Source organism: Staurois parvus, unplaced genomic scaffold, assembly GCF_062004578.1.
Source record: "Staurois parvus isolate SC_StPar_1 unplaced genomic scaffold, SC_StPar_1.0 ptg000153l, whole genome shotgun sequence".
Lineage (NCBI taxonomy): Eukaryota > Metazoa > Chordata > Amphibia > Anura > Ranidae > Staurois > Staurois parvus.
This window is the reverse complement of record NW_028317949.1, coordinates 5,679,917-5,752,005: the sequence shown is the minus strand read 5'-3', so window position 1 is coordinate 5,752,005 and position 72,089 is coordinate 5,679,917.

Genomic DNA, 72,089 nt, shown 5'->3' with positions numbered 1-72,089 from the left:
TACGGGCCTCCTATAGCTGCTGCCAGGCCCCTAATCTGCCATGGGCCCCTATATACCGCCTCCTCATGCTGCTGCCAAGTCCAGAGTCTGTCATGGGTCCCTGTACGGCCTCCCATTGCTGCTGTCTCCATCGCCACACTCTGCCATGTGCCACTTTCAGGTCTCCTCACACACTGCTGGTGTGTTGAATTTTTTGACATAGGGTGCTGGCAGATTACGGGCCTCCTATAGCTGCTTCCAGGCCCCTAATCTGCCATAGGCCTCTATATACCGCCTCCTCATGCTGCTGCTAAGTCCAGAGTCTGTCATGGGTCCCTGTACGGCCTCCCATTGCTGCTGTCTCCATCGCCACACTCTGCCATGTGCCACTTTCAGGTCTCCTCACACTGCTGGTGTGTTGAATTTTTTGACATAGGGTGCTGGCAGATTACGGGCCTCCCATAGCTGCTGCCAGGCCCCTAATCTGCCATGGGCCCCTATACCGACTCCTCATGCTGTGACGTTGCAACAAGGTGGAATTCAACCCTACATATGTTAGACCGCCTTTACGAACAGCAAAAGGCCATCACAGATTTCCTGATGTTAAAAGCGGATAAAGGTACTCCCTGTGTAACTTAGATGTCAGCCATTGGCAGCTCATGCGTGACACCTGCGCTTGCTCAGGCCCTTTGAGGAGGCCACGCTATTCGTGAGTCGGCAGGACTATGGGATGAACGACGTCATTCCTCTGTTGCACGTCCTGGAACAAATGCTGTTAACAATGGCTGGTCAGGGTGCGGTAGACGTGGCGCACAGATCTCAACGCCACATGACCCCTGTGGGGGCAGGACAGGAAGAAGAGGAGGAGGTAGAGGAGGACATTGGTGCTCAGGAATTATTGAGTGAAATGGGTGGTTTTTCCACTCAGCGGACAGGAGTGGAGGAGCAGGAGCATCTGGTAGAGGAGGAGGAAGAGGAGACAGAGGACCCAGACGCACCGTGGCAGTATGCTGTGGAGATGGAGGCAGGGAGCCCCTCGCATTCCTTGGCACAAATGGCCCATAGCATGCTCGCTTGCTTGCGTAGCGACAGCCGAATAATAACCATCAGACAGAGGGATGACTTTTGGCTGTCCAGCTTGTTGGACCCTCGCTACCGTTCAAAAATGGTGGCCTTTTTCACACCTGCTGAGAGGGAGGCCAAAATAACGTACTATAAAAACCACCTATGTAGTCAGCTGGTCTCTGCCTGTCTGCGCCAACGTCCATCCTCAGACACTGTGGGCCCTGTGCGCTCGCGTTCCGCTGCCATGGCAGCAGGGGAGGGGTGGGGTGGTAGGAGCAGTGGCAGCTCCACCAGCAGCGGCTGCCTCAGTCTGCAGTCGATGATGAGTAGCTTTCTTCACCAGCGCAGTGAGGAAACTACTAACCAGCCGCAGCAGCAGCAGCATCAGGTGGACCTGGAGCAGGACCTCAAACAACAGGCTTAGGCCTACTTGGACAGCACCCTGCCAACCGAGGTAGACAATCCCCTTGACTACTGGGCAACGAAACTTGACCTTTGGCCCCAACTAGCTGAATTTGCCCTTGAAAGGCTGTCATGCCCGGCCAGTAGCGTGGCATCGGAGCGCGTGTTTAGTGCGGCAGGAGGTATTGCAACTCCGCGGAGGACACGACTGTCCACCCAAAGTGTGGAGAGACTCACGTTTGTGAAAATGAATCAGGCGTGGATTAGTCTGGATTTCAAACCACCAGTTCCTGACACAACTGACTAAATCCGCCATGAATCATGCCCCAAACATGTGCCACTTTCAGGTCTCCTCACACTGCTGGTGTGTTCCATTTTTTGTCATAGGGTGCTGGCAGATTACGGGCCTCCCATAGCTGCTGCCAGGCCCGTAATCTGCCATGGGCCCCTATACCGCCTCCTCATGCTGCTGCCAAGTCCAGAGTCTCTCATGGGTCCCTGTACGGCCTCCCATTGCTGCTGTCTCCATCGCCACACTCTGCCATGTGCCACTTTCAGGTCTCCTCACACTGCTGGTGTGTAAAATTTTTTGTCATAGGGTGCTGGCAGATTACGGGCCTCCCATAGCTGCTGCCAGGCCCCTAATCTGCCATGGGCCCCTATACCGCCTCCTTATGCTGCTGCCAGGTCCAGAGTCTCTCATGGGTCCCTGTACGGCCTCCCATTGCTGCTGTCTCCATCGCCACACTCTGCCATGTGCCACTTTCAGGTCTCCTCACACTGCTGGTGGGTTCCATTTTTTGTCATAGGGTGCTGGCAGATTACGGGCCTCCTATAGCTGCTGCCAGGCCCCTAATCTGCCATGGGCCCCCGTACCGACTCCTCATGCTTCTGCCAGGCCCGTAATCTGACATGGGCCCCTGTTGTCGCTTGTTGGCATATTCCGCTCGTTCAGATGCTCCTTCTCCTGCTACTCCTCTTCACGGATTCCGTCAGCAGTCTTTCTTGGAATCCGTTTCCAAGAGACAACAGTTTGCGAGCACGCACCCGACGGTGCAGAAGCTGAACGTCCTCCTGTCCAAGTTGCTGCTGCCAGGCTCGTAATCTGTCATGCGCCCCTGTACCGCCTCCTCATGCTGCTGCCAGGTCCAGAGTGTGTCATGGGCCCCCGTACCGACTCCTCATGCTGCTGCCAGGCCCGTAATCTGTCATGGGCCCCTGTACCGCCTCCCCATGCTGCTGCCAGGTCCAGAGTGTGTCATGGGTCCCTGTACGGCCTCCCATTGCTGCTGCCAGGCCCGTAATCTGCCATGGGCCCCCGTACCGACTCCTCATGCTGCTGCCAGGCCCGTAATCTGTCATGGGCCCCTGTACCGCCTCCTCATGCTGCTGCCAGGTCCAGAGTGTGTCATGGGTCCCTGTACGGCCTCCCATTGCTGCTGTCTCTATCGCCACACTCTGCCATGTGCCACTTTCAGGTCTCCTCACACTGCTGGTGGTTTCCATTTTTGTCATAGGGTGCTGTATGGCCTCCCATTGCTGCTGCCTCCACCGCCACACTGTGGCTCCACACTCTGGTTTTGGCCCCGTGACTGCCCAAATGAGTGAAGTGTGCGGTGATTCTAAGATCGACGGCACTCATCTGCATGTCATACTGACTGACAGTATTATTTCTCTTCCCCAGCAGACTCCAAGGGCATTTAAATTAAAGGTACAGTGTTCTGCACTAATATTAAGTCTCTCTGAAGCCTAGAAACACCCTTTTTTAAGTTAAATTCACAGCGAATTTATTCGACTCGAATCGAATATTGTCCACGAATTCGCCGAATCAGTCGAATCGAATTTTTCATTTCTTCGCTCATCTCTAATTATATTACCTTGGTCTGCCCATATTATGCTGGGGTGGTGATCCACCCCTATCAGATCCTCCTAATAGCCACATGCAATCCCACCCTTCTGGGTGGCTGCAAAGGTTTGGTTTATCACCACTGCAGAATATGGGAACTGGCTCTTGGTAAGACAAGAGTGCCTACACACTAATCACCATTCCGGAGCATAAGCTGTGGATTGATAGGGGTGTTATATATCTATCCCACATGATTACCTCTATTGGAGTTAAATCATTCCAGGATCTCAAATCTGAATTTTCGCTGCCCAACTCCATGTTCTTTCATTATCTCCAGCTACGTAATGTATTACACGCCCAATCTGGGGACTCATTTCCACCCCTTTAGTCTCTTCATTTATTGGATGTACAACTAGGTGATGACCCCAAAAAAGTTGACATCCACTTTTTATAATTTCCTTCTTTTACCGGCGGCTGTTGACCTAGCCTATCAATTGAAAACCAAGTGGGTGGTAAATGTAGGGGATCTGGAGGATGACAAATGGGAGAAAATCTTAGAATCTGGTAAACTGGTCTCCCCAAAACTCTCTGACCATTGTACACATTTATATATTTTACATACAGCCTACCTGACTCCCACTCAGTTGGTTAAGTATAGGCCTCATTGTGACCCTTCCTGCCCTAGATGTGGGGATTCTAATTGTTCTTTTTATCACCTTATCTGGTCCTGCCTGGTTATTCAGGTTTTTATGTCTCAGGTGATTTGGTTTGTACATGATCACATACTTTCCCCATTAACCCTATGCCCAAAACAATGTCTCTTGGGACTTTTTCCCAATTGGGAGAGCAATACACATTTGCATGTTTTTCTCCAAGAAACACTTTTTGTTGTCAGAATGATGATATCAAGGGTCTGGCTTAGGGCTTTGCCTCCAACAACCCAGCAATGGATTGCAGACAATAATCTTACCTTACCCTACAAAAAAGTTATATACACACACAAAAGATGTCCTACCATGTACAATATGATTTGGGATAGGAAGTTAGAGCAACCCTCCACCTGCAATTTGGAGGAATTCAAAGATGCTTAATAGATATCCTCTCAGTTTATTTTTACGTATAGCATTGCTGATTGTATTCAATATGTAAACAACTATTTCTGTTGTCAGGTATCTATTATGGTTTGGAGATAATTAATTAAATTGCTCCTTTGTATATAATTTATGCTTGTTTTTCTTAATAAAGAGCTTGTTTTTGACAAAAAAAAATAAGATATATCTAACATCTCATAAAAGGAAGGAAATCAGAAAAAACTCAGATTATCCATGGGACATGAAAGGAAAAAACTGTACCTTACAAGTAAGTAAAGAGAATGCTTTTCATTTGTCATAACATAGTTAAACTTAATTAGTCAATTGAAACACCCAAGAATAAGTACATTTTATTTACAATTAAAATAATTTGCATCACTAGCTTCAGACTTTTTTTTTTTAACTTATTTTATTGCCTATTTATATCATTTGATGGTCATATTTTAGACTTTGTTATGTGCTCTATTGTTGAAGAAAGGGAACTTATGCTGTAAACAACGTTGTCAAGGGACCTTATGTCAGCAACTGTATTTTACGAAAAATATTTTAAGCCCCTTCCATCTGGCTTATTGCTGCCATTAGGAAGATTATGGAATTTATGCTGGTATCAAATCAGCAATGGAATAATAAGTGTAAAAGCTTCTATTAGTCTTCAAATAAGCACTGAGCTGCAAAAGTCCCAGTGATGATTAAACTAAGCTTCCCTGTTAACAATATGTGAGAACAGAATTTTAAGTTTATTTTTAAATGTCAAGGTTAATTATTACTTGAGTGCCGAAGAAAGACAAAATTTGAGCTGGAGAACACTCTTTAAGGAATTCCTCTGAAGTCTGGTTCAATTATGTTAAACTTTTTTCAATATGTATACAGATAAAGCCCAGTGCTATTAAATTATTAACTGCCTTTTAATTTCAAAACTATTGAATTACGTAACGTGAAAATTGCTTTTGGTACCGCACAAGCCTAACAACCATATAGTTTTCATTATGCATAATCACGTATACATGCAGAGTACACTAGAGGTATGGATGAGATTCAGGTTCATCGCTACCATGGGTTCCTGAAAAATTCTTCCAGTTTGAGGTTCATGAGTTCAGCAAATTATTGTGGAAGTTCACCACTAGTCATGAGTTCAGCAAATTATTGTGGGAGTTACTAGTGATGGGTTGAACACCCCCCCATTCGGTTCACGGTCAAAAATTCGAACCTAAAGAAAGTTTGACCACAAACTTCGAACCGGGACAATTCACTAAGCAGTATCTTACCTCATCTGTGTATGCGGAAAGATACCGCACAGCTACTAAAATACTGCATGAGTTATATTATTAGGTCATGCAATATTTTAGTAGTGAAAACATTATTTAATGTTTCAGCCACCAGCGGTGTTCCCCGCTGACAGCTGAATGTAAAAAGAATTACCAGCAATTAATTTTTTTTAAAAGATATGGGGATCCCCCCCCCATCCATACCAAGCCCTTCAGGTCATTTTTTTTTTCATTTTGGCGTGGGGGTCCTTCCAAAATCCATACTAGATCCTTATCTGAGCATGCAGCCCGGCAGGTCAGGAAAGGGGGGGACGATTGAGCACCCCCCTCCTGAACCATACCAAGCCACATGCCCTCAATATGGGGGGGTGGTTTGGGGCAGGGGTTTTCCCCCCCAAGGCACCAAATCCCCATGTTGATGGGGACAAGGGCCTCTTCCCCACAATTGTGGCCTTTGTTTGTGGGGGTCTGCGGGCAGGGGGCTTATTGGAATTTGGAAGCCCCCTTTAACAAGGGGGCCCCCAGATCCAGGCCACCCCATGTGATTGAGTATGGAGTACATGGCAGTGCTACTCATTTACAAAAAAAAAAGTGTAGTGTACGACTGAAGACAGTCTTTGACAAGTCCTTTATTAAAAACAAAAATTAAAAAAAGTCCCCTGAAGTAGATCCAATGTCAATCACATTATGAAAAAAAAAATGCTCTGCTCTCAACGCTGGCTCCTGCTGTCTGACAGCTGCGCTGGCCTGACAGTTCCTACATATCTAAAAGGCAGGGGTCACCTGGTGATGTCAACCGGGTGACCCCGTCCCCTTGTGATGTTATCACGTGCTGTGATTGGCCAAAGCATTGCGCCTGGCCTTTGGTTAGGTGCATTGCTTTGGCCAATCACTATGCACTGTCAGGTTGCAGTGCATTGTAGGGCTCGGTGGGCAAACAGCTCGCCAAACGTTGTGTTGTTTGAGCCAAACTTATGTTTGATTCGAACATCAAGCCCAACTCTATTCACCACAGTAACTATTCACTGTCTGGCTTTTGAAGTCAGCTGGTTTAGAAAGGGCAATAAAGGGTTACTGGATAAGCCAGCCCCCTCATTAGAAAAGTATGAGGTCACAACAGCAATATTGACAATGTGTTTTAGCTTTGGTAGGGAAAACATAGGAAGTGCTGTTGATAAATTGCATGGCTCTATAGCTTGTTGTCACTGGCAGGTTAAAGTAGAACTCTTACTGAATGCCATGTAGGTAGCAAGATGCATCTTGGAGAATAGGGGGTAGGAGGAGGAAGGGGATTTTACCTTTCACACTTTGGAACATCTTAATGCTGCTGAAGTCTTGCACACTCTTTACCATCTGTGCTTGTCCACATGCACTATAGTGATAACTTGCTGCATGTGTTTTTACACAGGGCATATGTATTTCCTATTGTTGCTGCCTGAAATAGATTTTTTTCACAGCCTATTTTTTAAGCAGATTCTCCAAAAAAATGAAAGCCTCACTCTATTAAACTCAAATCAAATCACATGAAAAAGCTATTTGAAAGTAAAGCTATTTAAAGCTTTGTCCTGTCTTCCTTTGCTTTCTGGAAGCATAGGTGATGTCACCATGCCTCACCACTGCCTCCTGGGATACCTGGGTGTTGAAATCTCAGGAGAAAGCAAATCAGCTCATTGAGATGGGGTATTCTTATAGAATTCTGAGCACCCAGCTATCCCAGGATGTGACATAGTGACATCATCCTCATCTTCAGGATGTGTTGAAAGCTGGGGGTAAACATTTTTTCTTTTTCAGCAAAAGGTTTATTTTTAAATCAATTTGTTATTTGGGGGTTTTCATTAGAGCTCTCTCTCTCTATTTTCATGTATTTCATTGCCACCACTTTAGATGGTGACAACAGTGGAATATGTCTTGGCAGTGTGCAACAGCACAGGGGCATATAGCTTCTGTTGGGACAGCATTTAGGAGGATGATTTACAGACAGGAGATTGTAAGAGAGAGGGAAAGCACAATTTTGCCCTTGAGAACAAAGCACCCAAAAAAAAACTTTTTTTTTCAGTACCACCATTTTTTTTTAAAATAGAAAACTAGCAATTAAAATACAAAAGTGAGCTTTCCTGGCAATGTTACCTTGTTAAAGCCCTTTTGAGATTTTATTGGTTGAGTTTTCATCTACTTAAATTATGCCTGAATTTTTTTAAACTGCAGTGATGGGGTATAATGTACTATATGCCTTTCAAGCCACATCAACTGGCTTAAAAGGCCAATAATCGGAGCTATTTGTCAGACCCCTCAGTATAAAATGGTTGGTTCCTAATTTGTCAGTGTGATGGGGTAGTTTACCCTTTTCACTGCCAGGCCATTTTTTGATATTTCAGTTTTATTTTTCACTTACAGCTTACAAAATTTGGGAAAGACCCCCAAACTACACATTTTACGAAAGCACAGGACCGGTAGAAATAGATATGGTGCTATCAATTTCATAGGTCCTGTTATAGTTATGCAAATGATTTACAAAAAAATTGTTTTCATACACCATTCATAATACATTTCTACTAAAACTGTAATAAATAAATAACATATATCGGCAATTTCTAAACCTTTTTGCAAAACAGTGAAAATTGAAGGTACTCAAAACTGTAAATATGCAACTAAAGCTGGCTATACAGTACATAGCTCTTTTTTTTTCGACAGCATTTCAAAAGCTGACCCAATTCCCCCATGACAGTTGGGAGACTTCCATGCTGTCAGAATACACAGAGCAAGGCGACAGCTCATTACCTGCAAGGCTAATCAAGAGACTTTTTTCCAACAGGACCATTGAAAATAATTGATCAGAATGCAAAGTCCACACATACAAATTAAGCTGGTCCCTGACCGGCCAAGTTCCAATCCATGCATGGCCAGCTTTACTCTAAAAATCTAGAGGCTATCATTTTTCACCTATGCTTTTAGAGTTCAGAATGACCCCCCAAAATCATACAACCAAGCATTGGACAGATAAATGAATAAAAACACATACCATACATAATTCCTAGTGAAAGAAGCTGTATTCAGTTAATAAATAGCAGCTACAGTATTTTATGGTATATAAGCCTACTTTTTATACTTAAAAATATACCCCAAAAATTGGGGGGTCATCTTATACGTGGAGTATAAAATGTGAACCTTGAGTTTGTTTGGGTCCAGCTGGCTGGATGTGTGGTAATACTGTACATACAGTATACCGTGCTGAGCCAAGCTGGCTCAAAACAAATGTCCCTATGACAGATTAATCTGTCAGCCCGCTGGATGTGCGGTATATACAGTATACTGCACTGAGCCAAGCGGTTTCAAAACGTACCGGTACGTCCCTACTGTAATCAGCCCACTGGATGCGTGTATGTACAGTAGCTGCAGCTACATACAGTATACACTGGGCCAATCACGGCGAGTATTCTACTAATGAATACAAAGCCTGCTCGGATTGGCTGAGTCAGAGAGGTGGGCTGATGATGTCAGAACCTCAGCCAATCCGAGCAGGCTTTGTATTCATTAGTAGAATACATCGCTCACCGTGATTGGCCCAGCGTATACTGTATGTAGCCTCAGCTACTGTACATACACACATCCAGCGTCTGATTACCGTAGGGATGTACCGGTACGTTTTGAAACAGCTTGGCTCAGTATACTGTATATATCACAGTGGTATATACTCAGTATACTGTATATACCGCACATCCAGCGGGCTGGCAGATTAATCTGTCATAGGGACATTTGTTTTGAGCCAGCTTGTACATTACTGCACATCCAGCGGGCTGCATATATACTGTATACTGTATGTAGCCGAAGCTACCGTATTACCGCACATCCAGCCGTAACCATCTGATTTGGAATTTGATCCATATGATGACTGTCTTACAAATGTATCACAAGATGTCATTCATTAACTTATGATGTCAGAGGATGAACATGAGGATTTTGAAGAATTTTAAGTACCGGTAAGTCATAACCATTTCATTTAAAATCTGATGTTTTTAAATGGTGTTGCCTCGGAAGGGGGGTAGTCTTATACGGCGAGTATAGCCAAAAACCTATGTTTTAACTGGAAAATTAGGGGGTCGTCTTATACACCCAGTCGCCTTATACGCCGGAAAATACGGTACTTGTAAATATTTAATTGTGCCTTTTAGCCAAACAGTGAAAAAAACATATAAAACTGTATATGTATATATATATATATATACATATATATATATATATATATATATATATATATACATATATATATATATATATACATATATATATATATATATATATATATACATATATATATATATATACATACATATACACAAATACATTGTTTACACTTTTACTGTATCATAGCTGCCATCAAACTTCACATTTAAGAAAACCTCTTCATTAAAAAAAGTTAGGTTGGCCAATTGAAGGGCAGAAGTTCTGCATTAGGAGGTAGTAAGGTAGTAGGGGGAGAGCAGGTACTTCCTGCAAATCAGCAGTCAGGCCATACTGTCTAGAGACATGGTATGCTGCCTGCCTATTCTATCTCAAAGTGACCTCGCTATAAAGCCAGAGTATGTGCATTAGGCAGCTCAGTTATTTCATTATACAATCACTGACTTGATTCAAAAGGATGATCTTGGTCATGCACAAATATTTTTCATTTTAAATTTTAAGGCTAAAGAAAGCACCAGGATCAGGTAGAGAGGAGACATCAGGAAAGGAGCAGCAAGAAGTAGTGATATTACAGCAGCTAGAGCAGTGGTTCTTAACCTTGTTGGAAGTACTGAACCCCACCAGTTTCATTTGCGCATTCACCGAATCCTTCTTAATTGGAAAAATAAAATATGATTTTTAAAATTCAAAACATAGGTATATATTTAGGTATATATTTATACATAGGTGCACAAAATGAACAAAACCGTTAAGAACAAAGAACAAAACCATTAAAACATGATTTTCACACAAAAACAAAAACATAATAATGAATATTTACTGCATGAATCATATGAGTCGGGTGTGGGTCTTCACCTCCGCCGAACCCGCGAGACTGACTCACCGAACCCCTGGGGTTCGATCGAATGCAGATCAGCGTGATTTGTTCCTTCGATTTCACTGTGGCTTGAAACTTCATTTAACAGAATGGAAGTCGAAATGAAATCAGAAAAAACTAGTGCAGGAACTGTTTTTTGAAATTGCGCTACTCCAAATCACACTGATTAAGACAGTGCCGAAGAAACACATTAGATGCAAATTCAGGTGCGATTTGTAAATTACATGTTGCACCTGAAGTCACACTGTCCTCTACCCTTGTCCTCGCTTTATCCCCTCTGCTTTTCCAACCCCCAATTTTTACCCTACTTTTTTCCTCAGACACATGTTAAATGATATAAAATCCACACTGTATTCATTTAAAAGACTCATTTTAAGTGAAACATTGTTCCAAGACAATGCAACCTTATTATTCTACAGACCCCTCCTTTAAATCTAAAAGTGTTGCCATTTTGCATGGGAAAAACGTCAACTTTAAAGTAAAATAAGTATTGAAAGACAAAGGGAAATTTATTTTTTAATCATTGCACAAGCTAATATCTATTTTCCCAAAACACAACTACAGGCTCATGAACTCATTTTTTCAGATCAGTCTCCATTGTTCTGGGAGGGGACTTTATATGGCCACAGATCCTAAAACTGACACATTCAATGGGTACCCAGCTATTCTTTACAGAATTCTAAACCATAGCAAGAGGCTACTAAATTCTATGAGATCTAATCATAAATATATATATATATATATATATATATATATATATATATATTGGATCAATGTCAAAGTATTTTCCCAGCTGTAACAAATTATCCTCACATTTTGTCCAATATAATTATTTCCTATGATTTTCAGCTCCATCTAACAGCCATAATGCAGTATTTTCCTGACTGAGGTATTTCAGGATGAAAATGCATTATGGCCACTATATGGAGCTAATGATCATAGAAAATAATCATATTAGACAAAATACAGGGATGATTTGTTATGGCTTAGTGAATGCTAGGACATTTTTCCAGCTTTTTTTTTTTTTTTACTAAAAAGACCCATATATGTCTGATAGATGCAAGGTATTTGCTTCACTCGAAAGAAAGGGATTATAAATTCTTCTCACCCTCATACAACAAATACACTAGGGAAACCCCCTTCTCAAAGATGCATTAACATTGCCTTGATCATATTCTGATCATGAACCTATCACTCTATAGCCAAGCAATTCTAAGTCTACATTCAGATGAGCACATGGGAGCAGAAAATGTACTGCATGCAGAAGTGGCTAAACAGCTCCTCTGGACACAGAAACACTCTGTGATATAGCGACATACAAATTGGCTGCTTTGCTGCAGTTTGTGAGTGGTCAGAACTTTGCAGAAATGCTGATCCTAGACACACACTGGCTGCATTCAGGGTCAATTGTAGACTATATTCACATGTAACTGCTTAGAAGAGCTGTTACATGTGAACAACTGCAGGGCTGACCTCTGATTTGTACAGAGCACAAATCAGACAGAGACCACTGACAGCTGCTGATTTTTGCACACAATGTGGGCAGGGAGCATTTACGTACTATTACCAGCAAGAATCTACTTATTGTCACTAGTGGCCATCCTGATGCACCAGCTTGAATGTAGCCTAAGTCTACGGTTACACTCACCTGTGCCATATTCCAGTGTCTTCTACCTTGTGCAAGGCCACTGGTGCACAGTCAGTTAATGCCCACTGGAACCTCAGCTCTGGCTGGTGTACATGTTGCTCTGCATTCAGGCAATGTGTCACCATGCTAACTAGCAAGCCCCCTGGGTTTCTGAGTTACCTCCTGAACAGGGGTGGACTGACAACTCATGGGGCCCCTGGACAATAGGGGATCATGGGGCCCCTGTGTCAAAGCACACCCTACAAAGTCTATAAAAAAGGTAACAAGGATATTTCATGGGGCCCCCTACTGACCCCAGGCCCTCGGGCAGTGCCCGAGTGCTCCAATGGTCAGTCCGCCCCTGCTCCTGAACATATCTCCAGTGATCCTCTATGACCCTGTGTGTTTCCTGTGTTCCTGTTCCTGTTACTTGATGTATTCTAATCTGCAGCGAGTACCTATGTGATATTCCCAGTGTGTTCCAGCAACTTGTATCCAAACACTTGTGTGATTTACTATACACTCGAGCATGTAGCCAGTGTACCTGTGACTTCCTTGAGCACTCCCACCAACATCCAGCCTTCCTTCACCTCTGTGAATCCCTGTGTATTCCAAACTGCACCTGCTCCAGAAGCACAGAGCAAAGCCAAAGAGTTTCTGGAATTTTCAGTGAAGTGAAGGCAGGAAAGTTCCGTTGGTAGAGATCCATCTCTCCAAAGGAAAAGGAGGGGCCAGACCTGTCAATCTGGGGTGACAAGGCCTTTTCACAAATCAGATTTTAGCATTGTATGAAATAAAAGGATACTCCCTGAACAATACAGTATTTTAAAAAAAAATTTGTACTGGTACATGCTCCCCAAACCCTTGGTTTGACAATCCCTTTTCTATTAGCTGAAAAAATTGGCAAAACAAATAGGGATGGGCTTGATGATCGAGTCAACTGTAAGTTTGACTCAAACACTGGCCATTCATGTTAGGTAAGGGCATTTGGGTAAGGGCGTTCAGCGGGCTGTTAGCCTTCCACACCCCACTATGTACTGCGCTCTCACAGTGTATTGTGAGAGTCATGGTTGGCCAAAGCAATGCACCTGACCACAGGTCAGGTACAATGCTCTGGCCAATCACAGCACAATTGGGTGGAGCTAGCAGTGGCATCACATCTGACTGCCAAATGTCAGACTGCAGTGAGTGCTTTGTGGGTGCAGATGGCTCAGCAGGCGTCAGGTTTTTTTTATTTTGGCGTCATCATGACATCACTGGCTGCTGTGATTGACAATGGATTACAAGGATGGAACCATTTTTTGGCCTTTTTTTTTGTTCAGTTAAAGGAATTTTTCAAATGTCTGGCTTCTTTATTTTTTCTAAATTTAACCCTTTAGTGAATGGGTAGGGGTACAAGTACCCCTCACTCATTCACAAGGGGGGGCAACATCAGGGTGCCCCCTTATTTAAAAGAGTACCCTGATGCTAATGATCCCCCCTGCCCGTAGATCCCCACAACCACAGCGCCATGTTTGTGGGGAAGAGACTCTTGTCCCCATCAGCATGGGAACACCTTCCCTATGCCGAGAGCATGTGACCTGGTAACCCGTGATTGACAATGGATTACAATGATGGAACATTTTTTGGCCTTTTTTTGTCCAATTAAAGGAATTTTTCAAATGTCTGGCTTCTTTATTTTTTCTAAATTTAACCCTTTAGGGAATGGGTGTGCAGGTAGTTTAAAGGAACCCCCCAGGAATGATATTTAAAGGAATTTAACATTTTTCCCCCTTTAAGCAATGAAACATGACTGCCCCTTTAAAAACTGTACTTTTTGAACAATTTTTCACCGATTATATAAATACATACATACATAAAACTTGCAGGAATTCCAACCATTACTATTCTCCAAAACAAAAAAAAAAAGTTTGGTTGTTAGTTATACTTTATTAATGACACCTAAGAAATTCACAGTATGATTCTATTTATTAGAAATATTGCAGATCATTTTTAGCTGTTTACCTAGGGATAAAGCAGTTATAAAGGCTGGGCTCACGATGTTCACTTGTTTTTTTCAGCCTGGTCACAATGTTGATTATGCAGCTCAAGACATCTAGCCATATTTAGAATTACCTAAATGCAACTGCCGTTTTCTATAATGGGTGCTGCTCCCTCAATGGTAGAAATGCTGCAGAATCTCTACTTCTAGTACAGACACAGCAATTGAATGACAGTTCATTTGTTTGAAGAGCAAGGGAGCAATGCCAAAAAGGAAGATGAGCTGATGTGGTGTTACCAGCAACATAATTGTTAGTGCAACATGGTCATTTCATGGTGACTGCAGGGGCGGACTGACCATTTGGAAACTCGGGCACTGCCTGAGGGCTCGGGGTCAGTAGGGGGCCCCATGAGATGCCCCTGGTACCTTTTTCATAGGCTTTTTTGAGTTTGGGCAAGGACACAGGGGCCCCATGATCCCCTATTGCCTGGGGGCCCCATGAGTTGTCAGTTCGCCCCTGTAATATCAGCAATGAATGCAGAACCTAAAGGACCAGTGGTAGAAATGCAAAGATATTTTTAAAAGGCTTTTTAAATTAGGAATATACTGCAGTATAGCTAAACTGAGCTGCAACACCCGCTGGTATATACCGTACTTAAATTATACGTTGTAACCTTACTATTACTATTGACTGTCTCTTGTGTTTGTTACTTCTTTTTCAGCCTAATTAAATTGTTAAAAACAAGCAAAAAAACAGCAAAATGCACATTTATGACTTCTGGCACATTTCTTAATTTTCCTACACTACCTTGTTCATTTTTTAGTGCTCATTACCAGATACGAAAGATTTATATCTCTATAAACTAATATTAGTAAAGTACCTAGAACATTTTTTAGGTTATTTTTCTGCTGAGTTCAGTCTTTACTCTTGAAATGCATAAAACCCATTTAATGCTTTCCATCTTCAAAATAACATTTTAGATTTTTTGCTTTACATAATGTTTTTTAGTTTATCTAAAGGTTTTTGTAAAAAGAAAAAAACAAATATGGAAATTTCATTATTGAGTTTCGTTATCAACATCAGATGATCCATGGACAAAAAATAAAGACTTTGTCCATTTTTTCCATGCTATATTTTTCCAGTGATACAGATGAAGCTGTTTGTTATATCTTATTTTTGACAATTTCCATACTCTGTGTCAACTTCAACATATTATGCATCGTCCACTCCTGAGTTTTCTTTGCTTTATGGATTTCTTTGCCTTTCAGTGTACATAATATAAGAAAGATGTCTTTGTTTTAAGTAAACATAAAATGAATATGTACAATCCAAAACATATTTTAATACTGTACAGCTGCCTTTCTCAATCCTTCCAGAGGAACCCTTGAAATAACTTTCTGGTTTCAGGGAACCCTTGCTGAAAATTATCGTACCTGAAACTCATGATACATTAATGTAATAGTCAGTGGGAAGAATGCTCCTTACACTTGTGGCCATGGGGAAGAATTACCCCCTTACAGATAGCTAAAAAGGTCAGTGGTGTCAGTGGAAACTTCTCGGAGAGGCAGAAATTGCTCATTGCTCAAGGAATCCCTAGCAACCTCTGGAGGAACCTTAGGGTTTCATGGAACCTTGGCTGAGAAACCCTGCTGTACATTAATCCTATAAAGTAAATTACAGGATCTCAAATGTACAAAAGGCCTTCTGGAGAATGGAATGACAGCCTGCATCCATCAACCCATTTCTTCGCCTCCCAGGTTATCATGGACCTGCCCCCTTGGGCAGTGTCGTCATGCACACTGGGTTCAGAATACTACTAAACTAAATGGCACTTTCATGTCAATATGTGAGCATTCCTTAGTGAAACAGTAGCCACAAAAGCAAAGGATGAAAGACCTGGAATGTCATCAGATCATCCAGAATACCCTTGGAAAATGTGTTTTTTTTATGTAGGGGCTTTGAAAGAAAGTATTCTGCTGTAAAATATGTTTTCTTTCTATATTTCAAACATAGATATTATAGTTAGAACATTGCATAACTTGTATTAATTCACATTAGTCACTTCTTCAAACGTGACCACATGATGATCTTTTTTTTTTTAACTAGATATTTGTTGCTTGTTTATCAAACCTGCTGTTCTTTTGTAATTTCATTTAGTGATCTTGCAAGCTGCAGGTGTTTAGGTTTATATTTATTCCCCACTTTTAAATTTCATTACAAACATAGATATTATAGTTAGATCATTGCATAACTTGCATTAATTCACATTAGTCACTTCTTCAAACGTGACCACATGATGATCTTTTTTTTCTGAACTAGATATTTGTTGCTTGTTTATCAAACCTGCTGTTCTTTTGTAATTTCATTTAGTGATCTTGCAAGCTGCAGGTGTTTAGGTTTATATTTATTCCCCACTTTTAAATTTCATTACACACCTAAGTGGAAAAATTAGCACTGGAGAATTTATTTGAAGAGTGTAGCAATATACTTACAGAGAGTGATGTAATTTGCTTGCTGCATTTGCCCAAATGCTTTATGCCTATCTGTTCATGCTGTAAGATACAAATGGTTAAATGTCTTTTTTACAACCTTTGCTACTGGTCAGATGCCTGCCTCACTGTTTTTCTGATTGCCTAATTGTACTTAGGGAAACTTTAGTTCAAATTGTTTCATTTTCTTGCTGGAATATTTTTAGGCTGATATTTTTCTTTGTTTGAATGTTTGTGGGTTTTTTTTAATAACAGAAGATATAGAACAAATATGCCCAAGCTCTCATGGACATGATATTATTCTTAGCTCATATTATTCTCAGTTGACTCAAGCCTTGACTTCTTGAAAAAAAATCTATGCTGGAAATATTCTTCTTTGATATACAATGGTTTTGACATAATTGTATAATCTGATAAATATTCAGTACTGTGCTAGACAGCAATACAGGTGAAATCTTTATTGTAGAGTGCTATAGAAAAAGTCTGATACTGTCTATTAGACCTACCATTCAGGGTCTCCTTTCTGTGTATATATTTATAACTTTAACTCATTTGAAGCCTGAAAATTAAAAATTGAACCCCATTGAAGTCAATAGGGGGTGGCAGGCAAGAGTCAGTTCTGGTAATTTTCAAATCTAATATGAAAGGATTTTCAAAAACTGCATGGGGATATGGGAACTGTTATGGGGGATGTGTATGCATGCAAAAAAATAAAATAAAATAAAAAATACAATACAGGCGAATAGGGTCCTGCTTTTAATGCAAATATGGACGACATGGGAAAATTTCCAACCCTTTCAGATGCATGCTTGATGCTTGGGGGATGTCTTTAAAAGAAAAAAAAATGTATACTCACCTAGGTGGATGCAGCATTGATCTGATGCTGCATCTGTCCTTGTAGGCTCTGCAGTAAGAACTGAGCGATTAAACATTGCTAATTGCTCAGTTCTCCCCTCTACTCTGAACAGAGAGCCATGACTGTCAGTCTCTGGCCCTCTGCTCTGCCCCTTCAGTGCTCACTGAAGAGCTGGGCTGTGCAGAGGGCAGGAGGGGCTGCTTCAAGCTCCCTTCCTTTAGATTGTAAGCTCCACGAGCAGGGCCTTCCTATTCCTTCTGTACTGAAATATATTGTGATTGTACTGTCTCCCTTCATATTTTAAAGCGCTGTGCAAACTGTTGCCACTATATAAATCCTATATAATACTAATAATATTCAGGGTGTAACATGTAACATATTATGAATACACTTTGACAACTAGCGGGGTATCTTCTCTCCCCCCACTAGCTGTCAAATTTTTAAAAAACGTAGCCATACGTGGCTCCACCCGCCAACCCGCGTCACTCATTCACAGTCCTCTGTGAATGAGAAATTACAAGACCTGTTAGCCTTTGCTGCTGTCAGCTTGTAGCTCTCCATGAACTACCACGGTGCTGTGAAGCGCTGTGGAGCGCCATGGTAGTTCATTGATTCTTCCTGTCAGTATATTTGCTTCCCTGTACATCTCTAGGGGCAAGAAGATATACCTAACAAGTCTGCAGGGGACCTGCATGGTTAAGGTTTACAGGCTCTTGCAACTAAAAATAATAAATGCACATTTTTTTACCTGCAAAAAAAAATGTGCATTTATTATTTTTTGGTAAAAAGGTGAACCTATCCTTTAAACTTCATACAACGTTTGGTAGTCACACAATATTAAATTATATTATAGCATCTTTTTGCAGCCACACTGCATTATGTTAAAGTGGTTTGTTTTTTATTTTGTTAAGATAATATGCTATATTTACCTGCTCTGTGCAATAGCTTTGCACAGAACAGCCCAAATTCTCCTCTTTTTGGATCCCCCACTGGTGCACCTGGCTCCACCCCCAAGCTGAGTGTCCCCATAGCAAGAAACTTGCTCTGGGGGCACTCATCCATGCTCACTCCCAATCCCTGCTCTGTGTGCCCATAAGATACACAGCGTGGGGCTCGTTTCTACCTCCCACTTCCTTATCACTGGCTCTGGTTAACAACAGTGAGAGCCAATGGCTTCTGCTGCTGTATCTGAGCCACAACCACATCTAAGAATTGATGAGCTGCAGTTTAATTTTTGTTTTTACGTTTAATATGCCTTTAACCATTTGTCTATTAGGGAATTTTTTAATTCTTATTTTTTGCACACATGATAAAATCTGCAATATTTTCTAGAAAAGACTGTAAACTAACCAAAAAGTATACATTTCCTGCAAAGGTGAAGCTTGAATCTTCTGGGCCAAGATGCAAAACTTGATTTGGAGTGCCACACTACCACCTGCAGCTTCCACCATGGACCAAGATACACCAAGTGGCTAAAGAGTTATTTCAGAACTTTATTTAAATAATGAGAGGGTAATTAAAAAGATTTTGTAGAAACTGTCCCCATTTTGACATATCTCTCCAATTCTTTTGACTACCCTGGAGCAGGAGTGGGCAACCTTTGAGAGGTGGCCTGAACAACCTACATTTGTATTTTTTTTTAAGAAATTAATTAGAAAGGCCTAACTAAACAGTAAGGAAAACTTAAAAAAAAAATTTCACTGTAAAAATATAAATGTAGCCTACCTTAAAAAGGGGCAGGGGCAGTCAGTAGGGCAGTGAATGACGTCATCATGGCTGTTGACTTTGATAGTAGAGCAGTGGATGGTGTCAACAGAGCAGTGGATGGTGTCAGTAGGGCAGTTGATGGCATCAGTAGGGTAGTGGATGGTGCCAGTAGGGCAGTGGATGGTGCCAGTAGAGCAGTGGATGGTGCCAGTAGGGCAGTGGATGGTGTCAGTAGATACAGTGGATGGTGCCAGTTGAGAAGTGGATGGTGTCAGTAGGGCAGTGGATGGGGTTAGTACGGCAGTGGATGGTCTCAGTATTTTTCTATTTTTGATATTTTGTTTTTTATTATTTTATTTTTTTGTTAGAATTATATTTTTTATTATTATTTAAAAAAAATTAGCAGCCATGTTCTGGTGCTTTGGTGAAATATCAAGCTATGCTTCAGTTATGAATGGACACAGAAGTGTTCGGTATTGATCACTCACTGTGTTCATTCAGGGAAGGAAGGGGCTGGTATATATGACATATTTAATGGCCCCTTCCCTACTCTCTGTCCAGAAATAATCCTCTGCAGCAGCCGGGGCAGCAGAAATGAAAGTAACCTGGACAGGAGGGGAGGATGTGGTGACAGGAACTGATCCTCTCCATTTTCCTTCTGCAGCTGCTGAATGCCACAGAGAGGGAGAGGAGGAGAAGCTGGCTTTCAGCTGTTGCAGGAGAAAGATGGAAAGCTTTGTTTCTTCTATATGCCGCCCCTTCTGTACGGGCCAGGGGCGGACTGACAACTCATGGGGCCCCCGGGCAATAGGGGATCATGGGGCCCCTGTGTCCTTGCCCAAACTCAAGAAAGCCTATAAAAAAGGTACCAGGGGCATCTCATGGGGCCCCCTACTGACCCCGGGCCCTCGGGCAGTGCCCGAGTTTCCAAATGGTCAGTCCGCCCCTGGTACGGGCGTAAAATCGAATGTGTAAAGGAGGCCACCTGCAGCATGGACGAGGTCACCATTGCATCCCCTGATGCTGCATCAATGTTGGGGTCCCTTCATGTCACACAGAGGTCTCCCTGCTGCCTGCACACTAAAAGTCTTAGCATGTCCAGGACTCCCCCCCCCTCCCATGCTGGCTGAATTAATTTTCTTTTTAGACATGTTTTTCCTTTAGTTTCACATGTGGTCCTACCAGTAGTCTATTTATTTAATTTCCTTTAACAGATTAAGGTTTCCTGCAGCAATTGGAGGGTTGAGAATAGCCTATTTACCATTGAAAAGGGGTGCTTACAATGATCCGTTTATTAAATTTATACAAAATTGTATCTTGCAAGGAAAAAAAACTGCTGTACCTGCTTGTAAAGAGTTAGTTGGAGTTTAGCTTTCATTTGTTAGTTACATCCAAAATATGCTCGTATATCTAACATTACCATCTCCCAAGACTTAAAATGTTGCTGTCCAAAGTTGTCTCTATTACTCCTCCATTCAGAGTGGAACCACCCTAAGACATGAAATGTGTTACTTACTGGCTGGATCACCAGATAAGTAAAGGCAAGAAGTCCAATTAAAAAAAGGAATGCAGTCGCCACAAGGGACTGGTAACCTGCAATATACTATTTTCCTGTTATAGGGTCTAATGCTGCTTTAAGGAGCCCAGTGGCTAGGTAAGGTGCTCGGAGGCAGGAATGGAGTCCATGGCCAAGTAATGTGCCTGGGGGTAAAGTAAAGAGTCTAGGAACTGGGTATGATGCTGGAAGCTCAGATATTGTGTCTGGGGGGCTAGGTAAAGTGTCCAGATGGTAGGTAAAGTGACCAGGAGCTGCTGGCATACACACTACCTTTCCAGAAGAATTATTAAAGCCCAATAGATGCCTCATAGCATGATTCACCCTTTACTCTTTACTTGCTTTATTTTAGTGGCACTTGTTCCATCTCTGCCTTGACTGAAAGCAGATCTAGAAGGGGGGGGTGCAAAAAAAGAGGGAGGTAAGGAGAGATCAGTGGACTCACAGGGAGAGGAGAAAACAGGGCAGGAGGGGGCAGAACCTACTCACAGACTGGCAGAGACAGGGAAGACATGGGGCTGGGAGGCAGCAAGGAGAAGTCGGGGATGAGACAATCTACTCGCTACTGTGCAGTTATGTAACCTGCCTCCTCCACTCTGACTTGTCCTGTCACTTTCCTTACATACCAGCTTCTCAGGTGACTCTGCGGTCCTCACACAGTCACACTCTGCTCTGTGGTTACACAGTGACATGTGAAAAAGAAGCTGCAAGCATGGATGGGGTCACAATTGTGGCCCCCTGTGACCCCTGATGCTACGCTCATGATTTCCTCAAAGCAGTGATTCTGAAAGACAAAATGTTTATAGTTGCAGTTTTTTATGCTTCCATATTTGCCCAGCTATTTATCAAACATATACTGTATTTTCAGGAAAAAATACACTAAACTGAATTTTAGTTCAAACACAATATTTTCCCATCATTAGAAAAAGAGGGTTAAGGGGCTGGACCTGAGGAGGAGGAGTGTAAGAAAAAATAAAAAGGGTTTCTTTCCTGCAACAATGCAGGGGGAAGGGAAGGCTGCATCAAATGAAGGGGGACATTCTACAGACAAGGGGAGGGGGTGTCAGCAGCAGAACAATATATGTTAAATCCTATGGAATAAAGCTGCTCACACTTTTCCAAATCTTCCTTCAAGGCTATTATAGAAGCAGTCTGTAAAATCTGGGAGAAGGTTTTTTTATTCTGTCAGTGGTGAAAAAAAAGTGCCTTGGGCAAATAAGTGGCTGACAATGCTTTTCTCTTGTTACTCTTTCCAGGTGCAGAGCAGTCACTTGCTTGCAAATTTGGCTAATGTGCCCTTTCTCTTCTCCTCCTCAAGGGTGCATAGCAGCACTTTTGGTATTTGCCCAAGTTCTTTGCTCTGCAGCTCTTTCTTTAATATGGCGGAATGATCCCAGCCCTTTCCCTCCTCCTCTATAGCAGCCATTTTGGGATCCTGATAATGTGTTATTTTCCTCATTCTCTTCAGGAATGCATAGCAGTCACTTTTTTTTTAAGAACAGCTTATGGCCCTTTTTCCTCCTCTTTATACCCTCCAGTGCCACCATACCTTTGCTTTTCCACAAATTCCATTATTTTGATTTATTTTCTTTTTCCCCTCTTGCTCCTCCTCCTGCTCAAGAACGCAGCTCAGTAAGGGTGCAGAGTAGACACTTTCCTCTCTAATGCTGCTAATGCACATTTTTTCTTCTCCTGTTTAGCTTATCTCACCATATCCCCACCAACTGCTCATGACTTGGCAGAAATGTGATATACTATCCCCAGGGTTAGTCCACAGGCCACTGCAGTGCTGCTGTGGGAACAGAAGAAAACAAATTCCACAAATCACCCCCATGCCCAGTTTTTTCCAAATACCCCCTTTTGCTTTTTGTTACTTGAGCTACACCAAAGTGTCAGATACCCAGCTGCCATTGTTATGCCCAGAAGGCCATAGCCACCATTACTTTGCAGAGGCCATCCCTGCCCTCCACCAGCACATGGAATTCAATAATGCAGCAGAAGGCAGAAAAAGAGAAGAGTAAGGATGCTGGTAGCGAGGAGAAAGATTGGGGTGCTGGTGGTGATCAGGAGGAGGGTAGGAATGCTGGCAGTGGAGTAGGAAGAGTGTTGAGAAGCTGGAAGTAAAGAAGAGGGTTGAAGCATTGGTGGTGAGATGAAAACTGGTGGAAGGCTTCAAGGGGAATGATTCATCCCTCATGCTACAAGGGGAAAATCTGGAGGATATACTGCCACCGCCCCAGAGGGAGCCTAAAATTATCCATTCTGAGTAGGCAGTGCAAAGAAACTCTTTGCTTCATTTCTTGGTGATGGTTGAAATTCCCCTCAATGTAAGTGTAGCTGCAAGGTGAAAAGCTATGATTATAGGCTGGCTGCCCTTCCATAACACAGTTTTGGGTTTGGCACATGTTGTTTTCAGAGGCAAAACTGCTCTTTGCAGCATTTCACCACATAATCGTGCTGTAAATTTGCCATAGATTACATTAAATTTAATGTAAAGTGGCCTAAAGTGAAAGGCAGAGATTCTGCTTGCAGCAGTAGTAGGTATTTTTATGTTTTTAACTGTATTTTGTATTTACAGATTTATTTTTCTAATTTAAATTTTTTTTTTCGCATAAGGCTTTCACAGGCAAAACTGTTTTTCCTTTGCAGCATGTGATCACAAAGTTGTGTGCATCGAAGCATTACATATGTATCCCCTCTTTTTCTATAGCTACCACTGAAATTAGGAAATCCCCTTTGTTAAAAAAACAAGGTCAGGAAACTCTAAACCGAGAGGAAGAGGTTCTGCATGTAGGAGTAATAGGTATTTTTATGTTTAACCACTTGCCTACCAGGCACTTATACCCCCTTCCTTACCAGGCCAATTTTCAGCTTTCAGCGCTGCCGCACTTTGATTGACAATTGCGCGGTCATGCAACATTGTACCCATATGAAATTTTGATCATTTTTTTCTCACAAATAGAGCTTTCTTTTGGTGGTATTTAATCGCCACTGGGCGCTTTAGTTTTTGCGCTATAAATTAAAAAAAGTGCAAAAAATTTGAAAAAAAAAAAAAGTTTATTTGTTTCTTTTATAAAATTTTTCAAACAGGTATTTTTTCTCCTTCACTGATTTGCGTTGATGAGGCGGCACTGATGGGCACTGATAGGCGGCACTGATGGGCACTGATAGGCAGCACTAAAGGGCACTGATAGGCAGTACTAATGAGGTGGCACGGATAGGCGGCACTGATAGACAGCACTAATTAGGGGTCACGGATAGGCGGCACTGATATGCAGCACTGATAGGCGGCACTGATAGGTGACACTGATGATGGGTACTGATAGACGGCACTGACTGGCATCACTTCTGGGCACTGACTGGCAGCACTGACTGGCACAACCCCTGGGCACTGACTGGTGGCACTGACTGGCAGCACTGCTGGGCTGCACTGGTGGGTGGCACTGGTGGGCAGCACTGGTGGGTGGGCACAGGTGGGTGGCACTGGTGGGCACAGGTGGGTGGCACTGGTGGGTGGGCACAGGTGGGTGGCACTGCTGGGCACATGTAGGTGGCACTTCTGGGCACAGGTAGGTGGCACTGCAGAGTGGCACAGGTGGGGGCACTGCTAGGCACAGGTGGGGGCACTGCTGGGCACAGGTGGGGGCACTGCTGGGCACAGGTGGGGGCACTGCTGGGAACGGGTGGGCGGGGCTAGTGGGCGCACTGCTGGGCGGAACTTGCGGGTGTCACTGCTGGGCACCGATCATCAGGGCACTGATCATCAGTGCCCTGATGATCGGTGCCGATCCCCGCTCTGACAACTGCCGGTTCTCGGCAGTACTTTCCTCACGATCTGACAGCGTGAGGAAAGTGCAGCCGAGAACCGGCACTTGCATTTCCCTGTGATCAGCGTGTCATTGGACACCACTGATCACGTGGTAAAAGGCCGGTGGGATCGGCCTTTCACCACATCACGTGATCAGCTGTGTCCGTAGGACACAGCGATCACGGAGATCGCCGGGTGCGCGCCCCCTGGGGCGCGCAGGAGAGTGCGCTCTGGGAGGACGTCATATGACGTCCACTCAGAACTGGCCGGCCGCGGTGAAGCCGTCATTCGGCTATGCGCGGTCGGCAAGAAGTTAAACAGTATTTTGCATGTAAAGATTTTTTAAATTATTTTTTATTTTTATTTTGTTTTTCCTTGTTAGGCTACCTCTGCCCTGCTAAAGCAACACTGGGCAGAGATGACAAAGCATACTATCATGGCCTAAATCGACCTTTTGCCCATGCACAAATAAGAAAAAAAGATTTTCTTGCATGGTAAAACCACCAGATCAGGCACTGTAGTTATGGCTACAAAGAATTTGCTTGAGCCAATGAAAAAGAACAGAAAATAATAATTAACAACAGAGCTGTATAGCAGATAAATCAAAGTATTTATCCTGTGTTGAACTAAAAAAGAATATTGTATGGTAGATCACTAAAAATCCAAATCTAGATGATTTAATGGAATTTATGAAAAAGTAGTGATATGCAGGACTGTATTTAGCCTATCTAATCTTGGGGTGCAGGGAACAGGTATTCCCCATTCACTCAGAACACTTTTCTACCACAAGTCACAACCCAGAAATAATGTCTGATGGGTAGTGCAGATGCAGTGCAGCAGGGAATGTTAACATGTATTAGGCTGTCATTATATTAGGATGATTAAACAGAACCGGTGCCTCTTTACATCAATTGTCCCTATCAGAATCCCCTCTTACATCAGGAGTACCCATCAGAGTACCTCTTTACATCAGGTGTTTCCATCAGAGTGCCCCCTTGCATCAGGTTTCTCCATCAGAGTGCCCCCTTACATCAGATGCCCTATCAGAGTGCCCCTTCCATAAACTGTCCCAATCAGAGTGTGTCGTGGATCAGTGAATTCACTCTTAGAGACCTGGGGGGCACACCTAAAATGGGAGGGGGGACACAGACCATCTCAGCACACCCCTAGACCCATGCATTGTGATACGAAAGAATCAAATGAAAACAGAGAAACTGTCTGTAGCTTTTAGCCTTGCAGCAAAAAAAAAAATCTGACACTCGACTGGCAATGGTGATAGCATTGGCTACAATGAATAACTAGTAGGTGAGGATAGAGAGATAGTAAAAAGCAGAGAGAAGCAAATTGTTACAGAAAAAATGGATAGTGGCCCCTGCATGTTGGAGAGGGTAGGAGCCCTTAAATTGGATGGTGTGTGTGTGCTTAGACTCCCACCCACCAGTAAACTGATGGATTTTACTGGTGGGTGGAACATAGCATACTGTAGTAAAGAAGAAGAGACTACATGCTAGTAGAGTCAGAAGTAGCAGATCTGCCTTTCACCTGATCCGTGACACAGATTAGGCTTTTAAAGAAGGCATTGCATCTTTTTTGTCGATATATATTTTATTAATAACAAATTGTATCGATAACATTTGTAAGCCAGAATTATATCAAGTAAATCACAACAGCAAGAAAAGAAATTTAGAAAAATAAAAGAAAACAAGAATATTGGTTTACAACATAGTACAATCAAATCTGACCGATAGCTTTTATAACAGAGAATAAATGTGCAAGCTCTGTGCTGCAACAAAGTGCATAAATCTGAGAAGTGGGTCTGTCACGCTGCTAGTATAGGTACAAAGTGCAACCAATTATTCAGCTCTTTTATTAACTTATTTTGATGAACATACAAATATAATGGAGCTTTAGAAAGACAGAGAAGAGAAAGAGAAGAATAAAAGAAGAAAAAAAAAGGGGGGGGAGGGAAAAAGAGGGTGTGTGTCAGTCCTCCTCTCCCATTTGCAAGAGTCTCCTAGATTTAAAAAGCTAAATCTCCTCTTACTGATAGTGTCTGGGGAGGAAATCTAAAGCAACTCTCCCCGAAGGGCCTGTCTAGGCAGCAAAAATTCAGAAGAACTCTTCCCAGCTAGTCTGTTTAAGTAGAGCTCAGTTAGTCCGCACTGGACTTGAAGTGAATCCAGTCAGACCAGATAGTGTGAAATTTCTGTATGCTTTCATGTGAAACATGAGTAAGCTCTTCCATTTCCTCAGTTTTGTTTATTCTCAAAAAACATTCTCTAATCATTGGGATAGTGTGTGAGTGCCAGTGGGTTGGTATACACATTCTAGCAGCATTCACCATGTGCACAGCAAGAGATTTGAAAAATTCTCTTCGAGGGAAAGTGGAATAATGTAATAGATATTGAGATGGGGTCAAATCCATGGGCAATGCTGTAATCTGACAGATTATTTTATGGATAGATGACCAAAAAGGTGTCAAAAGGTCACAACTCCACCAGATGTGAAGCATGGATCCCTCCTTTCTGCCACACCTCCAACAGAGGTTAGATACCAAGGGGTAACACTTATGCAGGGTCGTCAGGGTTCTATACCATCTTGTCCTGACTTTATAGTTTTCCTGGACCTTTACATTAAGTGAGCCTTTGCGCACAGACTCATTCAGCTTTTCCCAGTTGTCATCTAGGAATGAGAGTTAGAGTTCTTTTTCCCAAGCCCATCTCGCTCTATCTGGTGCAGCTGGAGAGTTCGTTAGCAGTATAGAATATATTGCAGAAATCAAATGACGTTGGGGGTGCTTTCGAGTACATAGGAATTCAAAAGCCGTTAGGGACCTAGCCCACAGTTGGATTTCTTTTGTAGGTTGTAAAAAATGTTTGATATGATCTGTAGGTCCGGGATGAAAAAGCCTTCATAGAGGAGATTGATTCAAGGTATGCAAGTGTGACACATTTACCTCAAAGGAAGAAATGACTGCTCAAGACTTCGTTATGGGGCCACTCTAGTTTCAGAAACAAGTCTGATAGCCCTGGAGGAAAATCCTTATTACTGTGGAGGGATGTTAAGGGGCCAGGGCTGGATGAAAAAAGTGGAGACTTACATGCCTCTTGAAAAATTTTAAGTGGGGGACATATGAGAGGATGAGTTAGCACATTTTTCGGCCAATGTTGGGGAGGAGTCCAGGGCAGGAGTCGCAAAGTTTGTTGGCTCAAGTCCCTTTCCAGGTCTACCCATGCTTTGACATTGCATCTTTTTAGTGTGATTTATGTGTATTGGGCAGCTCTTTCCAATAAATACAGTGTGCTTCCCTAACGCAACACAAGTTAATGCACTTAAAAAGGTTTATTAGTGTGTTTGCCTTGCTGTAATGCATGGATTTGAATCTTGACTAAAACTAGGTTTACACTAGTCTGCATGATAAAACACAGCGCTTTACAGTGTAGCGTAGTGTTGCTCTGATGTGTGGTGGCATGCACTGTGGTACGGAAATATGCAGACATATTAAGACATATTAAAGCAACTATAAAAATGGCTCTGCAAACTTTGCCTTTTAAGTATAGGGTGAGCTAGCATACTTCAGTGAAATCTACAAAACATTTAATTAGTGCAGCACTGCACTATTTCATTATTTTGTATATAATGCAGACATGCTGCATTTTTCTACACTGAAAAATGCCGCTCATCAAACAAACATTGTGGTTATGGTTTCTTTTTAGATTTAGTAGGAATTTTTTAGGAAGTTATTTTATGTTTGCATTTGTAATGATTTTTATAGAAAATATAGTTTGGTAAACATTTGTGTAACTATTATGGGACCTACAAAATCTTTTTATTCTGCTCGTCTTATGCTTTCAGAAAATGTATGGTTTAGAGCAGGGGCGGACTGACCATTTGAGCACTCGGGCACTGCCCGAGGGCCCGGGGTCAGTAGGGGGCCCCATGAGATGCCCCTGGTACCTTTCATTGGCTTTTTCATAGGCTTTTTTGGGTGTGGGTGAGGACACAGGGGCCCCATGATCCCCTATTGCCCGGGGGCCCCAGGAATTGTCAGTCCACCCCTGGTTGTGTCTTTAACCTCCCTGGCGGTATTCCCGAGTGTAGCTCGGGGTAAAGTTTCTGTACCAAAAGCGGTAACCCCGAGCTACACTCGAGCTTACCACGCGGCTCTGCATAGGGAGTCCCTCCAGCACTTACCTTGTCCTTCGCTCCCGCGATGTGTCCCCTGCAGCATCCCCGGTCATCTCCTCCGGCTGATGCCGGCATCTGGCTTACGTGTTCCGGTTCCTGTGACGTCGGGACGTATGGGCGCCGCCGGCGGCGGGAAATTTGAAAATTTTTTAAAAATGTCATTTTTTTCAAAACGAATTTTACATAGTAAAACATTGCTGTTTCAAACCATTTCACATACATTTTGTCCCTAGTGCTTTGTCCTGTGCCCTGCCTGCATTTTGTCTGTTCTTTCTGCCTGGAAACTTAGAAAAGTCTATGGTGTCCAAAAAGCGTTCCTTTAGGTCAAAAGCGGTTTCAGAACGGCTAGAGAACAGCGATAGTAAATCAGAACCACTTTCAGAATTGAGTGATAATGATTTGTGGAGAAATTCGTCATCAGACACTGAAACCGATTTTGCGACTTTGCTCAGTGATGTGCGAATTTGCCTCTGTATTTCAAATTTCAGTGTTTTTGGTTTGATTATATTATTGAATTAAATGTATTATTATTATATTATTATTTTTTATGATTATTTATTAAATTATAATTTATGATTTTGTGTTTCAAATTTTACCCTACCCGGGATTTTTAATAGACTCTTGTTCGGACAGATTTCAGTGAGTTATTCCTAAATATTACAGCCTACAATATAAAAACTACATATTTCCATGCAAAATAATGGTACCGCTTTCAGCACCAAAAATCTGAAATAATCAGACCGCCAGGGAGGTTAACAAGCTGAAATCTGTAAATGAAAAATTATAAAAAATTTGCCACCTGAGGTTAAAAGGCAGCAAAAGGGTTAAGAATCTCCCAGCTCTATCATTCCACTAAATTGTGTAAAAAAGCAATTGTATTTTATGACAAGAATTCACCATCTATATTTTGGTGGTACAGCTATACTACAACACCCTTATTAGCATAAAAGAAGATATTTGACACAGGAACTGATCTAAAGAATGTGTGTTCTATTTTCCAACATATCCTTTCATTGTAAAAATCCCCTATTCAATGGGGGGCTCAATGTACAGTATATGCGTGTGTTACATTGATGGTCAGTATAAATGTCTATGTTACATTGGTGCTTATTGTAAATGTACCTGTTATATTGTGTTACAATGTTGGTCAGTGTAAATACTCTAATTTGGTGGTCATTGTCACTGTCCCTTAGATTGGTGATTAGTGTCAAGGTCATCTTTATTTTGGTTGCCAGTGCAAATGCCTGCATTGTATTTGTGCCTGGAGTAATTGCTTCCTTTACATCCAGTGTATATGCCTCTATTGCTTTGGTGGCCAGTTTAAATGACTTCATTACACTGGTAGTCATTATATTAACCACTATTCCTTTAGTAGTCAGTGTCAATTCCACCATCACATTGGTCTTCAGTTTAAATAGTGGTCATTTGGAGAAAGAATACTTTCTTAAAGTGGATTTCCAGTAACACTGTGAAAAAAATAAAAGTCAGCAGCTACAAAAACAGCTACTCACCTGTCCCACAATCCCGCTGTGTCCTCCTTACATCCCGTTTCCCCAGCTGCCTGGTGTTCCAGGCACTGGCATCTGTAGTGTGGCACCTGGCTGTGACAGCTTGTAGCTTCACATCTGGGTGTCCACTGTGCATGAGCGAGTAGCACTGCGCTTCCTGAATGATCCCGTAGTCACCTGGGACCTGTAACGTGTCCAAGCAGACTGTTGGGAGGGAGGGTAAGAGGACAACTTCCGCTTCCGATTGGGAGCGGGTACCTGTCAATTTCGGGTGGCCACTCCCCACAGGTGCCAATCCTTAATGGGGAGCGGAGGACCAGTCTTTAAAGCAAAACTTCCCCTTTTGGGTGGAGCTCATTCTTTCTTCAACTGACCACTGATGTGAAGGGATTTTCTTCCTCCAAAGACCACTAATGCAAGGGGGCAAGACTCTCACTGATCACCAACCTTCCTTTTCTGATTGACAATTGATCAACCTTGCTGTAATACATGATTAATTGATTTTTTTCTTATAAAGGACTTTATAAAATGTGTGTGTTTTCCTATTTATATTTTGTATTATGAGTTGCTTATCTATAAAGGAGAATCTCAGACTCTTGCAGACCCTCACATTCACAGGCCATGGATATAAGTAAGTGACCCTTCTCCCATCAACACGGGGACATAATACCTTGTTAGACCTAGCATAGTTGAAATGGGACCTGCATGCTCTGATGACACCTCCCCTGGCCTTCAAGGCTGCATGGTTTGATTATAGACTTGTTGTAGATATTTTAGGGTGTGGGGACCCCTTTAATACCCATATTAGACCTAATCAAGGGTTAGGGTTTTGTATTGATATTTTGGATGAACATCACAATTTTGGGGGTGTGGTCCCCTCTTAACATCCGTATAAAGTCATAATCAAGGATAAGGTTCTGGTACTGATTTTGTTGGGACTCATGTTTATTTTTTTTTTCATTTGGTCTCCCTCCCAAGTCTTATGCTGCATCTGTCCCCTGCCAGTTTTGGAGAGCCCTGTCGCTCTGAACAGAGAGTGGTGACTGTCAGTCGCCACTGGCTGCTCTGCCCCCCCCAAGTGCTCACTGGAGCGCTAGGCTGTGGAGGAGGTGGGAGCAGCAGGCTCAGGCTCTGAGCTGATCCAGACATCTGGGTGGATCATGACTTTAAATTTGGGATCTTGCCCAGCCTGAACTGGCTGAGTAAAGTCTGCTGTCAACTGAAGATGGGTCACAGGAGTGCAGAACTAACTGAACTCCTATGATCCACAGGAGAAGCACAGCAAAACAAGCTTTGGTTGTACTTCTCCTTTAATGAAAACTTCAAATGTAAAAATACTGAAAATTACATTTGTCATTTGTCAAAAGTATATTACAATGTTAAAGCGTAGGAGTTGAGTTTTCCAGGAAGAGTTAAGCTGGGTTAAGGTTGTATACTGTGACAAGGGAGTTAGATAGACTAGTGTTTCTCAACCTTTTTTCAGTCAAGGCAATCTTTAAAATTCTGCATAATCTCAAGTCACCTCATTTTAAAAAGTAAAAATTAAACAAATAATTTTACATAATGCAGCAACATCCACACACATAAAATGTTAGAGGTGATTTATTATTCCAGAGCAAACACATCTTTACACATTTGTACTGTCTAATATTCCAGCATTTCTCTTCTGCTTCAGTTTTTCTCCCTCACTCAGCTAATCTGTCCCCAGTGCTGATGGAGAGGGTCAGGGGAGGGCAAAACAAGGATGATGTGCAGGCATCCAACATCCTCCTTGTCAACTGATTATGTCACTGGTTGTTAGGACAGCAATGGTTAGAAGGTTGTAAGGGTGCACAATGAACCTATGGCCTTGGGCTTCCAAAAGACATGCTCGATCCACCCACTGGAATTTGTACAATTTTTGGCCAATTTCTAGGTATTTTGTCAAGGCACCCCTGAAGAAACCTGAATGAACCCCAGGATGCCTGGTCACCCTGATTGAAAAAAGCTGAGATAGACATAAAGGAAAGCACTGCAAGCAGGGATTGAGGTAGCTTAGGATGGATATCATTGTAGGGGTTGTGAGATGGCTTGGGAGGGATTGCATGGTGAGCTAGATAAGACGGGGGTGAGGTGGCTAGGAAGAGATGCTCTGTATGTGGGGTTAGCTGGCTGAGTGGAAATGTTCTGTTAGCAGTGGTAGAGGTGTCCAGGGAGGGATGTTCTGTGACCATGAGGATTTTGTGTATGAGTTGGCCAAAGGGATGCTTTGTGATGGGTGGTGTGGGGCCAAGGAGAGATATATTGTGAGCTGAAGAGGTTAGTGTATGAGGTGGCTGGGCACAGTGTGTTGTGAGTGAGGGGTAGTGAGGTGGCCAGGGAGGAATGAGCTATGGTGAGTGGGAAAGAAAAGATGCAGGGTAACTGGGGGTTGACCTGGGACAGAGCAGCAGAAATTGGGGTGTACAATACTCCCTCCCATGCTTCCTTGCACCCACTTGCAGGGGTGAACCTATGATTGCCACTGGGCTACATGAAGAGGTGGCTACTACTGTACCTTTGCATGCACTCATATTTTTCTTTTACCTTACAGCCACTACCATGCGTGCAGTGCCACAATTTTATTTGCTCAAAGACTGATACTATGCATGCATGGTAGCAACGTTTATTTGTAACATACCATCCACTACAATGCATTAGTATACTGTTGGTAGTATTTTGGCTTATTTCCAAGACACTACCCCATGGTCATAGCTGTGTCTGTTTGTGGGTGACCCAAGGGTTGAAGGGGTGTACTAAGCAGAGTAAAAGTTGGATAGTACTTATTTGAGAGGTAAAAATTCTACTTTAATTTTTTACTTACCTGTAATTTAAATAGAGATGAGGTTCATGCTACAATGTGCTACATGTTCACGCTATTTCTGCAGGACTTTCAAAGTTTGTATATGGTATCATGAATGGTGGATATGGAAAGATTGTGTTTAACAGTTGGAGTGGTTTTAATGGAAGTAAACAGAACCTGTACTATTCACTTATACTGTACACTGCACACATACTATATGCTTCAGTCTTTCTAGCCACAAAATACTGCGAACGGTGGCAAAGGAAGAAATTACCCAGCATCTGTGTGAGGAAAAAATGCTTTGTTGGTGGTGTCATATGAATGAAAAATGTGGCTATGGCAGTGACAGTGGAATAAAAAAATTCCCTGTATTACTGTGAGGAAGAAATGCACATACATTGGTGGGAGGAAAAAATGTCCCTGCTTTGAAGCTGTAGATGATGGTACATGCAGTACAGAGAGGGAGAGTTGTTAGTGGGGACAAACATTACAAAGGGGGTAGTTGATAGTGGGGACAAGCAGTACAGAAGAGAGAAGTTGATGATGGGAAAGGTAGTAGAGAAGGGTAGGTCTAAAGTCCCCAGCTGCTAATCGACCCAATAACATTTCAGCTCTTTCCCCTCCTTTCTTCTCCCAGGCTACACTGTCCAATCACTTTGATAGGTATAGCTGTACATTGCACCTTCCTCCTTTTCACATGTACCACAATAACCCACAATTGGTAATGCTGTAAAGTCACACCAAAGGTTAAAACCTGTGAAAAAGACATACTACAATATATCTCCCTCCTTTACAATATTGTAGTACAGAGTTTTATACATTGTATAGATGTTACCATGCCAGGGGCGGACTGACCATTTGGAAACTCGGGCACTGCCCGAGGGCCCAGGGTCAGTAGGGGGCCCCATGAGATGCCCCTGGTACCTTTTTCATAGGCTTTTTTGAGTTTGGGCAAGGACAAAAGTGCCCCATGATCCCCTATTGCCCGGGGGCCCCGGGAGTTGTCAGTCCGTCCCTGTACCGTGCTATAGTATTCAGACTTTGATAGGTGTAGCTGTACAATGCACCTTCCTCCTTTTTCATGTACCACAATAACCCACAATTGGTAATGCTGTAAAGTCACACATACTACAATATATCTCCCTCCTTTACAATATTGTAGTACAGAGTTTTATACATTTTTTGCACATTGATTGGAGTTACATAATACATGCACTTCAAAATATTACAAAGAAGGAAGATGTAATGTAGTGTGATTTTTTTTCAAAGGTTTTACCATTTGATGTCACTTTACAGCATACCAATCAGGCAGGCCCTTGCACTACATAGTTGAAGGCAAATATAAATGAGATTATACAGAAATTGTACAAGAAAATTGTATAAAATATCGCCAGATTTATGATTAGTACATACAATGAGAAAATTGGATGAAAAATATCGCTTTTGGGGCCATTATCTTATAATCTGATTGTTAGTACACAGCTTTCAAGAGCCAATTAAGACAGTTCATGCTAAATTTTCAAGCATAACATTTTTTTTTGTACAATATCAGAACAAACAATTTTCACTGAATCAGTACAGTATTTGTCCATATAAAATCGAGTGACCAAGACCGCGCATGCTTGGAAGTTAAATAATACATTATAATGAAATACAATTTATTAAATCACTTCCAAAGTTGTATTCTGTATTAGGAGAATTTTTGTAACTTTAGTAACCTGTTCGTTTTTTATGAGACTATCATGCAATATTCTCATCTTGTGTATGAGGCTTAATCCACAAGGCTGATAAGAAACGTTCCACTGCATATACAGTATTTTTTGTGGAAACAACTAGAGATTTTGCAAGTCTTAGAACAGGCAGGTGTTATCATAGCAACTCAGTTAACAATAGGGGTATAGCTGCTGATGAGTTCATTATCATATTTGTCCCTGAGGCCTATGATGTATCAGCGGAAAGCAGAGAGACCTTCAACAGGAATATTTCTGATAAGCTGGACAGCTGCCAAGTTCAGACATCATTTAAAAAAAACCCAAAAAACCCACAAACATACCAGTATATCAGAATACAGCTGGCACTGCAATCATATAAAGTTAATCTGGTTTATCATTTTGGAAGAAAAAAATTTGTCAATGTGTCTGTATGAAATGATCTTTTCCTTACGTTTGATCTCAGATCTTGGGGGATTATTTTTTTATGCAAATATAGAGCACATACTACACATATACTAAATATAATCATATTTAACAAACCATATTATGCAACTTCCATTTTTTTTGTATCGCTCAGCGGCCGAAAAGATGTCCCACAGCTCATGGTACAGTCTTCCAACCATGGCCAATCTTTCTTCCCTTGGTCCTTGTAGGTGGGAGCCTGTGAATCATAAATCCACTGACACTCATATACTAGGCTGATTAGCAGTGCGTTGTCCTGAGCATTTGCATATGTTTAGGTGCCATTTCTGCTACACTGCTCACACTGTGAAGACAACTGTAAAAAATTTGCTCTGGAGTCTGGCCATGTGCTCATTCTGGCCATGTGCTTGGGAATTAATCAATAGGGATGGACAGGTACAGCACAAAAATGAAAGTTAGTGAAATACAGGGTTAAAACAATGCCTCAGAAATTGTTGCTAAGTCGCACAGATAAAGACATGTGGCGACTTGCTGACGAATTTACATTGTCCTCTATGGAAGTTGTGCTGCAGCAGAGTCACCCAAAAGTAGAACTATTTTTTTTTTGCAGTAACTCAAGTCACTGCAGTTAAGACAGCTCCCGTAAAAATCTATGTATTTTCACTTGACCTGCAAATTTAAGCATCGCCCAGAAATCGCAGGTTCCTGAAAGATCACTGTAGAAAGAACCGGGGCTTAAAGACAGATGATTATGCATATAATAGGTTTAATATTACGTATATAGCTACTCTATTTCTATATTAAATATTTGAATAGCATAAATTGATCTAGATTTCATGAATGAATGTATAAAAAAATAAATACAATTTATGTGGGTTAAATTAATATAAGTATTTGACTTAAATTTACAGTATATTTGAGATTGCTCTACATAAAACTTTTTATGAGGGAAGGGGAAGGGTTGAAAATTTTTTTGTAAACCAGCTATACCAAAATATAGATAGATCTATAGGACATCAAAACATATTGCCTATTTCTAAATCTTCATTTAGATCCCCTGGAAACATACTATTTAATGTATAAAAACTTTGTTTCCCTGCGCTTATGGAAAAAAGGGGAGGAACCTTCCCACTTGGTTAACCACTTGCTAACCGCGCTATAGCCAAATGATGGCTACAGCACAGTTGTCCAGTTCTGGGAGGGTGTCATATGATGTTCTCCCAGAACGCTCCCTCCCGCATGCCCCCAGCGGAGTGCACCCAGCGATCTCTGGGATCGCTGTATCCTATGGGTACAGCTGATCACATGATGAGGTAAAAGGCCAATCACAGTGGCCTTTTACCATGTGATTGGGTGTGTCCAATGACACAGCAGATCACAAAGTAAATACAGTTGCTGGTTATTGGCAGCACTTTCTTCACAGCGTGAGGAACGTACTGCCGATAATCAGCAACTTTAACAGAGCAGATCGGCACTTGATGTTACTTCCGCTAATTGGAGTGGTGCACATATATCTTGAGGAGGCAATGGAAGCACTCTATATGGGTTTAGAGGGAGGTGAATTGTAAAGTGCCAAGCAGCACCTGTAAATGTAAGTGCATTTTCTTGGTTATATTTTGAATACGATAAAACAGTATTACATTAGTGTGGATTACTTTGGTTTTTGTCCTATGTTGGTGAAGTTGGAGGAGTACTGTGATTACTGGTAAATAAGGAGCAGCAATATCTGAGAAGGTAGAGAGGGAGAGGAGGAGGCCATCTGGAGCTGGGAAAGTTGTAAAAGGTGCATACAAATCTTCTTTAGGGTTTTAATTTATTTTTAACATTTAATTATAATTTATTGAAATTGCAATTTATATAACATTTAATTATAATTTTAACATTTTAATTTAACCTTCTTTAAGGTTTAAATTTAAGGAGTTGCTAATTCTGGTGAGGGTTTTCTCACAAGGGGAGTGTGGAGGGGCAATGGAAAGGAAAATAAGCACCATATGTTTTGTCTTGGACACTATACTGGATTGTTTTAAACAGAAGAGTTTTTAGTCACATGGACTGCAGCTGAATGTTGTATTAGGATTCATATACTGTATTTATCTGTTTTACACGTGATGGTATTTTTATAGTCACTATTTTATATTATCAGAGTGCTGCACGTTTTCTGTCTTTGTTCCATACTATTTCACACTGATCATTTTTGTTTAATTTTTGCATTAAATAAAGCAGAAGAAAAATGCATGACCATTAAATGGTAGTGAACTCTCATTTCTATTTTTACCTGCGGGTAAGCTTATAATAAAGTTTATCTGTAGGTAAAATGAGCATCTCCTAAACATGAACCATTTAGGAGATATTCTACAGAGCTGCAGCCAGTGATATCAACGGCGCATGCACTCTGAAGGAACGGCATACCCGTGCCATTCCTTCAGAGCTGTGTGCCGTGGCCAAACCTCCTAAGCGCATGGGAGTGATGTCATCAGCGGCACATCTGTTCAAGCAGCGGCAGCCCAGGAACCCAGAAAGAAAGGGTGAAGATAGAAGCCCTGTCAGTGTTGACAGTGTGCCACTGCAGGACCTAGTTTTAAGGTAAGTTTCACATAATGTGGTAGTATACAATGCATACTAGCACATTATGGTATTACTTTACAGGGGGAAACTTTTTTTTTTCAAAAACAAGTTTACTAGCATGTTAAATTGTATGGAATTCTTTATACTGCTCAGTTGAGGATATGTTACTTTTTTCAAAGTCCTACATTTTTGGTGCAGCAAAAAAAAAAAAAAACCAAAAATGCACCTCCCCTTTAAAATAAATTGAAAATGCATAAAAAATGCACCCTTTGTTGCATTTTTGGTGCATTTTTTGATTCAGAGGTCCTTTTTTCACAAGTGCTAAACATCAAAAATGCGGCAAAAAAGTGCCGGAATAGTGCAGAAAAAACACGGCAAAACCGCATATTGGTTTTTATCACGTTTTTGCAATGAAGCAGTGTGAAAGTAGCTTTAATGTAAATATCCTAAATGTCTATTTGACACAACTCAGAGAAGTGTTCTTTTTCATAGGGGTTAACAGGTATTGCCTCAATTCCAACTAGTTTCCACTGGTTTCACTTTTGTGATGTAAAGTGAAATGCCTAGTGACACTATGGTGCAGTATTCCCTCCTCTATTAGATGTCCATGTTCACCAAACAGCATAAGTATGGCTTTGATTGTTCTGTAGCTTAGCGCATAAACTACAAATGGTGTAGAACAAGTCATCAACTGTTTTATACTTTTGTTTTACTGTTGGAATCTTGAAACTTTTTTTGGCCAGAGGAGATGAAATTAAATGCACCACACTTCTTTTTCTTCCAACAGTAGGTGCCTCGAATGTTAAGAAACATTGGCATATATCTAATTTGGTGTTTAGATTTTCTTAATTTGCTTGGGGCAATAATATGTTTAAAATGTTTAGCCCTCCTAAATTATGATCAGCCAATGTTTATTAATAATTTTATTAATATTGTTATATCATTATACCCAGTGGACAAAAATATGGTAGATTCCCTGGTGTCACTGGGAACATTTCATTTATGGTAGGCAGGCCCCTGCAAGTACTTCTCAAAGGATTCATTGATATAATCAATTGATATCATGTTTTCCTCTCTGTAGTCCTGTTCTATGATACAGTTTCATCTCAGTCTCTGAAACTGTTCAAATGATATATTTTTCTATCATTGTGGGTGATGGCAACTTCTCTGATGTAAACACAAATTCCTCACTTTTTAAAAATGTATCTTAGATATAATCTGACTGTTTTCACCTATAGATACTGTAAATCCAAATTTAAAAATATCAATATTGTTGATATGTGTAAAACCTATGTTGTAGGGGTTGGTATTACAATATGACACAAAATTATTATTATTTATTATTATTATTATTATTATTATACAGGATTTATATAGCACCAACAGTTTGCTCAATATAACGGGAGACAATACAGCAACAATACAGTTCAATACAAGAGGGATAGGAGGGCCCTGCTCCTTGGAGCTTACAATCTAGGTTTGCACCTACAATCAGCTGCATTCTGTGTAGAACCATCTCAAATAACTATAATGTTGTCACTATATTGCCCTCTGTATATAATAGTTGTTTAATTACTAGGAATAGTTATGTTTCAATGTAAACCTCATGCAACTTGAAATTAATTTGGATTGTGATGGGTTGATGTTCTCTTCCTTAGGTAGGAAAATGATCTAGGGCACTCAAATCAACTTTGTTGGGCATGTAAGTATATAATGAAGTAACATCTAGAGAGAGCCAAAGCCTGGCTCCCACTGATAGTTTATAAGTATTTCTAACAGATGAGAGAAGTCTCTAATATATTATGGTAGTCCTGTAACCATTGGTTGAAAAAAAAATCAACATATTGCAAAATGCTATTCATCGAGCTGCCCATATTTGCAATGATAGGCTGAAGTGTGTGTGTGTGTGTGTGCGTGTGTGTGTGTGTGTGCAAGGGGGGGGGTGCTTGGTGTTTTTGTGGACCTTGAGCATATGATAAAAGTACAGAATGTTACAATAGTCCTTAATTAGAAGGGAACATTCAGCCTTAATAATAATTCCAGTGTCATATTCTTGGTTAACCACGTCATAGAGGAGGGGTTTGTATGATGTTAACGGATCCCTGTTTAATTTCTCATAGGTATTGGATCAGATAATAAGTGATTAGCTTCTGCTATGTACTACTCATGTTGATTTTGTAGCACGATGTTGCCACCTTTGTCTGCAGTGCAAATAATATGTTTGCTATTTTCCTTTAGGGTGTTTAGGACCTTCTCATGGAGGCTCATGACTCTCATATTTCTACTGGTCATCAATATATCCCTAGCTGAGAGAGTACGCATCATCCACACTACCTTACCCGTCACCTCCTAACTGCATCTAGTCCCTATACAGGACTTTATTTTACTTTGCTCCTCTGTTCTGGTTGTCTATGACTGTTTTGCACCCATTTTGTGCAATTGTGGTTTTGACACTTCTTTTTTCAGAGCTTGGAATCTGCATTATCTGCTTGGTCACCCCTCCATAAGCTTCAGGGCCCATCCTGGACACCTCCTGTTGTCCACCTACTCTGTCTTTCTGATGACTGGTTTGCTATTCACAGTGAGTTACTGTCAAGTCAACATTACCCCTAAATGCGGTCATAAAACTTCCCACGTTTTCATGGCTTGTGCCACTACAAAAAAATGGGGGATCTTGATTGCTATAAAGAACTCTCTTTCATTTAAACTGTGAGAATCACTTTTGGATCTTGAGAGCAGGTTTTTAATTCTTCTTTGTGAGATCAACAATGAACCTTGGTAAATCTACAGGTGAAACTCGAAAAATTAGAATATTGTGCAAAAGGTCATTTATTTCAGTAATGCAACTTAAAAGGTGAAACAAATATATGAGCTAGACTCATTACATGCAAAGCAAGATAGTTCAAGCCGTGATTTGTCATAATTGTGATGATTATGGCTTACAGCTCATGAAAACCCCAAATCCACAATCTCAGAAAATTAGAATATTGTGAAAAGGTGCAATATTCTAGGCTCAAAGTGTCCCACTCTAATCAGCTAATTAAGCCATAACACCTGCATAGGGTTCCTGAGCCTTTATATGGTCTCTCAGTCTGGTTCAGTAGGAATCTCAATCATGGGAAAGACTGCTGACCTGACCGTTGTGCTGAAAACCATCATTGACGCCCTTCATAAGGAGGGAAAGCCTCAAAAGGTAATTGCAAAAGAAGTTAGATGTTCCCAAAGTGCTGTATCAAAGCACATTAATAGAAAGTTATGTGGAAGGGAAAAGTGTGGAAGAAAAAGGTGCACAAGCAGCAGGGATGACCGCAGCCTGGAGAGGATTGTCAGGAAAAGGCCATTCAAAAGTGTTGGGGACTTTCACAAGGAGTGGACTGAGACTGCAGTCAGTGCATCAAGAGCCACCACACACAGATGGATCCTGGACATGGGCTTCAAATATCGTATTCCTCTTGTCAAGCCGCTCCTGAACAACAAACAACGTCAGAAGCGTCTTACCTGGGCTAAAGAAAAACAGACCTGGTCTGTTGCTCAGTGGTCCAAAGTCCTCTTTTCTGATGAGAGCAACTTTTGCATCTCATTTGGAAATCAAGGACTCAGAGTATGGAGGAAGAATGGAGAGGCACACACTGCAAGATGCTTGAAGTCCAGTGTGAAGTTTCCACAGTCTGTGTTGATTTGGGGAGCCATGTCACCTGCTGGTGTTGGTCCACTGTGCTTCATTAAGTCCAGGGTCAACGCAGCCGTCTACCAGGAGATTTTGGAGCACTTCATGCTTCCTTCCACAGACGATCTTTATGGGGATGCTGACTTCAGTGTGGGCAGGACTTGGCACCTGCCCACACTGCCAGCAAACTCGCCTGACCTGAACCCCATAGAGAATCTATGGGGCATTGCCAAGAGAAAGATGAGAGACATGAGACCAAACAATGCAGAAGAGCTGAAGGCCGCTATTGAAGCATCCTGATCTTCCATAACACCTCAACAGTGCCACAGGCTGATAGTTTCCATGCCAAGCCGCATTGAGGCAGTAATTGCTGCAAAAGGGGCCCAAACCAAGTACTGAGTACATATGCATGCTTATACTTTTCAGAGGTCCGATATTGTTCTATGTACAATCCTTGTTTTATTGATTGCATGTAATATTCTCATTTTCTGAGATTGTGGATTTGGGGTTTTCATGAGCTGTAAGCCATAATCATCACAATTATGACAAATCACGGCTTGAACTATCTTGCTTTGCATGTAATGAGTCTATCTCATATATTAGTTTCACCTTTTAAGTTGCACTACTGAAATAAATGAACTTTTGTACGATATTCTAATTTTTCGAGTTTCACCTGTATATGCCCCTAATTTGCATCAATTACGCTTTTTGCATAAACTTTTCCGAAAAATATCTTTTTTTTTTTTTCTTCGAAAAACATTTTTATTGCTCAAAAGAGAATACAACAGATTGGTAGTACATATAGGTCATTTTTGGTACATAGACATAGCTCCACCGATGCCTGTAGCTGGCAGGTTACAAATTTGGAACATACATAATGTCGGCAATCAAAGGTACTTGAGCATGGGTGAATATAAACAGGGATAACACAAGGAGACTAAGCTCCCAACCAGGATGGACATTCAATAAAATACACATAGGAGATGGATATACACTTCAGCTAAACCTCATACGAGCCCTTTTAAATGCTAAACGTAGTACAAGACAGGGAGAGAGGATGGTGGGAGCATTAGGTGGTAGGGTGTCTACCCCTATAGGGCGTATATTGAGGAGCTACAGATGTACTTGGAAATCCACTAGTATTCTGTGGTTATTCGAGCGTAAAGAAATTAGGAGGTAGTATTAAGATTGTAGGATATGTTGAGGTAGGAGAGGGAGCAAGAGCGGAAGTGGGAGGTAGTAAGAGGAGCAGGGGAGAGGGATGGTGGACAGAGAAGAAAAAGAGGGAAAAAAAAGGGGAGGGGTGAAGCAACCATAATTATTCCAGGTCAAGCCAGAGCAGCGATCAGATGTCTCAAATGGGTCTTTGGGTAGGTGTGTGTAGTAATGCAGTATATAGGTCACATTCCGTGGTATTTGGATCGTAATATGCAGTCTCAGTCAAGTAGTGTGTATAATATAAGCATGGAACTCGAAAAGAGTTATTCGTTCCTTCATATTGGTCATCACTGTCTGTTTAAGTGGGAGAAGGGGAAGAGTCAAGCAGCAGTTGGTGAAACGCGGTTGTAGTTTTGAAGTGACTCCAAAAAGCTGAATCTCTCGGGGCAATCTTTTGCTGTAGAGATAAGTTCCTCCATGTCAGCAATTTTGTTTATACGTGTCACCCATTCTCAAATTGAGGGGATATGTGTTGAGCGCCAGTGAATTGGAATACATTGTTTTGCCGCATTTACCATATGCATGGCGAGTGATTTCCAGTATGTCTTAAAGGGGAGTGAGGAGTGATGGAGTAAGAATTGCGCAGGAGATAGGTCTAGTGAGTAGGTTGTTACATCAGCTATGATTGACTGTACTTTTCCCCAGAATGGTTGGAGTCTTCGGCAGTCCCACCATATGTGTAGAAGTGTACCAGTCGCTTGGGAACATCTCCAACACAGGTCAGGGATGGTGAGGTCAAATCTGTGGAGTAAAGATGGGACTCAATACCATCTTGAGTACAGTTTATAATTATTTTCCTGGGTCAGGACACACATGGAACCCTTGTGTATATGATCATACACATGGTCCCAATCGTTGGGAGCTAGGTGTAGTTGTAGGTCATTACTCCAGGCTACACACGCCTTTCTGGATGTGCTATTATTGGTTTTTTTTAAGCAGGTGTATAATTTGGAGACCACATGTCTCTGTTGGGAGTCTGTGGAGCAGAGTTTCTCAAATGGGGTAAGGGGTCTGGCATGCTCTTTTAGTCGCGCTGGATTATGGATGAAATGGTGGAGTTGTCATCCATGGTGTCAAGTGTATGGTTGGCCACTGGGTCAGGAGGCATTCTCTCGTCAAAAAGACACCATTCTTCAAAAGATGGTGAAGTCTCAAGTTTTCCTGAGGGAGGGCTTCTGCAAGGAACAAATTAGACATTCCAGCGGGGAGGTCATTCGGATAGGTGTGAGTGGACCAGGGGTTGAGGAAAGACCTGATTTCTGACATATTTGGTGATAGCAGGCCAGAGTTGGGCCGATTAATGGGTGTTCTTTGAGGTTGGATGGTACATGTGATTTTCCCAGCCATGGAGAAGAAGCGAGAGGGATCGCCGAAAAGGCAGCTTCCAGGTTCACCCAGGCCTTACATACATGATTTGTCGACCAATCCACTATTCTAGCCATGTGGCAGGCCCAGTAGTAGCAGGTCATGTCTGGCAATCCGATACCTCCCTTAGCCCTGGGCGTTGTAAGTTGTTCAAAACTGATTATAGGATGTTTATTGCACCATAAAAAGATGGTGCATAGTGTCTTATATGAGCTAAAGAATGATGTAGTCTAATTGGTACTGTTTGCATCAGGTACAGTAGCCGAGGAAGCACATTCATCTTAAGAATCACCTCCCTTCCGAACCAGAAGAAGATCGGTTTATCCCACTTCTGTAGGTCCTTGGTAATGTTGCGTATAATAGGTAAGAAGTTTTTAGTATATAGTTCTGACAGGTGCGTGGGTAGTTGAATCCTTAGGTAAGTGATAGCCTCGGATTGCCATGTGAAAGGGAAGTTTGCTCGCGCTTGTCTAACCATCTCAGTGGTTAAGGAGACATTGAGGGCCTGGGATTTATTGAAATTAACTTTGAAGTTGGACAAATACTGAAACGTTTTGAAATCTTGGAGTAAATTTGGGAGAGTGATATGTGGGTCCGCCAAGAAGAGTAATATGTCGTCGGCAAAAGCTGCTATTTTGTGTACTCTGCCTTTGACCATAATTCCTTTGATGTCATTCATTTGAATGCATTTCAAGAAGGGCTCCAGTGTGAGTATAAATAGAAAGGGAGACAGCGGACACCCCTGTCTAGTCCCATTACTGATAGAGAAGGCATCCGACAGGAGACCATTGACTCTAACTTTGGCCGTTGGTGCGGTATATAACGACATAATGAAATTCATGAGGCGTGGGGGAAGGCCAAGTCTAATCAAAACTGCTTCCATATAGTCCCAGGCCAACCTGTTGAATGCCTTCTCAGCATCAAGGGAGAGAAAGAAGCCCGGTTGTTTCATTTGCGTCAACCAATGATGTACATTTATAGCTCATACCGTGTTGTCTCTTGCCTCTCTGCCTGGCACAAACCCAACCTGGTCAGTGGATATGACGGAGTCAATAATGTGTAAAAGACGGTTAGCTAACATTTTGGCGAAAATTTTTATGTCAACATTCAGAAGGGAAATTGGGCGATAGTTGGCCGTCGATGTCCTATCCTTATCTTCTTTTGGTATGAGCATAATATGGGCTTCAGAAAGAAACATGGGTTGTTCTGGGGTATCGAGGGAATTAAACGCCTTTAGGAATGGTTGTGCAAGAACAGGGGTGGACTGACCATTTGGAAACTCAGGCACTGCCCGAGGGCCCGGGGTCAGTAGGGGGCCCCATGAGATGCCCCTGGTACCTTTTCCATAGTCTTTTTTGAGTTTGAGCAAGGACACAGGGGCCCCATGATCCCCTATTGCCTGGGGGCCCCATGAGCTGTCAGTCCGCCCCTGTGCAAGAATATCCAAAAAGGACTTATAGTATTGTCAGGGCAGGAGCTGAGGAACGGACAGGCAGGCCTAACAATGTAACGCACTGGCTGACGACAACCACCACCCACAGACCAAAGTCCCTCAGGGCGCGGAGTCTAAGTCCCAGGCTGCCCTTCACCAGGGCCCCTGATGGTGGGGATGGACTTGACGCAGCCAGGAACCAGGTCGCGGCCCCCGAGACACCTCAGCTGCGGTAATGGCCGCCGCCAATGGCGTGTAGCTGGTGGAAGAGACAAAAGAGTAGTCAGACAAGCCGGGGTCAACAACAACAGGACAGAACAGTACAGGACAGCAGACGAGAATCACAGGTCACGAGCCGGGTTCAGCAACAGAGGGTCAGATCAAAGGAGAATACAAAGAATAGTCAAGACAAGCCGAATCAGATACCAGGAGAGTCACGAGAGTCAGAACAGAGTAACAGCAACACAAAGACACAAGACACAAGTGCAAAGAGCATGTGCGGGCCACAGGCTTATATGTCATCAGCCACACCCCTCTGGAGGATGGACCACAGAAACCTGAAGGCATAAAAGGACTCCCATCATGCACAGCAGAATCCAAGATGGACACCAGCACATGAAGTAACATAACCACAGGAAAAAGGTAGGACCTTGACAAGTATGTGGTCGTAAATTTGTCTGGGCCTGGGCTTTTATCCGGTTTTAGTTGTGTAATAGCTTTTTGGAGTACTGTCAATGTCAGTGCCCCATCTAATTCACTTGTTTGAGAACACGAGATAGGTTTGGGAAGGTATTTCGACAGGAAGGCCTGGATAATGTCTGTGCGTGATCTGCTGTCACCTGACGGTTTCGGAACTGGGGGAAGATTGTAGAGTGTCTTGTAGTAATTTTCAAATTCAGCGGCGATGTCCGAAGAGGTTTTGAGTATTCTACCTTGCTGGGAGTGGATTTGGTGAATAGTACGAGCTGCTTTTTTGGCTTGTAGAGCCTAGCTAGGAATTTTCCACTTTTGTTTCCATGTTCGTAGAATAGCTTCTGAGATAAGGCAAAGTTGCGTTTGGTTTTCTTTTCAACAGCTTCCAATAATTGTTTTTGTGCGGCTATTAGTTCAGCCGTAAGGGTCAAGGCCTGTTTACTTTTATGGGAACATTCTAGTTGATGTACTTTGTGGAGTAAAGTGTTAAGAGACACTTGAGCTGCTCGCTTTCGAGCGGCTGCAATTGTGAGAAGCAGCCTACGCGTCACACATGTGTGTGCTTCCCATTGGGTGAGAGAAGTCGTGTCCAAGGATGCATTTTCCTTAAAGTAATTAAGCAGACATTCACGAATTTGAAGAATCACAGATGAATCCGTAAGAAGAAAAGGGTCTAGGCGCCATGTTTTGGAGGTGATAGGAGCATCTGGAAGGTATATGGTCATAATAATAGGGTGATGATGTGAAAGGATCATAGGCTCAATGGAGGCCGACTGCAAGGTATGAAGATCTTTTTGCGAAAGAAAGAGATAATCAATTCTAGAATAGCGATCGTGGGATGCATATAAAAATGTGAAATCTTTGGTAGATGGGTGTAAAGTACGCCAGGTATCATGTAGGAGAAGCTCTGTAAGTTCCAGTTTGATCTGCTAAAGTGCTCGAAAAGGTTTTGAGGAAGTACCTGTTGAAGTGTCTTCCAAAGGATTTAATGCTACATTAAAGTTACCACCTAGAATCAGGATGCCTGATTTGAAAGATGTTAGCGTTTTTGCAATTTTACGGAAAAAACTAACTTGTGCCATGATAGGGCTATGCAGTATATGTTAGCTAGTGTGATCGGTTTATTATGAAGGATGCCTTTGAGGAAGAGGAATCTACCCTCTGAATCCTCAAGAGAATCAGTAATCGTAAGCGGGAGTCTTTTAGGGATTAAAATGGAGACACTGTTTGATTTCACCTCGGTATTAACTGCATGGTAAACTGTCAGGTAGTTCGCGTTGGAGAATTTGAGGATGTGGTCAGCATGGAAGTGAGTTTCTTGGATGAAAAGCACATCTGCTTGTAAGCTTTTCATATAAGTCAATAGTTGTGAGCGTTTCTCTGGTATGTTTAGACCTCTTGCATTCAGGGACACTACAGAAAGCGCATTATCTTTCTTTATGCGGGTGTGTATTACCCAGAAAAAGTACGGTTGGATATTTGAAGTGGCCTGTAGATAGTTGCTGCAAAAAAAAAAGGGGGTGGGGTGAGGGAGGTGGGTAGTAGGGAAAGAAGAAAGAACAATAGGAGGAAAGAAGAGGAAGTACAGAAAGAGACTAAGTACAAGGAGACAGAAGGGGGTAGAGAAGAGGGCTTTTATGCACCTCTATTAAATCGTATAAAATACGACAGGGGGTGGTCAGAGGAGTTGATCAAAATCTGGCAATGGGGTAGTCCAGCTTCGCCGTCCTTTAGTGTTGTCTTTTATGTTGTACTGGATATTAATGCTGTTTTGTTGTGTGTATAGTGGTCTAGAGCGGAAAGATTTAGTCGGACTCAAGGGAATCCACTGTGGGGGGTCGTGTGTGAGTCCCAGGGATGACGTCCCGGTATCTGTTCGGTATGAGAGTGTAGGTAACTATGGGTGTCTTGATATCAGGTGGAAGGTAGCAACAACACACGGAGGGATGGAAAATTATCATATTGCTTTGGGGAGAGCTTGGCTGATTATGCGGTGGACAAAAGTATGGGGAGTAGGCACGGTGTAGATAAATGATGTGTGGTAACCTCATTGGTCTCAATCAACACTGGGAATAGTAGACAGGATGGGAGAGTACAGTTTGCCAATTAGATGTTATCTAGGAGTACGTTTCTTAAAGGCACATCAGTGGGTAGAAAAGTCAAAGTATGGTAGTGTGGTGGGGTTGTGTATCAGGGCAGTGTGTCAGCACGTATTCACAACAATATAGTACAGTATTACCACTATAAAGCAGGCCTATTTTGTACCATGGCTCATTCTGGAAGTACAGATCAAAAGTCAGGGCTTTTCACATAGATTGATATAAAAGATGGTTATTACAAAGTACTTAGTCAGGCTGAAAATATAAAAAATGCGTGTAACTTTGTAAATAAACAGTTTGCAAGTAATGAGACAAGATATAGGTATGGAAGACATTCAGGTGTGTGTTAGCCATCTGCACATCTTGAACACTGAAGGCATTAACTCATAGCGATGTAACCAACACAATACAGCAAGGTGTTGCCCTATAAGTATGTATGCGTTAGGTCATTAAGTTCCGTATCACGCCATTTGCTTGGCAATGTGATAGTGCAGTCAGCTGAAAGTGTGGAGTAACATTGCGAAGATATATTTACTATAATCTAGCATGAATAAAAACAGTACAAGTAGTATGTATGAGTGTACAGACAGAGCCATGAGACACACATACCCCAAAACCTCGACAGAGGGATGTCAGAGGACTCTCAATCAAGGAGTACCAGGTGATATGATCAGGATAATGATCAGACCTTATGCTGCGAAAAGTACTGTGACAAAAAAAAAAGGGGGGGAGGAAAGGGGATGGGGGGTGAATAATGTAATTCACGACGTGCCTTGTGATGAGCAAGCGATGCTGGCAGACTGTCCCCAATGGTGGGTCTATGCCTGTTCGGTGAAGACGGAGGTCTACGACGTCTTGCTGTATCAGGGTGTCTTGATGGCTGGGCTTCCATGTGATTATCCCTTGGCTGGGGTGAGAGGCGGAGTTCCCCAAACCAATTTGGCAGATGTACTGTTGGAATGTCTAAGATCTCTCAAAATGGTTGTACATCTTCAGGGAATCTCAGGGTAGCCGCTCCTCCCAGGTGTGAAGCTGAGAGGCCAAACGGAAATTTCCAGTGATACGTTATACCGTGAGAACGAAGTAGATCCAGCAGGGGAAGTAGGTCCTTTCTGCATTGAAGGGTGACATGTTAGAGATCTTGAAACAGTTTAATTTCTGTGTCATTAAAAATAATATGATTTCTGTCTCTCGCTATGCTAACAGTTCTTCCTTGAGTCGAAAGTCCACTAGGCAGCAGAATACATCTCGCGGGGGGTCTGTGTCCCTGCTTTTGGGTCTAAGGGCCCTATGGAGGCATTCAATCTCAATAGGTGACTCCTGGGGTCTTTCCAGTAAATTGGTAAAAATGGCTAGGAGCGTTTGTGGTAACTGACCCGCCTCAATCGCCTCAGGTATGCCACGTACCCTTAAATTGTGACGCCGTCACCTGTTGTCCAGGTCTTCAATGTCTATCAATCTCGCGTAGGTGTATGGCATGCATGTCTACCAGTTGGCATGTATCATGTAAGATTAGATCCTGTGTGATAATTTTATCTTCTACTGCTTCCAGCCTCTGTGCCACTGCTTGCATATCATTATGGAGGTCAGCAATAGCTGCAGACAGGGTCTCTTTTATATCCAGAGCCACAGCCTTCAGATCCCCTATAGTAAGAGGGGAGCTCATCTGGGGAGATGTTATGGCTGCTGCAGCTGGGCTCCTGCTGCGAGAGCAGGGCGCTCTGTGGCTGGAGTGGGAGGAGGCAGCTGGGGAGGAGGCCTCAGCATAGTCATGGGCCTGGGATCGGAATAACTCCGATATAGTGCGGCTTGTGGGTCTGCTCATCAGTCGGGGAGACCGCGATCGTGGGGTGGAGGCTTTCCTCTCCGCCTTCCCCATGGTAACGGTGGCTCTCCGTGCTTGTGACACATGTCCCTATCTGCATGTGTCGAAGCTCCGGGGATTACGTGGCCATCTTCCTCTTGGCTCAAGCCATGTCCCCCAAAATATCTTTGATTACAAACAGGAACCTTATTGTCTGTGGGTACTTTAATCTTACTGTGGACCAACTGATTGTTTCCACTTCTCCCCTCAGGAGAACGACACCCACGCTACAATCTTTCATGCAAAAAATGTTTGCAACATTGGAGTTGTTACCATGCTAATTAAAGAGACTTTACCTTTTTCTTGCCCAAGTATAATTCGTATTCCTGTATAGACATGTTTTTTGTTGCCAAATAGTTATTACAACAGCCTCCTCCACCATTTATGACATCACTTGGTCAGATCAGGCTGCTGTATCTATAACAGTGGAGAAGAAGGATACCTACACTCCTGTGTATTTATGCTGATGTAATACTAAGGTTGTGAAATTTCCATGTAACGTTGCTTTGCTTTCCCAGCATTCCTGCGAGTACTTTTCCATAAATGCTCTTCTGTGTCTGACATGTTTCTTTTATGGAATGCCCATAAGGCATATGTAAAAGATATAATTCCGCAGCTTTGTGCAAGGACCAAAAACAATACATGTGACTTACCACTGTTCTTTCTGACATCAATGCTTTGAAAACTAGAAATAAACTCAACCCTAACCCTGATCAGTACTCACTGTTATCTAAGCGTAGACATGAACTACTGAGGAGTACTGTGTGAGCAATACAACAAACACTCTGATCATTTTAAGCTCCAATATTACTCTAATAATAATGATTATAATATTGATTCTACTGTTAACAAACCTTTCCGTGTCACTCTCCCATGCACATCAAATCTTGTCCTGTTTCAGTACTATAAGGTGAATGTCTCTAAACCTTTATAACTGATTCTAGGTGTTCACCATCACACTAAACATGCATTACAACAACTATTCCCCTATACCTGAACTGATAATGGATTGCCTTACCTAGGTATCACTCCTACTTCTAAGCTTGATTAGTTGACTCATATTATGTTCCTTTTAATGTTATACTAAAGAATTAAATGTTGATCCTTACACATATTTTCTATTTATTTAGGACACTGCCCATTCTCCACAAATCTCACCATTTATGGCCCTTACACTCCTTGACCGCAAAATAAAAAAACCTGGTACTCCTATGTACAGTTGGTTAAACAGAGGAGAGTTGATTCCATCAGCTTTGTTAACATCAGGGACTGCCACTAGTAGTCCAACTAGATCAGCTCAAATATTGGATTAGGCCATCCATATATGTCATATGGACAGGGATTGAAAATGCCTTAGTACCATCACCATCTTCAGATCTGTTCACCCTTCTGTTGGCTGACTTATGGCACCCACGAACACTGGATAATCTATCCCTACTAGTTCAAACATCATTATTAGCATGGAGGGCATGCCACTCCCTCCTATGTCAGTGTACACCAGATAGTTGTATCCGGATACCTGCTACTGTATTAGAGACATTTTTCCCAAAAGTCCCAATTAGATCTTGGATACGTTGTGGCATTTCTATGGCTGTTGACTTAATCCATGATCATGTCCTTAAAAGCCTGGAGGAGCTAGAGGTGGAAAATGGCCTACCATTGACTGAGCACTACTTTTATTTGTGGATTTCTACTTTCCTCTCTGCAGTTTCCCTTCCTATATTCTATATACACCCAAAGCCATGGCAATTCTATAAGTCTCCTTTACCTATCCATAAGGGCATCTTTTTTTTACAAACTATTTCAGAACATATATTTTTTTTAAATGGGAATCTGGCTCAGCCACCACCTTTACCACCTCCCAATGGCTTACAGCTTTCAAGTCAAATGCAACTCACCGTGTTAATCATTGGGAGTTGGCACAAAATTAGCATTGCTATGATATTACCCTACATCACTTAGTCCAGTTCTCCCCATCTTACTCTATGCTGGTGGGTTTGTAGTTGAACAGGAAACTTAATGCATATTTTATGGTCTTGCAAAAATGTGACTAGTTTTTGGCAGAAAAAAATTCCAAATTATATTTAACATAAATGGTATACTGGTTTTACCCAAACAGTCTTCAGCTATTCTCAACCTAGAGAATGATTATTTCCCAGTTATCTACTATTTTGTTTTAGGTTCACATCAAGAAATAAACATTTCTTAGTATTCCCCAGTTCTCTTGGTAATAGACCCCCTGTAAAAAAAATTTTAAGAAAAGTGAGGTCCCACCACTGGATAATTTCATAATTCTGTGAATCCTCTAGAGTTTTGCATACTCTAGAACTTCTATAATTTCTAAATACTTTTTTGTGAGGTGACCTCTTTTGGCACATCCTTATGCTGATTAGTGGTTGATACACTATTAATATTTTCACTATTGTTATTGTGCGCAATGGGACTAAAGTGCTTTTTTTAAAACACTTTATTAAAATTCTCCTCAGCCTTGACAGCTCTCATCTCTGACACTGAATAAAATCTTTCTCTATACCTATATTCTAAACAATGTAGAACCTTCACACACCAATGCATAAGCACAACTAGTAAATAAAGCAAACACTGAATAGTAGTAATCATTGACAATGAATAGAGACAGTTTTTTATATTCCAGCAAGGTAATCATGATTTCAGCAGGTGTCCATCTTTGTAACAAACAAATGAAAACAAGTAATAAAAAGTACCATTGTCTGTGCTACATGCCTTATGAAAAAAAAACAAGACCACCAACAAAGTGCATAGAGATAATCCCTAAATCCTTAGAAATTCTGTGGCATAGTCTTCTGCAGCTGTCCCTGATTTAAAAATGCACTAAATTAAAATCATCAAAATAAAGAAAAATGAAACAAGGAAGCACACACCTTGTGCAGTTAAAGCGTTAATAAACCCAGAGGTTAAAATCAACAAAGCATATTCTCTTCAGTGCTCATATACACAAATAAAAATTAAACATGATTCAATAAAGTGTCCTTTGTGCTTCAATAAAGTCTCTCTGTGCATAAAAAGTGTTCATGTGCTTCCAATTATTCACAGTATTTTTCACTTTATTGAATCATGTTTAATTTTTATTTGAGGATATGAGCATTGCAGAGAATATGCTTGTTTATTGCACATGTTTTATCACTTGCCTACCTGGCACTTTTACCCCCTTCCTGCCCAGGCCATTTTTCAGCTTTCAGTGCTGTCGCACTTTGAATGACATGGCACTGATAAGCGGCACTGAAAGGCACTAATAGGTAGCACTGAAGGGCACTGACTGGTGGCACTGACTAGCAGCACTGACTGATGGCACTGATGGGCACTTTTTGGCAGCACTTTTTGGCAGCACTGATGGACACTGATGGGAAGTGCTGTTGGGCATTGATGGGCAGCACTGTTGGGCACTTTTGGGGCTGCACTGATAAGCAGTGCCCTGATTATCAGTGCAGATGTCTGTCTTTGACAGTTGCCAGTTATTGGCAGTACATTCCTCATACTGTGACAGCGTTAGGAAAGTACTGCCAATAACCGTAAAGTGTTTTTACATAGTGGTCATCTGTGATTTTGTGATTTGACACAGCTGATCACGTGGCAAACGGCCGCTGTAATTGGCCTTTACCGTGTCATGTGATCAGTTGTGTCCAAAGAACACAGTAATCACAGACAGCGCCCTCCCGGAACTGGACTACTGCACTGTAGCCATCATTTGGCTATAGCACAGTAGTAAAATGGTTCAACATAAACCAATAGCGCTGTATGAAAGCTATATGAGGGCTGATACGATTAGCATAGCACTTTGTACAGCAGCTGTGTTGAGTTAAGGGGTCACATCCAAAACATGGGTTCACATTATTTAAATTAACCACTTCCCATCCAGCTCATATGCATATGAGCAGTGTAGAAGAGGGTGGTCGTTTATAAACGGCCTCTGCATTCACCGTCTGTGCGCACTCCCTGGGAGCACACGGTACCGCAATCCAGTGCCAGCTGTGTCCTCCGGACACAGCGGAACACCGATCGCTGTACTAGATCTCTGTGTGAGATTGCGATCATGTGATCACTGATTGGCCAATCAGTGATCACATGAATAGTAGTAAGCAAGATGTCACTTCCTGACATCATTGCTGACTACTAGTGAAATTTGTGAATGATCACAGAGGTCACATGGTACGAGGCTATTCACAACAGCCTTGTACCATGTGACAAACTGTGACCAATCACTGGCTCTCACAGTATTTCACAATGGCTGCAAGAATGTATTGCTTTTACAGCCTTTATGGGTGTAAAAGCATTCAGTGCAGAAAAAGAAAAAAAAATCTTTATTACCCTCCACAAGTAGTACAGTGTCACTATGGTGACACTGTACTGCTAGGGTGATGGTATGTAAAAAAAAAAAGCATAAATAATAATATAAATAAATAAACAAATAAATAAATAAATAAATAAAAAACAATTTGAAAAATTATAATTTTTGGTTATAAACTAATTTGGGTTATTTTTTTTTTTTACTAAAAAGATAGATGAATACATTTTGGCCAAGATTTATAAAGAATGGTTATTTATTTGCAACATTTTGTAAGAAAGACACTTTTTTTTTTCAAAATGTTTGGACTTTTTCATTTATATAGCAAAAAAATAAAAATCCCAATGGTGAATAAATACCACTAAAATAAAGTTTTATCTGTCTCAAAAAAATGCTAATAATTTCATATGGGTACAGTGTTGCATGACCGCGCAATTGTCATTGAAAGTGTGATAGCACTGAAAGCTGAAAATTGGCCTGGACAGGAAGGGGGTGAAAGTGTCCAGACTTGAAGTGGTTAAAATCAACAAAGGTTGCAGTCACATATTCCATCAAATTAAAAGCACCTTGAATACTGCCTTATCTTACTCAAGAGAAGAACCCCTCACATTGTAGCAAATTATTTCCGATTGTTTTGAGTAATGAAACTGCAACATTTCTCTACATACTAACAGGCTGAAAACAGGCAGATGGATCAGCTCCTGACTTGAATGGGGTTCAGCTGCAGCTGGAGTCTGCAGCTCATAGGCATAAACAGGTCACTCCTTTTAGCAGGCAGTGCATTGCTATGGTAATGCGTTTCAGAGACGTGTTCCCCTTTCTCAAGCCTATCAGCAGTGGTTAAAAACACATATTAATGTAACTCCTGTGACGGAAGGTAAGGGAGCTATTTATATGTACTAAACTAACATGTAAATATGTCTATAATATGTATATTTGGGCCTCTAAAAGTACTGTATGGTAATTGAAATATTGAAATAATTATGAATAGACATTTAATGTTTATATCCCTGTGTGCTTCCTACAGTTGTGGCCAAAATTATTCAACCCCCACTGAAATTGAGTGTTTTGGCCAGTTTGACATTGCTTTTGATCATTCAGTCATCTTGCTTACATTTACATTAAAGAGGCACTTGTAGGTCAGACAAATATAACATAACAGTTATAATGAAATAACCACAAATGTCTTTTCTGTGCTCACAGCATTATCAGTTTTATTCAACCCCCAAGTGACATTCAATCTTAGTACTTAGTACAGCATCCTTTTACAGTTATAACAGCTTTTAAACGTGAAGCATAGCTTGACACAAGTGTCTTGCAGCGATCTACGGGTATCTTCGCCCATTCTTCATGGGCAAAGGCCTCCAGTTCAGTCACATTCTTAGGCTTGCGCACTGCAACTGCTTTCTTTAAGTCCCACCAGAGGTTCTCAATCGGATTTAAGTCTGGTGACTGCGATGGCCACTCCAAAATGTTCCAGCCTTTCCTCTGCAACCATGCTCTAGTGGACTTGGAGGTATGCTTGGGATCATTGTCCTGTTGAAAGGTCCAACGTCTCCCAAGCCTCAGGTGTGTGACGGACTGCATCACGTTTCCATCCAATATCTCCTGGTACTGAAGAGAATTCATGGTACCTTGCACACGCTGAAGCTTCCCTGTACCTGCAGAAGCAAAACAGCCCCAAAGCATGATTGACCCTCCACCATGCTTCACAGTAGGCAAGGTGTTCTTTTCATCATAGGCCTTGTTCTTCCTCCTCCAAACATAGCGTTGATCCATGGGCCCAAACAGTTCTAATTTTGTTTCATCAGTCCACAGAACACTATCCCACAACTTTTGTGGTTTGTCCACATGGCTTTTGGCATACTGCAGTCGACTCTTCTTATTCTTTGGAGACAGCAAGGGGGTACGCCTGGGAGTTCTGGCACGGAGGCCTTCATTACGCAGTGTGCGTCTTATTGTCTGGGCTGAAACTTCTGTACCCACATCTGACAAATCTTTTCTCAGTTCCTCAGCAGTCACACGGGGACTTCTCTCCACTCTACGCTTCAGGTAGCGCACAGCAGTCGAAGTCAGCATCTTCTTTCTGCCACGACCAGGTAGCGTTTCAACAGTGCCCTTTGCCTTGAATTTGCGAATGATGCTTCCTAAGGTGTCTCTTGGTATGTTTAACATCTTTGCAATCTTCTTATAGCCATTGCCCTTCCTGTGAAGAGAAATCACCTCTTCTCTTGTCTTCCTGGACCATTCTCTTGCCTTCACCATGTTTGTAACCACACCAGTAAATGTCTAGAAGGAGCTGAGTATCACAGTCATTTTAAAGCTGCCTAATTGGTGCTTATTATGCTTGATTGCTGCTCGGTGACATCCACAGGTGTTTTCAATACCTGATGGAAAGCACCTGTATGAACCTCTGTTCTTCAGAGTGGTAGTCTTTAAGGGGTTGAATAATTGTGGCAATGAAGAAACCACATAAGAACCATTTACTACTGTATTACATAAACAATTGATGTCATTTTAGTTGCATTTGGGTAGTTACAACGTCCTTGTAGGATTTGATTCTGAATACAATTCCAAATGTACACTATAGTCCCTAAACCCCTTTACAGCATTGGGGGTTGAATAATTTTGGCCACAACTGTATGTGGAATTGGGATCCCCTTCCCTTCCTTTCCATTTAGTGATTTCCATTTTGTGATAAGAATAGGAGTTGACGTGAGAGGTTTCCATGCAATCTATATTTATAATTGTTAGTTAGATTTAATAGACTAAACACCCATAGACCTGTAATGGAGAGTTCTCCTTTAAGTTATTGAGGGTGGTTCATCCATGGGTTTATAAGGGGTTGCCAGTATTGACCAATGTTCATCCTGAGGAAGCTGAGCTATGCCTATTGGTGAAATGTGTTGATGTGATTGGCTGACAGTTGGAAATCTCCAAGACTATGCCCACCCACCTTGCAAGCCGAGACTTGGAAGCAGACAGCTGGTCAACCATTACAGGCTGTTTAAACTGCTGATGGGAAGTGCTGTGAACTGAAGTAGCATACATCTCTGGCCTGTAATTGAAGCAGGATGAGCACACCTCGAGGTCACGACAAATGAGAAGCCACATTTGGAGTGGGTGAGAGCCACGCACATAGTTTGTTGTTGTCTGACCGCTGGATGTGTTGCTTTATGAGCTGTCTTTTATGCTGCCCAATCAACATTACTGTGTGCTTACTGTCCCCTGGATCTCCCCATGAATAGCTGGAACTGACAATGAGATTTCTGATGGCTTTTGTGCTATCTGCCGGTCCAGAGTAGCTGTAGACAATAATTAAAGAGCAGTTATCCGGAGGGGATGAGAGCTATACTGGAAGTATTGTGCCATTTGAGGATAAATAACCTTATTGCATGAAAGTTATCTTTGACTTAACAGTTTCTGCTTCACTGCTCCTGCTATCTGAAAGCTGCTTACTTCCAACCTAAGTAACTGCGTGTCACTCTACTAACATCTACTGCTTTGCAACAAGAGCATTCACTTTCTGTAAAAGTGAGCCTAATAAGTTATCCAGTAATAAGTTAATACTTCCCACTATGCTTGATTTATTTGGGTTCACTCTTCAACATATCATTGGTGGGTGGAAGAAGTATTCACCTTGACTGAGACTCATAAAGGAGATTTAACCCTTGGTGACTGCTTTTTTTATTTATAGTGTTCTGTGGAAAGGTCTGGACTTCACTTATTTTAATTAGGACACCGTTGTCTTGTGATATTGTTATTTCTATGGTAAAGGAATGTGGTTTTGACATTTAGGGGGGGCGAGTTAATATGATTTAGTGAAGTTTTGTATTTTGATGTTTAAAATACCAATATATAATTTTTATTAATATTTTTCCCCCTCTTGTGTCCACGTGTTGGATTGGTTAGCCAGTATAAGCCTCATGGGGTGCACTACAATTCTGTGTCACTTGGATGCTTTCCTAGGGGCTGTTTTTTAATGTTCATTGTTAAAGGTCTTATCCCCTACACCTTTTGTCTAGGTGAGCAGGCAGCTGCCTATATCAAATATGTGTTTCCACAGTAGCAAGGTTTTTATCTAATTTTCTGGAGTAGCTTATGGGTTAAGCTGGCCATTCGGATTGCAGAACAACTACAGCCATGTGTATTCAGTTTGGTGAGCATAGATGCCTAATAGAGGATAGGAACCTGGATCATAGTGTCCCCTACAAAAAAAAGTGATACTTGTGGCTTAAAACTATTCAGCATAGATGCAATTCCTGTTAACCTCCATGAAAAAGAGTTTCTCCAAATTGTGTCAAAAAGAAACATTTTGATGTCATGGTCAAGTGTCAGGCTAAGAGACCAGTAGCTATAGCAGCAGAGAGGTTCTCACCGACCAGCAGGATAAGTACACAAGCAGGTCTAACGTAGGCCCATTCAAGGTGCTGGGTCTAAGCACTACATGGTATTCACCAGAGTTCCTGATGGTGGAGATGGGTTTTGCTGCATGCTAGTACCAGGTAGCGCACCTCAGGATCACCCCACCAGAAGGTGAACAAGCTGGGGTCTTGTAGCAGATGTAGCAAGTAGGGATCAAGCATAGTCAGAAAACAAGTCAAAACAAGTAACAAGTGGTTGCAGGTTGAGATGAAGCAGAAACATAAATCAGGAAAGAAGCAAAAGGTCAGTAAAAACTGGTTGTACTTTTAGAAAACAGTACAGAGATATGGCTTAAATCAGGAGCAAGGAGTTCAAGGTTCATCAGTAGAGATGAGCGAAGTATTCAAAAATTCGATTCGACTGATTCGGCGAATTCGTGGAAAAATTTCGATTTGAGTCGAATATATTCACTGTGAATTTAACTTAAAAAAGGGTGTTTCTAGGCTTCAGAGAGACTTAATATTAGTGCAGAACACTGTACCTTTAATTTAAATGCCCTTGGAGTCTGCTGGGGAAGAGAAATAATACTGTCAGTCAGTATGACATGCAGATGAGTGCCGTCGATCTTAGAATCACCGCACACTTCACTCATTTGGGCAGTCACGGGGCCAAAACCAGAGTGTGGAGCCACAGTGTGGCGGTGGAGGCAGCAGCAATGGGAGGCCATACAGCACCCTATGACAAAAATGGAAACCACCAGCAGTGTGAGGAGACCTGAAAGTGGCACATGGCAGAGTGTGGCGATAGAGACAGCAGCAATGGGAGGCCGTACAGGGACCCATGACACACTCTGGACCTGGCAGCAGCATGAGGAGGCGGTACAGGGGCCCATGACAGATTACGGGCCTGGCAGCAGCATGAGGAGTCGGTACGGGGGCCCATGGCAGATTACGGGCCTGGCAGCAGCAATGGGAGGCCGTACAGGGACCCATGACACACTCTGGACCTGGCAGCAGCATGGGGAGGCGGTACAGGGGCCCATGACAGATTACGGGCCTGGCAGCAGCATGAGGAGTCGGTACGGGGGCCCATGACACACTCTGGACCTGGCAGCAGCATGAGGAGGCGGTACGGGGGCCCATGACACACTCTGGACCTGGCAGCAGCATGAGGAGGCGGTACAGGGGCGCATGACAGATTACGAGCCTGGCAGCAGCAACTTGGACAGGAGGACGTTCAGCTTCTGCGCCGTCGGGTGCGTGCTCGCAAACTGTTGTCTCTTGGAAACGGATTCCAAGAAAGACTGCTGACGGAATCCGTGAAGAGGAGTAGCAGGAGAAGGAGCATCTGAACGAGCGGAATATGCGACAACAGGGGCCCATGACAGATTACGGGCCTGGCAGCAGCATGAGGAGTCGGTACGGGGGCCCATGGCAGATTAGGGGCCTGGCAGCAGCTATGGGAGGCCCGTAATCTGCCAGCACCCTATGACAAAAAATGGAACACACCAGCAGTGTGAGGAGACCTGAAAGTGGCACATGGCAGAGTGTGGCGATGGAGACAGCAGCAATGGGAGGCCGTACAGGGACCCATGAGAGACTCTGGACCTGGCAGCAGCATGAGGAGGCGGTATAGGGGCCCATGGCAGATTAGGGGCCTGGCAGCAGCTATGGGAGGCCCGTAATCTGCCAGCACCCTATGACAAAAAATGGAACACACCAGCAGTGTGAGGAGACCTGAAAGTGGCACATGGCAGAGTGTGGCGATGGAGACAGCAGCAATGGGAGGCCGTACAGGGACCCATGAGAGACTCTGGACCTGGCAGCAGCATGAGGAGGCGGTATAGGGGCCCATGGCAGATTAGGGGCCTGGCAGCAGCTATGGGGGGCCCGTAATCTGCCAGCACCCTATGACAAAAAATGGAACACACCAGCAGTGTGAGGAGACCTGAAAGTGGCACATGGCAGAGTGTGGCGATGGAGACAGCAGCAACGGGAGGCCGTACAGGGACCCATGAGAGACTCTGGACCTGGCAGCAGCATGAGGAGGCGGTATAGGGGCCCATGGCAGATTAGGGGCCTGGCAGCAGCTATGGGAGGCCCGTAATCTGCCAGCACCCTATGACAAAAAATGGAACACACCAGCAGTGTGAGGAGACCTGAAAGTGGCACATGGCAGAGTGTGGCGATGGAGACAGCAGCAATGGGAGGCCGTACAGGGACCCATGAGAGACTCTGGACTTGGCAGCAGCATGAGGAGGCGGTATAGGGGCCCATGGCAGATTAGGGGCCTGGCAGCAGCTATGGGAGGCCCGTAATCTGCCAGCACCCTATGACAAAAAATGGAACACACCAGCAGTGTGAGGAGACCTGAAAGTGGCACATGTTTGGGGCATGATTCATGGCGGATTTAGTCAGTTGTGTCAGGAACTGGTGGTTTGAAATCCAGACTAATCCACGCCTGATTCATTTTCACAAACGTCAGTCTCTCCACACTTTGGGTGGACAGTCGTGTCCTCCGCGGAGTTGCAATACCTCCTGCCGCACTAAACACGCGCTCCGATGCCACGCTACTGGCCGGGCATGACAGCCTTTCAAGGGCAAATTCAGCTAGTTGGGGCCAAAGGTCAAGTTTCGTTGCCCAGTAGTCAAGGGGATTGTCTACCTCGGTTGGCAGGGTGCTGTCCAAATAGGCCCAAGCCTGTTGTTTGAGGTCCTGCTCCAGGTCCACCTGATGCTGCTGCTGCTGCTGCTGCTGCTGCGGCTGGTTAGTAGTTTCCTCACTGCGCTGGTGAAGAAAGCTACTCATCATCGACTGCAGACTGAGGCAGCCGCTGCTGGTGGAGCTGCCACTGCTCCTACCACCCCACCCCTCCCCTGCTGCCATGGCATCGGAACGCGAGCTCACAGGGCCCACAGTGTCTGAGGATGGACGTTGGCGCAGACAGGCAGAGACCAGCTGACTACATAGGTGGTTTTTATAGTACGTTATTTTGGCCTCCCTCTCAGCAGGTGTGAAAAAGGCCACCATTTTTGAACGGTAGCGAGGGTCCAACAAGGTGGACAGCCAAAAGTCATCCCTCTGTCTGATGGTTATTATTCGGCTGTCGCTACGCAAGCAACCGAGCATGCTATGGGCCATTTGTGCCAAGGAATGCGAGGGACTCCCTGCCTCCATCTCCACAGCATACTGCCACGGTGCGTCTGGGTCCTCTGTCTCCTCTTCCTCCTCCTCTACCAGATGCTCCTGCTCCTCCACTCCTGTCCGCTGAGTGGAAAAACCACCCATTTCACTCAATAATTCCTGAGCACCAATGTCCTCCTCTACCTCCTCCTCTTCTTCCTGTCCTGCCCCCACAGGGGTCATGTGGCGTTGAGATCTGTGCGCCACGTCTACCGCACCCTGACCAGCCATTGTTAACAGCATTTGTTCCAGGACGTGCAACAGAGGAATGACGTCGTTCATCCCATAGTCCTGCCGACTCACGAATAGCGTGGCCTCCTCAAAGGGCCTGAGCAAGCGCAGGTGTCACGCATGAGCTGCCAATGGCTGACATCTAAGTTACACAGGAAGTACCTTTATCCGCTTTTAACATCAGGAAATCTGTGATGGCCTTTTGCTGTTCGTAAAGGCGGTCTAACATATGTAGGGTTGAATTCCACCTTGTTGCAACGTCACAGCATGAGGAGTCGGTATAGGGGCCCATGGCAGATTAGGGGCCTGGCAGCAGCTATGGGAGGCCCATAATCTGCCAGCACCCTATGTCAAAAAATTCAACACACCAGCAGTGTGTGAGGAGACCTGAAAGTGGCACATGGCAGAGTGTGGCGATGGAGACAGCAGCAATGGGAGGCCGTACAGGGACCCATGAGAGACTCTGGACTTGGCAGCAGCATGAGGAGGCGGTATATAGGGGCCTATGGCAGATTAGGGGCCTGGCAGCAGCTATGGGAGGCCCGTAATCTGCCAGCACCCTATGTCAAAAAATTCAACACACCAGCAGTGTGTGAGGAGACCTGAAAGTGGCACATGGCAGAGTGTGGCGATGGAGACAGCAGCAATGGGAGGCCGTACAGGGACCCATGAGAGACTCTGGACTTGGCAGCAGCATGAGGAGGCGGTATATAGGGGCCTATGGCAGATTAGGGGCCTGGCAGCAGCTATGGGAGGCCCGTAATCTGCCAGCACCCTATGTCAAAAAATTCAACACACCAGCAGTGTGTGAGGAGACCTGAAAGTGGCACATGGCAGAGTGTGGCGATGGAGACAGCAGCAATGGGAGGCCGTACAGGGACCCATGAGAGACTCTGGACCTGGCAGCAGCATGAGGAGGCGGTATATAGGGGCCTATGGCAGATTAGGGGCCTGGCAGCAGCTATAGGAGGCCCGTAATCTGCCAGCACCCTATGTCAAAAAATTCAACACACCAGCAGTGTGTGAGGAGACCTGAAAGTGGCACATGGCAGAGTGTGGCGATGGAGACAGCAGCAATGGGAGGCCGTACAGGGACCCATGAGAGACTCTGGACCTAGCAGCAGCATGAGGAGGCGGTATATAGGGGCCTATGGCAGATTAGGGGCCTGGCAGCAGCTATAGGAGGCCCTTAATCTGCCAGCACCCTATGTCAAAAAATTCAACACACCAGCAGTGTGAGGAGACCTGAAAGTGGCACATGGCAGAGTGTGGCGATGGAGACAGCAGCAATGGGAGGCCGTACAGGGACCCATGAGAGACTCTGGACTTGGCAGCAGCATGAGGAGGCGGTATATAGGGGCCTATGGCAGATTAGGGGCCTGGCAGCAGCTATGGGAGGCCCGTAATCTGCCAGCACCCTATGTCAAAAAATTCAACACACCAGCAGTGTGTGAGGAGACCTGAAAGTGGCACATGGCAGAGTGTGGCGATGGAGACAGCAGCAATGGGAGGCCGTACAGGGACCCATGACAGACTCTGGACTTGGCAGCAGCATGAGGAGGCGGTATATAGGGGCCCATGGCAGATTAGGGGCCTGGCAGCAGCTATGGGAGGCCCGTAATCTGCCAGCACCCTATGACAAAAAATGGAACACACCAGCAGTGTGTGAGGAGACCTGAAAGTGGCACATGTTTGAGGCATGATTCATGGCGGATTTAGTCAGTTGTGTCAGGAACTGGTGGTTTGAAATCCAGACTAATCCACGCCTGATTCATTTTCACAAACGTGAGTCTCTCCACACTTTGGGTGGACAGTCGTGTCCTCCGCGGAGTTACAATACCTCCTGCCGCACTAAACACGCGCTCCGATGCCACGCTACTGGCCGGGCATGACAGCCTTTCAAGGGCAAATTCAGCTAGTTGGGGCCAAAGGTCAAGTTTCGTTGCCCAGTAGTCAAGGGGATTGTCTACCTCGGTTGGCAGGGTGCTGTCCAAGTAGGCCCAAGCCTGTTGTTTGAGGTCCTGCTCCAGGTCCACCTGATGCTGCTGCTGCTGCGGCTGGTTAGTAGTTTCCTCACTGCGCTGGTGAAGAAAGCTACTCATCATCGACTGCAGAGTGAGGCAGCCGCTGCTGGTGGAGCTGCCACTGCTCCTACCACCCCACCCCTCCCCTGCTGCCATGGCAGCGGAACGCGAGCGCACAGGGCCCACAGTGTCTGAGGATGGACGTTGGCGCACAAAGGCAGAGACCAACTGACTACATAGGTGGTTTTTATAGTACGTTATTTTGGCCTCCCTCTCAGCAGGTGTGAAAAAGGCCACCATTTTTGAACGGTAGCGAGGGTCCAACAAGGTGGACAGCCAAAAGTCATCCCTCTGTCTGATGGTTATTATTCGGCTGTCGCTACGCAAGCAACCGAGCATGCTATGGGCCATTTGTGCCAAGGAATGCGAGGGACTCCCTGCCTCCATCTCCACAGCATACTGCCATGGTGCGTCTGGGTCCTCTGTCTCCTCCTCCTCCTCCTCTACCAGATGCTCCTGCTCCTCCACTCCTGTCCGCTGAGTGGAAAAACCACCCATTTCACTCAATAATTCCTGAGCACCAATGTCCTCCTCTACCTCCTCCTCTTCTTCCTGTCCTGCCCCCACAGGGGTCATGTGGCGTTGAGATCTGTGCGCCACGTCTACCGCACCCTGACCAGCCATTGTTAACAGCATTTGTTCCAGGATGTGCAACAGAGGAATGACGTCGTTCATCCCATAGTCCTGCCGACTCACGAATAGCGTGGCCTCCTCAAAGGGCCTGAGCAAGCGGCAGGTGTCACGCATGAGCTGCCAATGGCTGACATCAAAGTTACACAGGGGAGTACCTTTATCCGCTTGTAACATCAGGAAATCGGTGATGGCCTTTCGCTGTTCGTAAAGGCGGTCTAACATGTGTAGGGTTGAATTCCACCTTGTTGCAACGTCGCAGATCAGGCGATGCTGTGCAATTCCGTTCTGCCGCTGCAGCTCAAGGAGGGTGTGCTTTGCGGTGTAGGAATGGCTGAAATGCATGCAAAGTTTACGTGACATTTTAAGGATGTCTTGCAGTGGGATGGTGGATTTTAGGAACCGCTTGACAACCAGATTGAACACGTGAGCCATGCATGGCGCATGGCACAACCTTCCTTGACGCAGAGCAGACAACATGTTCTTTCCGTTGTCGGTCAACATGGTTCCGATTTTGAGTTTGCGTGGAGACAGCCATCTGTCGATTTCTCTGTTCATTACACTGAGAAGTTCCTCCCCTGTGTGACTACGTTCGCCAAGGCATACCAGGTGCAGCACAGCGTGACACCGTTGCATCCTGCACATGTGATATGCCGGTCGGGTAATGGGACTTGGCACGGGGGTGGCGGCTGAGGACACGGCGGAAGAAGAGGTGGTAGAGGCGGACATCTTTGCCGGACCAAGGACGTGCAAACGTGGAGGCAAAAGCGGCGTGACCTGTCCAAGTTGCTGGTGCGGCTGTGATGGCACCACGTTCACCCAGTGGGCCGTAAATGACATGTACTGTCCCTGACCGTAGTTACAGCTCCACACGTCGGCGCTGCCGTGCACTTTGGCAGAGACCGACATGCTCAATGACTGGCCCACCATCTCTTCTACATGTGAATGCAGGGCTGGCACTGCCTTTTTGGCGAAGAAATGACGGCTTGGCACTCTCCACTGCGGCGCGGCACAAGCCATCATTTCTCGGAAAGGTGCTGAGTCCACCACTTGGAAAGGGAGGGACTGCAGCACCAGCAACTTGGACAGGAGGACGTTCAGCTTTTGCACCGTCGGGTGCGTGCTCGCAAACTGTTGTCTCTTGGAAACGGATTCCAAGAAAGACTGCTGACGGAATCCGTGAAGAGGAGTAGCAGGAGAAGGAGCATCTGAACGAGCGGAAGATGCCAACGAGCGACAACTCCCCTCAGCAGAGGTGTTGGAGCCTTGACTGGCTGATGGAGGGCGATTGACGTCGGGTGACGGAGCAAGTAACGGAGCGGGTGATGGAGCGGGGGCTGGGGCGGGCAGAACCGCCGTATCTTTATCACGGTTTTCCCAGGCCACCAAATGGCGACGCTGCATATGCTGCCGCAATGCTGTAGTCCCAACATGGGCCCCCTGGCCACGCTTGACTTTCTGGCCACATAGTCGACATATGGCTACGTTTTCTTCCTCGGGCGGCTTGACAAAAAATTGCCACACCGCCGAGTAGGAAACTTTGCCCCCGATACTCCTCACTGGCTGACTGATGCTTCCTCCGTGCACACCGGCACCACTACTGGCCGTGGTGGTAGGCTGCAGTGGAGCTGGTGCTCTACTCCGTGGCCGTTTGGCTCCACTGACACTGCTGCGACCCTGCTGCTGTCTCCTGGGCAACCCACCGACTGTTTTGCTCGCTGCCAAGCTGCCACCCTCTTCTCCTGATGATGCGGAAGAAATTGCCTGATGACGACGAGGTTGCCAAGTGCGATTAACCTCCTCATCATCAAGTAGGGTCTCCGCCTCACTACTAGCCCCCTCGGCTGCGTCTGGGTCAGGAGACAGACCTGTCTCTAGACCGGCTACCGAGCCACTCTCCTCGCCACTACTTCTTCGCCTGGCTGCTGAAAAGGCGCATGTCTCCCCCCGTTCCTGACCGCCCTCTGTTAGCTCTTCCTCACTGTACAGTGGGGCTGAGCCCACAGCATGCGATACTTCGCTTGGTGAGGGAACACCAAAGGACAGGGGCAGGTAGAGGACACGTGATTTCAGTGGGCTTGGTCCCGGGCCATGCCAACTAACGGTTGTGTCTGACGTACCCACCGACCGTTGGCTGTAGGTGTCAGAGGTGACCTGGGAAGAGGAAGACGACCGAGCCAACCAATCGATGACGGCAGGGTTGTCGGTGGAGACACGACCGCTGGATGACACCGGGAGCACTGGCCTCTGGCTGCGAATAGTGCTGCCTCGACCCCTTCCTCTGCTGCCACGTCTGCTCGCTCCTAAAACATTGCCTCCTCTGCCACTCCTCTGCATGTTGTCTGACATACTCTTTAATTCAACGATTCTGTGTCCCTGAGTAACAATTCTGTGTCCCTAAGTAACAATTCTGTGTCTGTCCCTGAGTAACAATTCTGTGGCCCTAAGTAACGGTTCTGTGGCCCTCAGTAACAATTCTGTGTCCCTCAGTAACAATTCTGTGTCTGTCCCTGAGTAACAATTATGTGGCCCTAAGTAACGGTTCTGTGGCCCTCAGTAACAATTCTGTGTCCCTGAGTAACAATTCTGTGTCTGTCCGAGTAACAATTCTGTGGCCCTAAGTAACAGTTCTGTGGCCCTCAGTAACAATTCTGTGCCCCTGAGTAACAGTTCTGTGGCCCTAAGTAACAGTTCTGTGGCCCTCAGTAACAATTCTGTGTCCCTGAGTAACAATTCTGTGTCTGTCCGAGTAACAATTCTGTGGCCCTAAGTAACGGTTCTGTGGCCCTCAGTAACAATTCTGTGTCCCTAAGCAACAATTCTGTGGCCCTAAGTAACGGTTCTGTGGCCCTCAGTAACAATTCTGTGTCCCTCAGTAACAATTCTGTGTCCCTCAGTAACAATTCTGTGTCCCTCAGTAACAATTCTGTGTCTGTCCCTGATTAACGTTTACGTGGCCCTAAGTAACGGTTCTGTGGCCCTCAGTAACAATTCTGTGGCCCTGATTAACGTTTATGTGGCAATAAGTAACGGTTCTGTGGCCCTCAGTAACAATTCTGTGTCCCTGAGTAACAATTATGTGTCTGTCCGAGTAACAATTCTGTGGCCCTAAGTAACAGTTCTGTGGCCCTCAGTAACAATTCTGTGTCCCTGAGTAACAGTTCTGTGGCCCTAAGTAACAGTTCTGTGGCCCTCAGTAACAATTCTGTGTCCCTAAGTAACAGTTCTGTGGCCCTCAGTAACGGTTCTGTGGCCCTCAGTAACAATTCTGTGGCCCTAAGTAACAGTTCTGTGGCCCTAAGTAACGGTTCTGTGGCCCTCAGTAACAATTCTGTGTCCCTCAGTAACAATTCTGTGTCTGTCCCTGAGTAACAATTCTGTGGCCCTAAGTAACGGTTCTGTGGCCCTCAGTAACAATTCTGTGTCCCTGAGTAACAATTCTGTGGCCCTAAGTAACGGTTCTGTGGCCCTCAGTAACAATTCTGTGTCCCTGAGTAACAATTCTGTGGCCCTAAGTAACGGTTGTGGCCCTCAGTAACAATTCTGCGTCCCTCAGTAACAATTCTGTGTCTGTCCCTGAGTAACAATTATGTGTCCCTAAGTAACGGTTCTGTGGCCCTCAGTAACAATTCTGTGTCCCTGAGTAACGTTTCTGTGGCCCTAAGTAACAATTCTGTGGCCCTCAGTAACAATTCTGTGTCTGTCCCTGAGTAACAATTCTGTGGCCCTAACTAACGTTTCTGTGGCCCTAAGTAACAGTTCTGTGGCCCTCAGTAACAATTCTGTGTCCCTGAGTAACGTTTCTGTGGACCTAAGTAACAATTCTCTGGCACTCAGTAACAATTCTGTCTGTCCCTGAGTAACAATTCTGTGGCCCTCAGTAACAATTCTGTGTCTGTCCCTGAGTAACAATTCTGTGGCCCTAACTAACGTTTCTGTGGCCCTCAGTAACAGTTCTGTGGCCCTCAGTAACAATTCTGTGTCTGTCCCTGAGTAACAATTCTGTGGCCCTAATTAACGTTTCTGTGGCCCTAAGTAACAATTCTCTGGCACTCAGTAACAATTCTGTCTGTCCCTGAGTAACAATTCTGTGGCCCTTATAACGTTTCTGTGGCCCTAAGTAACAGTTCTGTGGCCCTCAGTAAGAATTCTGTGTCCCTGAGTAATGCTTCTCTGTCCCCAAGTAACGTTTCTGTGGCCCTAACTCTGTCCCTAATACAGAGCGGTCTGCCTCTCTTGAATGACTGGAGGCAAATGAAGAATTCTAAAATGGCCGCTATTTATAGCTCGACCATTACACAGTGCTGGCTGCCTGGCTGCTGATTGGCTAATGCGATCACATGTCATTAAGGAATGCATTATGGGTCAGCGCGCCTTGTCTGCGCGCCTTCCCAGACATCCCCGCTCCGTCGCCGCACATGTCCGCCGCCATTTTAGGAAAAATTTCGATTCGCGCGTCCGAAGTAGGCTATTTTTCGGATTCGGCGCGAATCGAAAATTTTCCAATATTCGACTCGAATTCCACTTCGCCTACTTCGATTCGCTCATCTCTATTCATCAGAAACAAGGTACAAAGCAAGATTGTCCAAGTGATCAGACAGGGAACTGTCCAGCATTTCAGGTGACACAGAGAGATAAGCTGTAGTCAGACACCACAGAGGTAACAAATGCATATTAATTATACTCAGTTGTATACAAACATTAAATATGTCTCCAGGAGGTCTAAATGAAGATGATTCATGTGACCAGTCATAACCATCACAGTAGTAAACAAAGGCTGTATTAATGCAGCTGAACAGTGTTAGGAAACAGATTGCTTATACAGTCATCATGCCTGTGTAAGCAATTATAGTGTAAAAAAGAATCTCATTCTGAGAGCAGTGCAGTGTCTTTATGGTGATTATGCACTTTCTCTGGTGACAGCAAGTACATTTTTCAATTACATACTGTCACCAGAGCAAGTGCAATGTCACTATGGTGCTATTGTACTGCCGTGACACTACAATGTCACCCGACCAGTGCTGCCAGTCACAGTGTCCCTAATCACCTCATCATTAGACACAGTGTCCTTGATCACTGCCACACCTGTCACACTGTCTCTGGTCACTGCATCACCAGTAAAAGTGTCCCTGATTACCGTCACCCCAATCATAATATCACCTTAAGGACTCATTCACATGTGTAATGCTTTCTGAAGAGTGATTTATGTTTGGATCACTCTTAGAGAGCATTTTATAAGCAGTGAGGAGGCATTGTATCGCCTCCTCACCACCTACTTTAACCCCACTTGAATAGGTTACGATCAGTGGGAGTACAGGGGATATAATTCCTGCCTCAGCTGCAAAGCAGCCATGGCATGTGTACACCCCCAGCTTCATCTCTGCAGCTAAAGGGAGTGGTGAAACTATGGTTCAGCCTGTTTATTGACCAAATTTCTGCCTGCTGCCTAGACTGATCATTTGCCTGTTTGCTGACCATACCTCTGCCTTCTGCCTGGACCGACCCATCTACATGACTGACTGACTACATTTCTGAGAGACCCCAGTCCCAGCCATCCCCATGGACAGCTGCTCTCCAGGAACTACAACAATTCTTTTGTTCTTCCTTTCTTCAGCCTCCTGTACTCCCTGGTCAGTGAACATGGCCTTCCTGGGGGGAGCTACGTACCAGTAAGCTAATCTTGATTGACTTATAGGAATTTAGACTGCTGTAGGTGACACTATACTAAGTTATATCCTCTGATTGCTCTTATAGAGACAATTATTACAGTACTCTGATTTTTATATAATCAGTTGATTTGTGTGATACACAAGAAACAATGTCCGTTATATAATCAGTCATTGAAAATGTCTCATGTGTGGTATCATTAAATGTGTTTTGGGTCATAATTATAAGTATGTTCATGCTCTATGTTAGAGATATCTTATTAATTGACAACGTTTTGTAAAAAAAAATATTTTCATTTTCATTCATATTCATTTCATATTAATTCCCCAAAAACTTCTGGCAAAAAGTCTTGAATATACTCACCATGCCTTATAGAAAATATCTTTATGTCTTGGATGTTTGCTTTCCAAAATGTGGTAATTTTGTGGGTGTTCCCACTATGCTGGTGTAGCGGGGCATTCAAAAATGTGATACGTAATCAGGAAATTAGATGTGTAATTTCCGTCCTTGGAATGCCTTGGTCATCCTTGGATTTTGGGTCCAGCATACTCAATTGGAGTAGCAGAACATGTTTTGGGGCATAATTCTAAGCATGCATATGACGTGTAGTAGAAATATCTTATTAATTGACAACTTTGTGTAAAAAAATAATTATTTTCTTTCCTGCATTTTTCAAAAACTACTTTTTCAAAAGATTCACTATGCCTTTCAGAAAATACATTGGGTGTTTTATTTCCAAAATATGACCATTTGGTGGGTGTTTCTCCTGTCCTTTCACTTCAGGTTCTGATGAAATTATATCCAGGGTGTTCCTTGGATTTTGGACCTCTCTATGCATATAGGCTGTGAAAAATTATCACACAAGTGGAATCCCCAAACTCATGAGGCATAGCAGAATGTGGTTTAAATGTAAGTATGCCTATGCTGTGTGTGAGGAATGTTATTTATTTACTATTTTCCAAAAAAAGTGACAAAAAAATTCACCATGCCTCTTATTAAATACCCTGAGCTGTCTCCTTTCCAAAAAGGGGTCATTTAGTGGAAAATTTATACTATCCTGGCATCTTAGTGCTTCAAGAAATGAGATAGGCAGTTAGTACCTCAGGACTGATCAATTTTCAGATATACAGTATACCATAGTTTGTAGACTCTATATCTTTCAAACAGACTAAATAATATACACTGGTCTGTGTTGTTTTTTTAAAGAAATGTAGCAGAATACATTTTGGCCTAAATTTATGAAGATTATTTGTTTGTAAAATTTTATAACAAACTCTAGGAAAAACTTTTTTCTAAATATTCTGCCTTTTTTTCCTTTATACAGC